This window comes from Artibeus jamaicensis, unplaced genomic scaffold (assembly GCF_021234435.1).
Source record: "Artibeus jamaicensis isolate MK-2021 breed Jamaican fruit bat unplaced genomic scaffold, CSHL_Jam_final contig_793, whole genome shotgun sequence".
Taxonomy (NCBI): domain Eukaryota; kingdom Metazoa; phylum Chordata; class Mammalia; order Chiroptera; family Phyllostomidae; genus Artibeus; species Artibeus jamaicensis.
In genome coordinates this window covers 2,130,322-2,202,005 of record NW_026521975.1, presented here as the reverse complement: position 1 = coordinate 2,202,005, position 71,684 = coordinate 2,130,322, and the positions used below count along the sequence as shown (strand labels likewise).

Below are 71,684 nucleotides of genomic sequence, written 5' to 3'. Positions count from 1 at the left end.
TCATGTAACCCACTTACGCCTTCTCTTTTGACTGGTCTATAAAATAAGGTGCAAAGCTGCCATTCTCTGCAGCATTTCCTCAGTCCACTGAGGTTTCGCTTCTCGGAAGTTGTCAATTTGGCTCAATTAACATGTAACAATTCTTACAGGTCTGGATATTTCTTAAATTGACAGAAAAGGAGGTAACTTCTGTACATTTTGGACTCGAGTTCTGGTGAACTTCTGGTTTAGAGACGCGTTGTGGAGGGAAACTTGGGAAATGGCCATGAGTCTCAGACTAAGTGCTTCTCTTCACTCAGAGACGAGACCTGAGACGGAGAAGTTTCTCTCCCTCCTTAGGTTTTCTACTGTGGCTGGTAGGCTTGGCTGTGCCCAGTGAGCAGGGGACAGCCAGCCTGACACAGCTGCTCACGGGAAAGTGACACCCAGGGCAAGCCCTCTGACAGGGAGGGCACAGGACAACTGGGGGAGCATTAGCCACTGGTACCCACTGAGTTGAGGTGCTGATATGGCCCCCAAAGTACCGTTTGTGCGGGAGCCAGAGGCCCCACTCTGCTCCTGGGGCGAGGCCCTGTGCATCCTCTGAGGCCCCAGGGCAGGCCCAGTGGTGCCCTGGGCAGACGGCTTTCCCAGCCCTGCCTGCCATCTGGTTTTAGAAGTGTTCAGCAGATAAAACTCTAGGTGGAGAGCAGCTTTTTACTCTGAGCATCTTCCTGTGGCTCTATCTTTACATTCTTGCTAAGGTGGATGTGAAACCCAAGGCCATTTTGCAGGGAGCCTGCCTCCCCCAGTTCTGAGCAGGGTTCATGCAGCCAGAGGGCCTGCCTGGGTCTGTTGCCCAGGAGAAAATTTGGCCCACAGCGTCCGCACACCTTTCCCAGTTCCATGCCATCCCAGCCCCTAGAGACCCACCACCACTGCACTGTGACCTTCCCCTCAAGTCTTCACACCCCTGGGGTGGGTTTTACATCTATGAAGCTTCTTCAACAGTGTAGGCTCAATCCAGGCAAAAGCCTTTCCTGACTTTTGCTCGGGGAGCCGCTGCCCCTTAGTCATGAGGGCCTGGCGGAAGGAATGGCCTTCTCTGCGAGCCCTGCCCAGCTCCCACACCCCAGGCTTCAGAGCCAGAGGCTCCTTTCTGGAGGGTTGCAGACTGAGTTCCACTCTGTGCCTGGTGTGGTTTCCATTTCAAAGGCTTCCCCAGAAAACGTGAGTCACTCCTGGCACCTTCAGGAGTCTCCATGGTGACGGGGTTGAGTGGGCCCAGGGGAAAAGCCAGCATTCACTCCACTCTCCAACAAGTTCTTCCTTTCTGAATTTTTTCCTTTTTCAATACAGACTAGTGCTGAAGCTTCGCTTTTTTGTTTTTTAAGCAATTCACAAAATGAGAACTCCCTAAGCTTCTTTCCTGTTTTTTTTTTTTTTTTTTTTTTTTTTTTCACAAAAGCATTCCATGTAAATACATACTCTGGTCTTAACTGCCTCTGTTGAGACCATTAAAAAAAAACCCAAAACTATGTATTTATAGGTCCTTCCTTCCTTCCTTCCTTCCTTCCTTCCTTCCTTCCTTCCTTCCTTCCTTCCTTCCTTTTTTGTGGGCTGTTTTGGGGAGGTATCTGATTTTGTTGCTTACCTCGATGAAAAGGTAAGCTGTCATCTGGAACAGAGATTCAGAGCATCCTCCCGAGGGCTGGAGGGCTCTCTGGCCTGCCCTGGGAAGTCCTCCGGGAGTCAGAGAAGATGGCTCACCATGGCTGTGTTCTCCTCAGCACTCTGCACAAGCACAGAGCAGCTCTTCACTACGAGACACTGGGGAGCAACCTAGCACTTGGGTGCGTGATGGAACAGGCACCACTGTTACTGTTGTGGTCTCAGGAATCTGAGCAGGAATCTAGGGCATATTTTCAAGTGGGACTCAGTGTTAAACTTGGTCAATGATGAAATGAGTTTGATCAACATACATATATTTGTATCATCTTTGGGGGAACAGATCCTAGGTCATACTGTGTGCCACTCTAAGGTTCCTGTGTCTGTGGGGAGAAATAGTTTGTAAAGCATCAAAACCTGAACTCTGCTTGCTGCATTCTCCCCCTTCCTCCAGGAATATGCAGCCTCCTGCAGCTCTCCCTCAGGTTCGTGGGTGTCTCTGGGGCACCCCGTGTGTGCTCTGCTCCGCAGGTGCATCTGTTCTCCGTGGGGCTATGACGGCTCAGCCTGTGGAACCTCCACAGGGTGCCAGGCAGAGGCCTGGAGAGGGGCTTCCCCCTGTGTCAGTCCTGATGGGCCCCCAGACAGGGCTAGTTGGGTCTCCACAGACCACACTTCCAGTGTGACAGTCTCCTCTCACGGCCTCAGGCCCAGCCTTGCCCCTCACGCAGAAGCTGCATCTTTGTTCCCATAATGCCCACTTTTCTCCAACAGTTGAGGCTTTGCCACTGGGGCATCTCACTGGCTTTTTCTCTGGGTACTTAAGACACAATTTCTAACTTTGGTGAGGGAAGGCAGGGGCTGTTAGAGCCTTCCCAAAAGGAGATAACAGCCCCGACCCCTTCTCAGGAAAATGTGTGCATACCCAGCATCGCACAGACCAGCTCTGAGCCCAGGGGCCTTACACCCGATGCCTGGCCTCTGGGTAAGAGTCCTGGCTAAGGAGGAACTTTCTCAAAAGACCTTTCTGAGCACCCCTTTGATGCCAGTGTGCCAACACACCCAGGTGCAACCGAACCCACAATGGTGTAGCTGGGGCGCAGGTGGAGGTGGCCACAATGTGCACCTCAGTTTTCAAACCTTGTGTTCCACAGGTGTTGGCTACAAAAGAGCAGAAAACAGAAAGTTTTCCACTGGAGCCTGGTCTTCAGGGCCACTTGTGAAGACAGGTTCAGTTTGCTCAGCAGGGTAGTGTGCAAGGCTGCCTGTCCCACCCGATAGCCCCGGACTGAACACTTGGGGGTGGACCACCCAAAGGCCTGCGAGAGTCCCCACCTAACTTGAAATTTTAAGACAAAGTATACCTACGATGAACTTTTTTCTGTTCTCTGCCTATTGTTTCCTTTGCTGTGAAGAAGTTCATTATAAAATGCCTTCCCTCTCACGCTACCCCACCCTGAATGCTGTCCTTAGTTCCTGCAAGTTGGGATGGTATCTGTATTGGTTTCCTAAAAGTCCTGGGAGAATTTATCACAAAATAGTAGAAATGTATTCTGTCCCCATTCTGCAAGCCAGGCATCTGAAAGTCAAGTGTTGTCAGGGCCATGTTCCCTCTAAAGCTCCAGGGCCCTTGCTTGCCTCTTCTGCTGGCTCCAGACAGTTCTCGGCTATGGCCCTATAACTTTATAGCCAAGAGGCAAGGAGTTATACAGGCCTCTCTCTGTGTGTCTCTCCTCTGAGTGTCTCTTATAAGGACACTTGTCATTGGATTTAAGGACCGCCTGGCTAATCCAGGATGATCTCATCTAAAGGTCCTTAACTTAATTGCATCTGCGAAGACCTTTTTTTCCCCTCTTAATATCAGGTCACATTTCCAAGTTCAGGGATTAGGATGTGAATACACCCTTTTGGGGGCCACCACTCAGCCCACCACAGCTGCTCATTTATATCCCCTGCTCCGACAATGCCTGACATGTGGTCCGAGTTCAGTAAGTGTCAAGTGCTTGGTGTGATGGTTTGGAATTTAATCCTGCACCCAGCTGCTCTGTCTGTACCACTCAGATACAAGGGGTTTGGAATACGCTCAGTGTCTTTGGCTTTCCTAATCTATGAAAGGAGCTTTTACTTAGAAATTTCTGTTGAGGTATTTTATGCCATTGTTTCAATGGCATATTTGTAGCACATTGTAAGTATGCAGAAATTATCTAGGAATACAGCAAACATGATCAAAGGGCTTTTTTATTCTTCCCTCATCTCAAGCCCTCAGCATCTGAAAATAACTTGAATTTTATTTCTGAAATAACCTTTTAAAAATTCATTAAAAAATTTAAGTATATATATACATATATGTATTTATTGATTACGCTATTAGAGTTTTCCCAATTTCTCCCCCTTTATCCCCCCTCTGCCCTGTACCCTGACTCCAGCATTCCTCTTCTTAGTTCATGTCCATGGGTCATACATAAAAGTTCTTTGAGTTCTCTGTTTCCTATACCATTTTTGACCTTTCCCCATCTGTTTTATGCCTACCAATGATGCTTCTTCTTCCCTGTACCTTTCCCCTCTAGTCCTCCCTTCCCCCTCCCCACTGAAATCCCTCCATGTGATGTCCATTTCTCTGATTCTGTTCCTGCTCTACTGTTTGCTTAGCTTTTGTTTTTGTTATTTGTCTGTTTTTTTAGGTTCATTTGTTGATAGGTGTGAGTTTGTTGTGATTTTACTGTTCATATTTTTTATCTTCTTTTTCTTAGATGAGTCCCTTTAACATTTCATGTAATAAGGGCTTGGTGATGATGAACTCCTTTAACTTGACCTTATCTGGGAAGCACTTTATCTGTCTTTCTGTTCTAAATGACAGCTTTGCTAATTAGAATAATCTTGGCCTTTTCGTGACTTCAAATACTTCTTTCCAGCCCCTTCTTTCCTGCAAAGGTTTCTTTTGAGAAATCAGCTGACAGTCTTATAGGAACTCCTTTGTAGGTAACTGGCTCCTTTTTTCTTTGCTGCTTTTAAGATTCTCTCCTTATCTTTAATCTTGGACAACTTAATGATGATGTGCCTTGGTGTGTTCCTCTTTGGGTCCAACTTCTTTGGGACTCTCTGGGCTTTCTGGACTTCCAGAAAGTCTATTTCCTTCAACGGATTGGAAATATTTTCCTTCATTATTTGTTCAACTAAATTTTCAATTTCCTGCTATTGTTCTTCTCCTTCTGGCACCCCTATAATTCAGATATTGGAACATCTCAGGTTGTCCCAGAGGTTCCAAAGCCTCTCTTCATTTTTTTTGAATTCTTGTTTCTTTATTCTGTTCCAGTGGGATGTTTATTTCTTCCTTTTGTTCCAAATTATTGTTTTGAGTCCTGGTTTCCTTCCTGTCACTGTTGGATGCCTGAATATTTTGCTTTATTTCATTTTGTTTAGCTTTCATTTGCTCTTTCATTTTCCAAACAAGCTCAATCAGTTCTATGAGCATTTTGATTACCAGAGCTTTAAACTGTCCATCAGATAGGTTGGCTATCTCCTCATTGCTTAGCTCCCTTTCTGAAACTTTGCTCTGTTCTTTCATTTGGGTCATATTTTATTGTCTCGGCTCACCCATTAAATTGTAAGGGGGCAGAGCCTTAGGTATTCACAGGGTAGGGCAGCCCTCCTGGCTGTGCTGTGGCAGAGGAATCCAAGAGGGAACAATGCAGCTCGCCTGCTGAGCTCTAGTCCACTTTACAATGAACCCTCGTGTGAGGCTGGGAGTTTCTCCCACCATGGCAACCCCCACAGTGTCCACAGTCAGCTCTGAGTCTCGGTTTCTTATTCAGCCAGCCCCGCCTGGGTAGTCCTCTGCCTTGCTGCGGATTCTCTCAGCCGGTGAGATAACCTTTTGTGTATATATTTTATAGTATTTACTAGGATGAAAGACGTGTATTTATAAGAGTGCAACTGAAGGTGATCTTATTTCTGTCATGATGCTTTGCATTGATACCTTCCAAGTGTTCATTTAGATGGCACATGTACATAGAAAGTGGCATGTTTTTCCTTTGAAACATAGCTGGCTGTAATGCTCCTAGCAGGGAATAAATAAACACCATCAGATGCCCTAACACTGTGTGGAGAGTGGTACTAAATTAAGCTGGCATCAGTTCTGCCAACTCAGATGGCACCGAGGGAGCCATGTTCAGAGCTTATGCAGCAGAGCAGTAACTCAGAGGGATGATGCAATCCCTGAGCACGGGCAGTAATGCAGTCAACACGTGCTTATCTGTAGGCTAACACCACCTCTCAGAGCATGAACAGTAGAGTGACATAAACCACATGTGCCTATTGAGAATGCACAAAGCAGTATGTGTTAATCAGAAGCTGACAGAACATTGCGTCATAGAAGAGTACATAAGCAGAGGACTTCAAACCGTGGACAACACATCCAGAGAGCAAATCACCTTGAGATGTCCTGCACATTCTGCCTGGGGAGTGAAAGAGCTCCTCTGAGATCCCACCCCTGTGACGCTGCCTTGCAAGATGTCGGCTGCCTGGATACTTTCTGAATTCAGACCTCATCTGAACTCTTGGCACTTGGATTCATTATCCCCCAATTCTCTTGTGCGACATTGTTACTGGTTGTTTCTGAGGGTTATCGGTACTGATTGCTTGTTATTGATTCAGTTTGAACATGCATCAATAAAAGCTGCATGAATAGCATAGTCACCTTTGTTGGCTCATTGTTATTTCTTATTGCTGGTGTTGTTTGTAGGGCTGGTGGTTCGATAGGTGTCCCAGTGCCACCAGCCCATGGCAAAGGCTGGAGGCTTACTTACAGGGAAGACTGTAGCGTGGATACTTGTGAGGTTGGAGTGTGGCTTGTGACACACTGGAGTGCAGACTTCGAGCTTTCACGTTAAAATGTACCAGGACATCTCTCCAACCCCACTGTCAGGATTGGCTCTACTTCACAAGATTAAAAGTGGCAGTGAGAAGTCTGGATTTGCCAACAGGAACTTTTTAAAACCCATTCCTGTGTATTTCATTCATACAGTGCATACTTTGCAATTTCATGCTCCTAGTCATATTTTATTTATGAAATACTTGGAATCCAGAATTCCAAAACTAGGAAAAGTCTACATCCTTTGTTCCCAAGTCATAGTGCAGATTAGTTCAAGTTGCTTTGTCCTCTTTGGTTTTGTTCCACATTCTTTGAAACATCAAGATTTTGGAAGGGGTTAGGGGAGCCTTATTAATCATTTTTGTCATCATTCATCTATTTTCTAATGAACAAGCCATAGAAGACTCAGAAAGGATCCAGAGAATAAGCGGTCCTGCAACGCTTTGAGCCTGCCACATGCATGCATCAGGAAACAGCAGAGCATGCGCGCTGCAAAGCAAAAGCACCCAGCAAACCACGCCCACTGCCCAGGACGGGGGCGTTTACAGGGGAGTGTGTCCACCAAGTCTTACAGTTTCAGATGCATTAACAACAGAACTTTCCACTTCATATAGTAATAAAACCCAACATCCGCACAGCAGCCATTAACTAAGTAAACTTCACTGGCAGGACCTGCCCATTCCCCCCGAGGGAGTCCTGTAGGCAGATTTCATGTCCAAGTTGAAAGGATGGGTAGAACTTCCTCCTCTTTCTCCTGCTCAGCTCTGTGGGCACTTTGCATTTTCCTTTCTTTCCTGGAAGGATTTTAGCCCATGTACAAGAAGCCTGGCTCCTTTGCACAAACAGGTTGACTCGTCCACCACAGCGCAAATCTCGTTGTTTCGAAGTGCTTTGTGTTTAATTTTTAAACTCCCTGACAACTCGATGTGTGATTTAAACCTGTGGTAAGCGTTTCCCTTGCCACCACTGGTTACAGAAAGATGGGAGACACCTTTTTTTTTTTTTAATCAAAGAGCTGGTTTTCCTGTGTGTCTTTGTGTTAGATACCAGATTTCGTATGAAATTGGACTCAGACCAAAGAAGGTGGGAAAGAAGGGCTGACTCTGGTTGCATGCGGACACTGGTGTTGGAGAACCCACCTTTTTTACCATGCTCAGCCAACACTGCAATACAGGCTTTTACGAACATGACTTCCTCAATCCTAAGTGTCAGGCTCTGTATCTTGGCTCTGTCGATCTGCCAGATATGGGGAGCCATATAATTTATTGTCCATGTGAGGACCCTCTTGAGAGTGGTTGGCGGTGCTAACCAGATGGGATGCCCCAAGAATGGGTCTAAACCAGGACATCTGGCAAACAGGATAGAACTCTTCTGCCCCCTGAGCCGTCACTGAGGTTTTTTGAAGACCCCATGTGTGCTGGAAATGTTACTAAACTTCACCTGCTGATTGCTCTCATAAATTTAGGTGTCTTTTCTCCCTGGGACCATCCATTACTTCCTCTCTGGTCCATTTGATTTCAGTAACTAACTATTTCTGGACCCCAGGACTCTTCCACCATGAAGTCCGTTCTCTGATTGCAATATTTCTGTTTATTTTTCCCATTTCCATCCATAGGGATCCTAGTGATTTTCCAAGATCTAACTCAGTGGAGAGGTAGGGAGACGTTCTGTCCCATGAGGCTGTATTAGTGTTTTCTGTGGGCACTCACCTGTTTTTACTTCATTACACCACTAAGTGTAGTACCCTTCTCATTGGTGAACTGAGAGGAGGGACCGAGCACCAAGCCTGGACTCCTGAGCACTCATTGGGTATGAGCCCCTCACTGTGTTATTTCTCATGCCTTATTTTAATTCCAGTCTTTTGGGCATATTGTTTTCTAAACTGCAATAAGAAACAAACATACAAGAAAATTGAAAGCCTTGCTGTATTTGACATTTACAAAAAGAGGCCTATGCTGTTGCTGGATTTGAGTGCTGGCATCTCCATCTCCTGGCAGAACAGAGCATAGAAATATGAAATGTCAATATCTTGGCTTTTGTTATTGTTCAGGCTGCATTTCCCATTTATTGAGTGTTTATTTACATTTTTAAATTGCATTGTAATTATGAGAAAACCCAGATCTATCAGCACATGTCATGCAGTGAGGCTGATTGTCCATCAACCTATCAGGCACACCAGTGGTCTCCACTGGAGAATGGTTGCCTTGTCAAGTGGATACTTGACAAGACACAGTGATGAAAGTGAGGGTTGGCCACTGCAATGCAGCTAAGAGCCATTTGAAGCATGAAGAGATGACCAGGCCATCCCCACCCAGAGACTGCATATCTGTGTGCCCATCTGTAGAACAGAAGCAAGAATAGTATCTATCTCATGGCATAGAAGCAAAGATCAAATGGGATGATACACGTGAAGCATTTAGCATGGTATCCAGCGCCTGCAAGTACTAGGTGCAGCTCTGGTGTGTTCATGGCACCCATCAGAGAACAGGGGTGGTTGCTGTTGGGAGAAGTGTGCTAAGTGTCCTGGGGAAGGTGCTCCCCTACTGCCTTCAGCTATGGGAATGTTACTGCCTTCAGAGATTCATGGTTGGCGCCACCATGGGAAACTTAGCAACAAACAGAGAATGTATGGCCCCTCTTCTATTAGAAGCACTGGTGAGAAGAGTGCCTCTCCCTGCTGTGAGCATCCAGCGGGCTGGCCAACACCAACAGCTGGAAGAGTGGTCAGACTCAGATGGACACAAGCAAGAGTCCATTAGCGACAGAAATGGTGGAAAATTAAGGCAAGTAAGACCCAGGCTGGATTCAGACAAGAAATACTTGTTATTTCTTGAGGAGAGGACGTGATCTCCTGGGTACTGCCAGGAGAGAAGAAATCAGAGCCTACATGGTTATTCTGGGAGGGGGCCAGGGGCCAGGGGTTTACACAAGCAGGGTCATTGCATCCTGTGTTCCTAGAGCGCCTCAATCTGACTCTGTTGGCCTGGAGAACCAGGGGTCATACATGGTAAAGTATCACAGTCCTGGGGAAAAAAGTTTTGCTTGTCTCCAGGGACACCTGCATCTAATGTGAATGCCTGGTTTGTCCCAGGACTCCCCAGGGAAGGGAATTCCACCAATTTTTCTTTTCGATTCTGTTATGCTCATCCTTATTAACACCCATTCCTTCTTCATCTCTGGCTCATGGAAAGCTGGCTACGGTGGTCTGCATTCTCCTACAGCAAGCCTGTCTCAGAAAGCCCAAATGGCACAGCAGTCCTCAGTTAATTTTCACTTTGATCTTAAACTTCTTACTTGGACTCTGGATATTAAAGTAGAAATAATGCTTCATGACCTTTTCAACCAGAGCTCTGCTGCTTCCCCACCCTCTCCCCTGTGGCTTAGTGAACCACACAGTCTGGTTCTGCAATATCCTTATTTCTGGACTTCTCTTTCCCAGCAGGGAGCTGACTAATGCTAGAAGTCACACATGGCAGCAAGGTTTACCAGGCACACCGAGTGCTCATTTGAGACATTTAAGACACACTTTCAAATAGTAATTTCTGTGCTTGGAACCCAAGGTTACATTTAGTTACGTAAAGAAGTCTCATTTTTGTCCCACCTCTCTTTGGTGTCGTCCCCCTTACCTCCCTGAGGGCACAGTGAGGAAGATTTCAGAAGTGAGCCCACGGTGAGTCTCAGCAGCACCCTGGCAGAGTTCCATGGAGGGTGGCAACTCTAGGCCACACTGCGTGGGCTCACAGCGCAGTCCTCATTGGCAGAGGCTGTCACCACTTTTGGTCTGGAAAAACGGGTTTCAGTGGCAGCTGAGGGAGGGGTTGCAGTGGGGGTGGGACTGTGATAAGGGGAACTGTCTTTAACGTTCTCCAGATCTTTCAAACCAGGCTTTGCTCTGTGCTGCCACTTCACCCTGATGTCTCGGTGGCAGCTCAGGCTTTGAGGTTATCTCTACTCCCAGGCCAATGGCTTGGAAGAAGCCAAGGAAGTGAGGGAACTCAAAGGTAAATCACTTGTGTTCGCAGCCTCCATGCATCCCTGTCACAGCTGAGCCCAGTCACTGTCCTGACCTCCTGCAAAGAGGAAGAAACCTGGTCAAGCCCAACATTAAAGACTGAAGTGAGCCTGGTGCAGGGAGAGGGACAGGAAAGAGAGAGGCTGGGTGTTCGGAGAAGTTCAAGGTGGAGCTGTGGAGCGAGACACTGTGGGTTGGGCTGGATACATGCAGGGAGTGTACTTCCCTACAGTGTGCTCTGTGCTGCCGTTGAACCCCTTGGTTTGGGGAACAGGAGTACAAGATTAGAGTTACTTTGAATTCCATTTGTTGGGAAGACTGTTTGTTGGGCTATTCCAGGGAGGTCCAGGCTCTATAAAGGCCACACACTTGAGCGGGTGACAGGCCGCTGGTCTCCACAGGGCACTGAAGGACAGTGATAGCCTGCGGGAAAAGTCAAAGGCTAAGGGGGTTTGGGGGTCAGGCGTTTTGACAGCCAAGGGTGAGAAGTGGCAGTGGGTGGGGGTGTTGGTTTGTGTGTAAAGGCGTTTGCTGTTGACTTCGTATTTTCTGCCAGCGAAGCTGGAGTCCTGGTGGCCTGATGCTGGGCTGGGCACCTTCCCTGTACCCTCAGGGTGTCTCTGTTATCAGCACTGGACATGAGAGGGGACAGTGACCGCCTCTTGTTACTGAAACCTCTCTTTTAGAAAAAGATACTGATTCGTGACTGAATGATCCACATATAAAAACCATCCCCCTTAGAGAGCCTGGGTTGGTTTCTCTTTAAAGCAATGCGTGATTTCCAAAGGCTCTTCAGAAGATGGCTGAGAAAAATCGTAGCAAAAAAGTTCATGTTTTTATTTCTGTCTCTTTCGCCTCACAGATAAGTTTGAAATTCTTGCTGCAGGCCATATGGCGTGGATGTTGCAGAAGGAAATTATAAAGTGCTCTCTGTTTCTGCTCAACTGCTTTTCGGTTTGTCAAGTGGGCCCTTTGAAGCAGCCTCCCCTAACTTCTGATTCTGACATGAGTAATTGTTTAATTGCCTTCAGTCTACACAAGATAAGGAACTAGCTCTCAAAATTGTATAATTCTCTTAACCAAGCAATAGTGGAACCACCCAGGGCAGGTTTCAAAGAAAGGAAAGAATTCCTTACATATGTTAAGGATTTTATTCTTTTCAAAGTGCTTTGCTCTGTAGTATTTTGTTAAACGGGACAATGCGTATGAAGCACTGTGTAAATCATGTAATGAAAAAGTAAGATTTTATAACAGTTACTGATTTGATTTTCCAGGTAAAAAACTAAGGCTTAGAATCGGGAAGTAGCAGCTTGAAATTAGAGCAGCCAGCTAAGCCCCGACATGGTCTGTCTTCTTACTCTGCACCCGCCCCCCTCTGCCCTGGCACGCCTCGATCATGGAGGCCAAACACCACCCTGGACCCAGGAGCTCCCCAGGGTGGGAGGGCCTCACGTGGGGCCTGCAGATGTGTTTCCTGATCTGGGTTTCCTGGCAGAGACTTGCCTTTTTCTAGTTTAGTTGCTGCCGATCACTCTGGAAAAGAGCCCTTGCTCTCAAGCTGGGACAGAGTTGTTACATTACCTAAATTAAAAAAATATATATATGTTGCTTTTTCTTAAAAAAAAACTGTCTTTGAAATAAGCTCACCACCCATTTCCATATTTTTAAAATGCTGCCAGCAAATCCTCATGATAAGATGTCTTTTGCAGTTTCAAGTGTAAGGAAGGCAGCTTGCAGCTTCTGTAGGAGGCGGGGGGCAGTGCAGAAGACCCTCATTCTTCCACCCTTGCCAGGATGGAGCAGACCCTGGGAGGAAGGAGGATACAGGGCCAGGAAGCCCCTCAACACCAGTAACCCTGGACGGTGGTGCAGGGGAGCCTAAGAGGAGGGGCCGTATGCCAGGGGTGAGGCTTGAACAGATGGTTTCCTGTGTGTCAGAGGACACAATCAGAGTGGGAAGAAAACCCAAAGAGTGAGGGAAGGATTTGCAAATCACATATCTGACAGGGGTTAATGCCTAGAATACACAGAGAACTCTTGTAACTCCAAAACCAAAACAAAACAAAACAAAAACACACAACTCAAGTAAAAAGTAGGCAAAGGACTTGAATAGACACTTCTCCAGAGAAGACACACAGCTGGCCAGCATGCAGACAAAAAGGTGCTCAAATCACTAATCGTTAGGGAAACGCAAATCAAAACCACGATGGAATGCCACTTCACATCCATTTTGGCGGCTTTTACAAGAAACAAACAAACACAAATCCTTCGACAAATGAGAGTAACATGTGTCAGTAAGAATGTGGAACACTTGTTCATTGCTGGTAAAATGGTGCAGCCACTGTGGAAAACAGTCTGGCGATTTCCCAAAAACGAAATGTAGACTTACCCTGTGACCCAGCAATTGCACTTCTGGGCACATACGCAAAATAATTGAAAGCAGAAATTCAACACAAATAGAGAGGTGGGGAAAAGTAGGCTCACAACAGCTGTTTGTATGGAAACAACACAAATAAATAATACAATAATAAATAAATAATACAAGAATAAACTCTCTCATGTTCTTATAACTGTAAACCTACTTTTGCCCTCCTGTGTTTTCTTTGATTTTATAAATTATGTTTATTGATTTTAGGGAGAGAGGGAGGGAGAGAGAGAGAAAAAGAAACATCAGTGTGAGAAACATAGATCGACTGCCACCCATACAAGTTGTGACTGGGAACTTGACCCACAACCCAGGCATATGCTCTGACCGGGAATCAAACCCCCATCTTTTTGTTGTATAGGATGATGCTTCAACCAACTGAGTCACACTGGCAAGGGCCCCACCCCTGTGTTTGTAAACCAATATTTATAGAAGCATAATTCACAATAGCTAAAAAGTGGAAGCTACCTATATATTCACTGAGGATGAATGAATAAACAATGAAATACCAATACTTTTCAGCTTTAAAAAGGAAATTCTGACACATGCTATGATATGGATAAACCTTGAAAACACATGCTAAGTGAAATAAGCCAGACACAAAAAGTCAAATACTGTATGATCCCACTTACATATGATAGCTAGAGCAGTCAAATTTGTGGAGACAGGAAGCAGAATGGTGGTTGCCAGGCACTGACTGGGGTGGAGGGAAGGGATGGGACTTAGTGTTTACTGGGAGCAGAGTTTCAGTCTGAGAGGATGAGAAATTTCGGGATGTGGGTGGTGGTGGTGGTTGCACAACAATGTGATGCCACTGAACTACACGCTTTAAAATGGTCGAGATGGTAAATTTTATGTTGTGTATAGTTTACCACAATTATAAAGTTCAAAAATTTTAAATGGTTAAAATGGAAATTTTATGTCATACATATTTTCAGTTTAAGAAAAGCTAAAGGAAGACACGGAGAGAGCTTCAAAGGAAAGGTGGAGGCTGGCAGGGGACAGGGTGGCACTGAGGCGCTCTGCAGAATGAAAGCCCCTTGGAGGAGGAGCCGAAGCCCCTGCCTCACCTCTGTAGTGTGTGAAGCGCCCAGGAGCACCCTTCCCATTGGGTTCTTAGCCTGGGGAGGATGAAGGAAGAATCTGGGCCCCTCCCGGTGGTCATCTACCTGAAGTCATCCTCCCAGCCCTACCGCACATGACAGCAGACAGGACAGATGATAGCCACTGGAGCTGGGCAGGGTGACTCTGCTGATTCATATGTCACTGAGTGGGGAAGCAAAGACACAACTTGTGGCCACCATCTTGAAAAAGAAAGCTTTCAAAAAAATTTTATTCAGAAGTTTAAGATGTAAAAGATGTAAAGTGAAACACTTTGGTTGAAGCAGGGGTCGGAGACTCCAGAGATCTACTTGACTTCTGTCTCACAGCAGCCTGTCAGGAGGCTCCAAGGAACACCCAAGGCTCTGCAGAGAACCACTCACCAACATCTGCACTGTGCCTTGGGTGTCCAGTGCACAAGAGCCTTCATAGCTGGCACCATTATTCCAATAGCTTGTTCTCTCCAGCAGTGACAGGTTGCTTTTTTTTTCCATTTAGAAACTTGGGGCCTCTTTTGGATGTTCCTTGAAACTCTTACTTGTGATCCTGAGAGACAGCATCTCAGTCCACATGCAGAGAATTGACATTTTCCCAAGCTAAATAAATTACAGTGCCATTGCTTGTTCTGTTCATTAAGGTCCTCTACTTTCTCAAGTTCTCTCTGATGACTTAGCAAAATGGGTCCCTGTACTCCAAACCAAAATATTTCAAACATGAAGTGAATGTAATAATGGCTATAAGTTCCCACCTTTGGAAGATGTTCTTTACAATTTCTATCAGGGACATTTCCTGGCTGTGGGCATGACTTAGGTGGAGAGGCACTCGAGGTGGAGAACCCCGGTCGTCTCATGTCCATGCTGTAGGGGAGAGTTGAGTGCAAAGGATTGTTGGAAACTTCTGTGTATTGTTCTGTGTAAGGCTTTCCTTAGGGCCTGAAGATACCTTCAGTGGAGATATACATCCCTTCCAAACTTTTAAGGATTTGGAGTCTTTTCCTTTGGGTGTCTCACTGGGTCAGGATGGTCTCCGGGTGGCCCAGCCTTCTCTTGATAAATTCTTCAGAGCAAGAGGCATTTTATTTCTTTAAAGATGTGAGAAACCATCATACCTGATTTCAATAACAGATTTAAAAGGAAAATTTAAAAAAATCCTTGAAAGTATCTATCATCAGATGGGCAGGCCCTTATTGTTTTCTAATAATTTTGTAAATCTCAAAATTTACTTAAACTGTATGGCCATTATTTGGAGTGACACAGTGGATTATATCAATGCTTTTGTTAATTATCTTACTGTTCATAGCCCTATTTATATATCTGCCTTTATATAACCTTTATATGCATCATAGAATGTCCTTTGCTGCCTCTAATTTATCTAAGTATTGCGATTTTTGTTAAGTTCACTTAGAACGATAAATGGATTTCAGGCAGTATTATTGGTTGACTCTTGCTTCAGATTCAGGTAGTGGGGCAGTTTGTTGGGTTCATATTTATCATCTGTCCCCCTCCATCCTCATTCTCTATGCATCAGCCAACCACTTTCTACTGGGGGTTCCACGGGGTGCCCGGGAAGCAAATTCCACCCCTATCTTTGGGGGGCTGCGTGGTCCAGGCTAAGCCACTCAGTGCCTTGTGTTCCTCTGGACACAGACACTGGTTGCAGAGTGGGTGTGTGACACAAGGAAGCTCGATCAAAGTGAATCTCCAGGTTTCCTGGGAAAGGCTGGTCAGGGATGCAGCCTCTTCTCTTCTGGACCGGAATGGGGATATACCAACCCTGAGAGCTGCTGGAAGCCAGAGGAGAGTTACCTTAGAATCTGACACCAAAAAGGACAAAGTGAAGAGCAGGGAAGAAATTGGATTCTTAGTGACATTGCTGGACGACTGAATCAAGACTTGCCCGAAGTCAATATTACCCTTAGCACTGTCAGTTACTTGAGCCAACAAACCTCCTTAATGGTTTAAACCATTTTAGCAAAGCCTCCTGTTACTTGTATTCTAACTGATACAGTTTCTTGAAGATACAACAGTACACGACATAACAGTTTACAAAATCATAGTATCCTACTTCACTTTTACTTCACAATAAGAATATTCAGAAAGTTTCTTTTATTTCTTCAACCTGAATGGATCTTGAGAATATTGTGTTAAGTGAAATAAGTTAGACAGAAAAAGTTAAGAATCTTATGATTTTATTCACATATGGGATATAAGACTAAAAGCAACAAATGAACAAATAAGACAAACAAACAAACAAACAAACAAACAAACAAGCAAAAACTCATAGAAAAAGATTGTGGCAGTTCCCAGAGGGAAGGAGGGTAGGGGGCCAGTAAAGGGTAAAATGGGTCAAATACATGGTGATAGCAGATGAGTTGACTTTGGTCAGTGGACATACAAGGCACTATACATATGATGTATCATAGATTGTACACTTGAAGCCTATATGGTCTTATTAACCAATGTCACCCCAATATATTTAATTTGAAATAAAAGAAATACAAAAAACAAACAAACAGAAGAAGATGGGAACCATGAAGGCATTGGCCTAGGTTAAACATGGTTAAGCAGAAAATTTTTGTGAGGACAGAAAGCACAGACAAATGTTAAAGTTGTGTCCTCAGAGTCTTTTACAGTGTTTGTTGACAAGACATAATAAATATTTGTTAAGCAAATAAATAAATCAAAGAACAGTGGTGGGATGATAAAAATAGTAATGTGCCTCATTTTAATTATTCATTCCTTTCCTGACAGATATTTACCAAATGCCTACTATGCAGCAGGCATGAGACCGAGTGTTTAGATTAAGTGCTCTTGGAGCCAGCACCTCCAGTGCAGGAAAGAAAAGAAAAAGTTGTTGATATCTCTAACATTCTTGTGCTCTTTTAAAAGTTTCAAACTGTTAAGAGATTATATTTATATTTAAAGTTTTGCAGTGATTTACTAGAAGGATCCTGTGTGATAAAACCCCTTCTCTTCTGCATGTGTCCATGGTTTCCGCCTTGTACACCCTGAGAATGGACACTTCCTGGGTGGAAAGGCGTGTGAGCGGTTGTGTGTTGCAAGTGCTCGGCACAGTCTGAATGCCTCACACACACTGAGTGTCATTCTCTCTCGGATCTGTGTTAGGGTGTTTGCTCATTCAAGTCCCTGGAAAACCAGTAAGATTGGTTTTTACTACTTTAGTATGTGCCATAGAAGATCAAAAATGCAGAAGAAGGCATTATGTAGATTTGAGACTCAGATTTCAGATAATGAGAAGGTGGAAGGATGACCACCCTGGGGGATGAGCATGGACCAAGAGGTCAGGAAACAGCCCCACCTGTAATTCCCCTGGAGGTGAGATGGGCAACAGAAAAGAAACCCAGCCAAGACATTGAACTCCTTATGTCTTCTAACAAACCTCAAACATTAAATTCACAGAATCATGGATGAACATTGCTTCAAAATTTGAAAAGTCGACAGGTTCTCTTTCCTCTTTTCCTGTCCTGTCTGAAAGCAGAGAAAAGAAAGAAATGCATGTTGGACGCACTGAATAATGGAAATAGCCAAAGCCCTGGAGTGAGATGGAGCAGGGTTCAAATCCTGATCCTAACAGTTTAGGCAAGTTACTTAATCTTCCTGAGATTCCTTCCCTCACCTGGAAACCAGTGACAATATTTGCCTTAATAAGGCAGATACAGTGGCAGTTAGATATAATTGTATGTAAAGTACATGGCATATACCAGGCATTTGGGAAATGGCTGCTGTTATTTTGTACTTTTTAATATAAGCAGGACCAACACGGACTCATTAAAAAAGTGTTGTCATACTTATTTCTTGCTTTTCTTAACAGAAAAAAAAGATGTGTCTTCAGAAAATGTCTTATAGCTCAGAGGGGAAAAGGCAAATGAAGCGCACATGGTACTGTGCAGAGAATCAAAATTTCTTACGCAAAATTCAATTGTGGCTGTGCAATGAGGGTGGAACACTTCTGTCCTGAATCTCTTACTGCTCATTTTATTAGCATTCATCTGAGAGAAGGAGGGAGGCCTCAGTTCACAACCTTGAAGAGCATTCAAAATGTCTCATGTTCCTGGTAATGTCTTGCAGAACCTTGAGCAAACTAATGATAAAAAAGATGGATGACTGTGGATTATTCAGCAGGTTCTTGGTGTTCTTTCAGAAACTTTAAAAAGAGCTTCTTAACTGTTCACTCATAAACTTGGTGCTGCTTCCCCCAGGGTAATGTCTCTCATCTTTGAAGTCGAATCCACACCAGTGTCAGCTGCCCAGAGCATGACTTACTTCTTCTTGTTTTTTTAATTTTTATTTTATTGATTATGCCATTACAGTTGTTCTATTCCCCCCTTCATTCCCCTCTACCCTGCACCCCCCTACCCCTACCATTCCCCCCACTTAGTTTATGACCAAGGCAGAAGCAGAATAGCTGAATAGCTGGTGGCTGTTGGCTTTCACCATTGTGCTCTCTGGCCAGTGCTGGAGTAACAGAGCAGAGTCCGGGGGTAAGGCTGGCTGTGGCTGCGGGTGTGGGCGGAGCCCAGAACGCTGAAGGAAATGTCCGGTGGCCTGGTCGACCACGTGTGACCCAGCTTTTTAACGCACTTTTCTGATTGGAGAAAATAACAAGGTGAAAGTTTGCCAATATTGCGCAATGGAAGTGGGAGTTTGCATAATACTGATACACCTGGCACGGGGTTTATGAGAATCAAAACAACTCAGAAAAATACAAGTTTTTCTGAAGAAAAGCCTGATAATTAACCACTTCTTATCTTTTAAGTAATAACACTTACTTTTGCTCTTTTTTTGACATTTATGTACAGTCAATTCTGTGACATTCTAAAAGTATAAAGTGCCCTTGACATTTAAACTATACTTTTATCCCAAACAATGCCAAGTGCCTGCCTGTGCCCAGCTTAGGAAACTTTAGTGAGTTACTTGGCTGCTTAGATCAGGGAAGTTTTTTGGAGGAGAACATCAGGGTTCAAAAAAATCAACCAGCTTTGATAATGGTCAGTTTATAGAATCACTGAATCTAAAGGAGAATCCATATATTTTTAAATTCAAGTTGCAAAATAAGTTTGAAATACATTCAATTAAAAATTTATAAAGTTTTAAATATTTCAGAAGAAAATAAAAAAGAACATTGTTATAATTTGATGGCTAGTGGTAGAAAAGAACTTTATGAATCCCAGGATGAAAGTTGTAATGGAAAATATCTCTAGGTTTGAGTACTGAATGCACATGTATTCACAAACACAATCAAAACATCTAAATAGCAAAAAAAAAACACCCCTCTGATATGTTTTGGTATTTAACTAAGCTAAGAGGCAAATGGTAAACTTTAAATAAATGTTAATGTCTTCAATATATAAAGAGCTCTGACAAGTTGAAAAAGAAAAGATGAACCGATATGTTAACAATGGGGCACTAACAGCAAATTCACAGTGAACAAAATAAAAATGGCCAAAAACATAAGCAAAAAACTTTAAATTTCCTGGTAACAAAATAATTCAAGATTAAAACAATAAAACTTCCTAACCTAGTGGGGGAAAATGGAATAAAATGAACATACTCAAAATTAGCAAGGATTTGTGGAAATAGGTACTTTCACGCTTTGCCATTTGGAATTTAAAGTAGTACAACTTTTAGGAGACCAATTTGGGATTATATATTCAAACCCTTGAAAAAGAGCATAACCTCTGATTCAGCTTCTAGAGATAAAGTCTAAGCAAATAATTGGACAAGTGGCAAGAGACCCAAGTGCGTAAATGGCCATTTTTTAAAAATTTTTTTTTTTAGAGAGAGGGAATGGAAGGGGAGTGGAGAGAGGTTGCACTGAGCTACACCAGCCAGGGCCATATTTTTAATAATAGTAAAAATGAGAAACAACTTGAAATCCTGATAATATGGTATCATATAAAGTATAAGTTACCGGTTAAAAGAAAGGCTACCGAATACCACGAAGAGTTTGCTGTAACTTTAAGAAGATGCGTCTGCATTAAGGAGCACACACACACACACACAGGCAGACATGCAGGGCAGAGCTGGTCGCTGTTCTGGCGCTCTGCCTGTGCTCCTTCGCTTCATCCTCACTACCGCCCGGTGCAGGGGGCATTATAAAGTCACTCCACTTCACAAATGAGACGACTGAGGCGGAAAAGTAAAGTCACATCGCTGGCAAGGGCAGAGTCAGGAATCAAGTCCAGGTCCCGCAGCTCCGCAGTGCTGGGTCTTGACTATTAACGGTCCACACCGGCTGACAACATTTGCTTTCCAAGCTCACTTCCACACCAAGCGAGAAAGGCTGGGGACACACAGTGACCAGCTTTCAGTGCACATCGCTGTGTGGGGGAAGGATGGAAGGCGTGGAGAACCCTATTTTTTAATTAAAAAATTAAATCAATATATTCTGATTTTTCTACACTCAGTACGTATCACTCAGCGGTAAAGAACCACAAGTTTTTCAAAGCTGCTGAGCACTTGCAAATAGTGACTAAATATTCATCCTCCCCTCATTCCACTGCTTTGGTAAATTACAGGCCAAAATAAGGTTAAGGAACCACCTCAGCTTCCCAAACCCCCGCCTCTGCTAAGCTCTAGACTGGAATGCCTCACACTGACACGAAATGTGTTTTTCTTTTTAAAATTTCCTTTCTTTCTGAACATTCTGTGCCTGTCTTTTTTTTTCCTTCTACGAGGATGACTGGGCTGGGCCCAGCATTCCTAAGCCCTGACGCGGGACCCAGGCTCCGGCCTCTTCCCACTGCCCTCGGCCTCCGCGGCCAGGGGCCTTGTTAGTTCTGCTCTGTGTTTCCTCACGATCCCAGAGGATAGTGGTGAGAGGAAAATTCTTGTTTTTTTTCCTGACTCAAATCATTTTGGCTCTTGAACAAATACCAAGGGTCTTAGAGATAGTACAGTGTTTCCTGGTATTGATTTTTTTTTAAAAGAGAAAACCTTTCTAAATCTGCATCCGCTGTGTATTTGGAGGTGGTGTGGTAGATTTTTTAGTGACAATAGTGATGCTGAGGGTGCTGATGGCTGGGGCACTTTTCCGGGGCAGGTTCTGTGTCCTGTCCTGTGCAGGGGGCTCTGAAATGAGATCTTACTGACCACTCCCAACAGGAGAGGGCAGCCCACCTCCTTCAGGGTGCTGTGGCTCAGGGTCTTGAGTATGGTCAGAGCTCAGAAGAGGAGGAACCAGGATCTTAACCATGATTTGTCTGCTGCAAAGTCTCTACCTGACCACTTGCGTCAAGGTCTAAGACCAGACGAACCTGTCGACTGTGCGGAGACTGAGGGTTCTTCTCTCCCTCCCCAACCCACACTCAAAAAGCACCAGGGCTCAGGGATGACCAGTGTCATCCTGATCCTGAGGGAAAGGATGCACGATCAGAGCCACCATCTACTTGCCAAAGAATGTGACAATGGCCGTTACATGAAGTTACTCTTTATTTGAGAAAGTGACTTTGGGGAATAAGGGTGTGGTTTTGGGGGGTGGCTCTTATTCTCTCATGGTATGTAGTCTCCTAAAGGCAGGGTGCTCCAGGCCATGGAGAGGCTGAGGGGCTGTGTTGCCCAGAGGAGGAACGACTCACAGGAGACAAACGGCTGACTCTAGACTCCGGTCTGGACTCAGGAGCAGGGACTGGCACATCTTCCCTGTAAAAGGTCAGACGATAAATAGTTTAGGCCTTGAGTGATCACCAGTCTCTATTGCAACTGCTTGCCCTGCTCTTGTACCCATATGTCAACAAATGAGTATGGTTGTGTTTCAATAAAACTTTATTTATAAACACTAAGCTTTGAATTTCATATAATTTTTACATGTCATAAAATATTACTTTTCATTTTTCCGACTATTTAAAAGCATTCTTAATCATCAGTTTACAGGAATGAGCAGCAGGCTGGACTTAGTCTGTGGGCTGTAGTTTGCCCACCCTGCTGTGGAGTCAAGGCCAGTCAGAGGGGTGGATCTTTCCATCTAGGGGGTCAGTTCAGCTCTGAAATTAAAATGACAAGTGCTTTTCCATTGTACCACCTGTGTAACTTTGGGCAAGTTACTAGAGCTCTGTATGCCTCTATTTCTCTTCCCACAGAATGGGAATATGAATCATCCCCAGCTGGGAGGATTAAGTGATAAGACCCACTTAATGCAGAACAGTGTCTGGCACAGAGAAGTCCTCACTAAGTATCAGCCATCATCACTGTGGGTACTGTCATGGTTGATGCTAGAACAGAAGGATGTGAAATCCCAACACTGCTTGGCACTTTTGTTTCTTCCAGGGGCAACAGTGACTTGGAGGGTGTTATGAGTGGTGTTCTCTGGCCATCTCTTCGCCTCCCAATCTACTCATAGAGTAGTAAGATTTAGAGGTAGGAGGGCTCTCAGGAACCTTCTAGTGCCACCTCCTGCCCAAGGCAGGAACCTTATCCGCAGCCACCATCATACCAACCCCATTAAAAGTTCTAGTGGCATCCTGTACCTAATCAACACTCTGTCCTGACACTCTCCCCCATACTGGCTGCCTTCACGTCTTCATTATTCCTTCTCTCTGTCTTTCTCCATCTTTTCTTCCAACACTGGTAGCTGGCTTGATGTGAGGACTTCAGCATTTTTGTGCCCAAGCACCTAGGCCATGCAAACAACCCAGTCAGCGTTTGTACACTGAGTTGCACCTCTGTTCCCACAACTGGTTCTCATTCACAGATTCACTCCTTTCCCACCATTTGTGCTTCCTCTAGACTCTGCATGTGCCAGATGCTCCAGCTGCTATATCGTCCTAACCCACATTCGCCTGAGTGCCCACAGCCCTCAGTGCCCCATCAACAATCAGAGAGACTAACCAAAATGCCAGAGATCAGAAGAGGACTGGCCAGGGTGGGTTTCCATGCCCACTCGGCCTCAAGAGGGAGTGTTTACTTGGGTGGACAGGAAGCAGTGAGTTCAGAGAATAACACGGCCAGAGCCCAGTGAGCTAAGCATACAGGGAAGAAAGTCAAATTTTCCGTTCTGTTTCAGCCATGACTACAGTTGTCAGGAATCAGTGCAATGGCTTCAAATGGAAGCTGATTTCCATGGGCAAGTCTCTTCTCAGAGCAGGGTTTTTATTTTCCCACATGTTCTTTAGCTTTCATAGGATGTCAACAGACAAGAGTGTAGAAAAATGATCTGAAGCATGTTCAGTATATGTCTGTTCATTTACTTAACACTCAATAATACATATTATGTCAGATACCAGTCTGAGGCTGGCATTTATTCATTCATTCAATAAAAATAGATTGGATATAGTCTGTAAGGCCAGACTGTGCTAGATAAAAAGGCAGAAGATACTGTTTTTTCCTCATGTATTTAGCGGGAGACACAACGCCTGTAATAAGGGCATACACAGCCTATGTCATTTATCCTGGGGACCAGCAGGAAGGCTTGTCACTCAGCCCTAAGGAGATAATGTTTAAATTGTGTCTTGGGGAGTGAGGATCTTGGACAGTGAGGAGGCCAGTATAGCAAGAAGAGCATCCGCACAGCACTGAGCAAGGGTCAGCCTGCACCTTCAGGGAGCTACAAACCTAGTCCACCCGCAGCCCAGAGCAAAGCCCTCGGTCTGCTCTGTCCACCATGAAAAGTGCCACAGACATTTATTTCTCACAGCCGGAGGCTGCAAGTCCAAGATCAAGATGATGGCATTTTACGTTTCTCCTGAGGCCTTTCTCTGGCTTATCAATGGCTGCCTTTTTACTGTGTCTCCACATGGTCACCCTTCTGTGCAAACATGTCTGGTCCCTCTTTCTCTACTTTTAGGAACACCAGTCAGATTGGATTAAGGACTCATATAACTGGCCTCATTTTAACTTAATCATCTTAAAGGCTGTCTCCAAATTCAGTCACATTCTGAGGTACTGGGGGGTGGCTAAGGTTTCAACACACAAATTTGAGGGGGAGGCAATTCATCCACAAGCCAGGAGGAAAAGGGATTGAGGGGGTTGGGGCCGGTATGATGGCTACTGGAATAGTCCAGGAGAAAAGTGATGGAAGGATGAGGGAACATCATCAATGGAGGTGGGAAGAAAGCAAGGAACTCTTGAGGTTTGTAGGAACCTTGGAAGTGGGCTGTAAAAATGTTTAAAAATATTTTATGTTTAAGAGGGAGAAGCCTGCAGATATTTATACAATGACAGGCAATCTAAGAATGAGGATAGTGGTGGTGGACAGTTTGTTTTCAGTTTGCTGTGGGTTTGGTTCATATGAATCGGGTCTCTGAGTCTGACTGTGGACCTTCAGGATGGAGCCAGCAACTGGTGATGGCACGGAAGCACTGTCACCCCAGTGGGGGCACATGAGGATGGTAAGAGCATCACCTTTTCTTCCTCAACTGCAAACATAGCTGCAGACTCACTCATGGGCTCTGGGATAGATGGACTCCAAGCCTGCATGGTAACATCATACCTACTTGTTTGTAAATAGCAAGGAGGTGCAATGCCCCTAACACCAGAGGTTTAAAGCCAAGAAAACTCACTGCTGGTGAGAAAACTGTTTGGTATAATTCTTTTGGAAGATAATACTATATGTTTTAAGATCCTCAAACATTGTCACATTACTTGTCTCAATAATGTCATTTCTTAGAGTTTGGATGCAGAAAAAATAAAAGTGTGAAGACATTCACTACAGCATTGTTTAGAATAAGGAAAAATGCATCCGTGTGCTCACATGTAAAGAGATGCCCAGTACTACCACTTGATGGAAGACATTATGGCAGCTTAAAATATAACTTAGATAATTTTTGTAACATGCTATCCATACAGTGTCAAGTGTAGGATAAAAACTCTACAATGTCGACACAACTGTGTGAATAAGCCAACAATAAAGAAAGAGACTAATATATCTTTACAAGCAGTGACTTTTATTTGCTTGGCTATTACTTTGATAATGAAAAGATATTAAAAATAGAACGATGGCTACAGCTCTTCACTGATTAGCAATGGTGATGACAACCAGTCATTTGTTTTTCTGGTCACTTTTCATATTGTTCTCTGGAATTTTGGCGGAGTGCAAATTATCCAGAAAGAGATGCAGGGGTTTTCCTGAAAATGCATCAAGTGAAACCTCTACATAACCCATCAGGCAAGCATCTTCGGAATGTTTTTATTGTGCTCAACATCATTTCATTGTACAAATCATACACTCATTTGGAAAATGCAGGAAAATGGTAAAGTCAGACAACTATGGAGAAGCAAAGAAAAATATCACTTAATTCTTCTATTCAGGTAATAAATGTTGATATTTGCAGTAACAGGAACAGATTTTGATAGGAGACACTGCTATGTTTACACTAACCAAGTGCATTTAACTCTGACATAAAACTGATGCTACATTTCACCCCTCAACAAAGCCGAATCACCCACAGACAGTGCAGGTTTAAGGGCGCTCAACAGTATTGAGCTCCATCTATGTGGTGTGAGGCAGGGCGATGCTGAAGACCTGCCCTCATTGACCTTAAAGTTGAGAAGGCAACTTTGTAGCTATTGTGGAGAGTGTATCCCATCAGTAGATCTGAGAAATGCTATACTCAAAATGTGAGTACACTTCAGCACCAAGCCTAGACACTGTACCAGAAGATGAGCCGTGCTGCTCCCTGCATTCCTCCTCATTGCAGAAGCACAGGGCCATCTTCTGTTTGTAACCTCTGAATCTCTAGCAAACCACCAGTCCTGGAACATAGCGTGTACTCGATAAACATTTGTGGAAACAAACTAATGCCTGGGGTTCAAATTTCTACCCTATTACTTCTCTAGCTTCAACCCCTGTTTTCAAGCTAATGATTTTCCAATTTTAATCATGAACCCTATCTTCCCTCCCATACTGCAGACCCAGCTAACTAGCTGCCTCACAGACTTTTCCACTTGGATGTTCCATTAGTAGCTACATTGTCTGTCTAGCAAAAGGCTGTTTCTTCCTACTAGTTTGTCTCACTCTTTCCTCTGCCATTTATTTGCTCAGCAAATCCTGCTGACTCTAGTTCAAGTGTATTTCAAATCTATCCTGTCATCTCCTTTACCACAGCTGCTGTGTAAACCAGTTCAGACCCTCATTGTATCTTACTTGGATATGAACCCCATCTCCTAACTGGTCTCTCTGCATCTAGTTTTCCTACCTCAAAACATCATCTCTGTGGCCATAACCAACAGTATCTGAACTCAGGTATAGTTATACTACTTCCTTCCCCGAAATCAGTAAAAAATTCCCTATTGCCTTAGAATCCAAGTTCTTAGATAGCTCAGAAGGCCTCTCACAGTCTGGCTCCAACTTCCCTTTCTGGGTCTCATCTGTTATAAAACTCACCTCTTGCCCCAAACAGGCCTGGTCTGCTTTAGCCATATAAAAGTCCCCATGCCTCAAGTAGGGCCATACCTTCTCTTATTACATAACAGACTGGTCTGGAATCTTCTCCTCAGTTTCTTATTGATGGAGCTCCTTTACCTGAGAGCTCTTTCCCTGTATTAAGAGTCCAGCCCATTTGTCGCATTCTCTGAGAAGCCTTCCTGGGGCCTCCCAGGTAGGAGCAACCACTCTTTGGACCTTGTTTTCAAAGTACTTAGTCTGTACATCTATTATAGTATTCACCTTGACCCAGGTTATTTGTTTTGCTGTTGTCGGTACTTTCAGAGTTTAATATGGGGCCTGATGCACTGCAGTGGCAGGTCCATATTTGATCTGCAAACAGAAGGCTGTGCAGGGCCATTGAGGTCTAAGGCACTGCAGTCCCCCATCCAGTGGTAGCAGCTGCAGTCTCTGGGTCCTGCACTCCATCTCAGCCCACTGCACACCCATCCTCTGGGCAGTCGGCAGGCTTCACTTTGCCAAAGAATCCCCTTGGGTGCTGGTATCACAGACCAATTTGCCCTGCCTCTCTGTAAAAGGTCGATTCAGTTGTGATCAGTGCATGCTGGGTGATTTAGATTTGTTCAGAGAAGCTCAACCGCTGGGACTGAGGCTGAGGGAACCGTGTCTGTGGGAAGGACTTGGGAATGGTGGTTATTTATATTCTGGGTTTAAGTGAGATATACCAGGACTCTTCACTGGACTTAAATCTGCCGATTGGTCCATGCTGAGCACATAAAAAGACAAACGAAAGGTATTTTCTAAGCTTTTAACTTAGATTTCTAAATTATAGGACTTCAGGAAGTCTGTTGCTCAGCTCCTCAGAACTGGGCTGAATTCTCCTCCCATAAATCCAGGGACCTCCCAACAACGCTTTTCATTCAGGTGTTGCAGCGGGAAAGCTGGTCGCTGCCCCCACCGCCCCCGCATTAGACTGTAAATTGGGCAAGCGCAGGGCTTCTGTTTATTTCTTCCAGTCTTCTCAGAACTCGGTCGATTATTTGGCTCCTAGTAGATGTTTCGGAAATGGTTGTTCAATTAAATTAAATTAAATTGTCCCATTTTCTACCCCAGGAGACTAAGCCATTCAGTGTGTCTGCAGAATGAGCACTCAAGTATTTATAGATCAGCAATCTTTAGCCTTTTTCATCTCATGGCACAGATTAACTACTGAAATTCTGCAGCACACCCAAAAAATATTTTTTTTTGCTGACCTGATAAAAAGTAGGTATAATTTTGATTCATTCATATTGGACAGCTATTGCTGTGTTGGCTGTCGTCTTTTTTTTTTTTTGACAATCTAAGGGAAAAGGGTAAGTGCCCTCAGACTAAATGGTCAGGTGTTGAATGTTTTAAAATTCTTGCAGCGCACCGGTTGAAAAGCGCTGCTATATACTGACTGTGAAAATGAACTTGTGGGGACTTGTAGAGGCACGCAGGAGGGAGCTCTGCTGGTCCCCTCCACCCCCACTATTGGGCAGACACCCTGAGGCCTGTGGTCCCCTGCACGAGAAGCGAGTAGAAGCAATGGGATAAAAGCCACAGGGGATTCACAGAGGCTTCATGGAAAAGTGACGTGAGCACCCTGGAATCTGTACGAGGAAGGGAATGCGGGGAAGGAACTAGTGTGAGGAAAGGCTGAATGGAGGGAAAACGTAGGGTATGATCTGGAACGAAAAGAGCAGGAAACAGGCTCTGAGACAAAGGCTGGCGTCAGGCTGCAACCTGCGACGCGCCGTACAGTGGGGACCAGAGGTCCGGCTGTCTTCCCAAGGCCCTGCGTCCCAGGCGCGGTGAGAGGCCGACGGACGCCCGCCCCCACCCCCGCATGCACAGGTGCAGGGTCTCCGCCCAGGGTGGATGCTGGCGCCCTTCCCCTCCCACCAAGGGCTGGAGTGGACACCAAGGCCCCAGTCCCCACCCCGCCGTGGGTGTCCGCCCAGCCCGGGGTGAAGAGTTGGGGACCCGGGATGGGGTGAGTAAGGGTTGGCTGCGGGCCGCGCAGAGGGGCGGGAGCGCGCCCGGCTCTCGTAGTGCTCATTCGGCCCCGAGGCCTGGGGTCGTGCCCCCGGCCGGGCGGGGCGCCACTGAGCGCGATAAAAGGGCGGCTCGGCGTCCGGCGGCGGTCTCCAGTCCCGGCTGCAGCGCTCCGCGCGGGTGAGCGGGCGGCACAGGGGCAGGAAGACCCCGGACCTCCGCGCGGGATGGCGGCGGCGGCGTGCGCACCCCCGGCCAGGCCCAGCCTGACCTCCATCTCGTCCGGGGAGCTGCGCAGCCTGTGGACGTGCGACTGCGAGATGGCCCTGCTGCCGGTGGCCCAGCTCCTGCGGCTGCTGCCCAGCGCCCTCCAGCTGCGCGGCGACCAGCTCACGGTGCTCGGGCCCGAAGAGCCTGCGGCCGCGCTCGGGGGCTTCAACGTCTTCGGCGACGGCCTCGTGAGCCTGGACGGGCAGCTCTGCCGCCTCAGCCGCTACATCAAGAGGTGAGTGCGCCCCTCGCCCCCAATCCCCACCCCTGGCCACCGGGTCCCCGGGGGCCCCCGCCGCCCTCCCCTCCTCGGTGCCTCACGCCTGGATCGTTCTCCTTGCTGACGTCACCACGCCCAAAGCTCTCCCTCGGGCTTTTCCGCCCTTCCCCTTGACATTTGCAGCCACACTAGAAGTCGGCCGGAGGGGCACCGGATTGGGGCGGGGGGGGGAGTTGGAGAGGAGCGTAGGGTGGGAAGGAACGCGGAGCACGTCACTGGCGGGTGATTTTCCCTTTCTGGCTCCTTAACTGGGTTAAATGAGCTCAAACTGGGGACACACCCCTCGGGGATGTTTACAGAGGACTCACATCCTGGCTTTAGATGGGGGTGGGGGTGAGGGGTGAGAACGCTCAGTTTTGTGTAATTCGAGCCTTATCCAGGGAGGAGACCCAGTGGAGAAGCGTGTGACAGGTAGTACAAAGTGTTCCATCTTTGGCCTCCCGTAGTGTTTCAAATAAATGAATAAATAAAACACAGCTGAGAGGGGAACAAAGCCCCATGAAGTCCAACCCAGGGTCCTGTGGGCCTTCGTGTGGGCAAAAGTAAGTGCTGTGTGGGAGTGTGCTGGTATCTTATGTTTGTGCAGAGAACTGACTGCCAGGAACAGGCGAGTGCGGTATGGAGCATGATTCAGAGATGAGTAAGCCTGCCAGCTATTACAAAGCCCGTTGCTCCTGGGAAAGACAGGGGCACTGTGCCACCCTGTGGGTGGGATGGAGCCAAGAGGGGCAAGCAAACAAAATGGCATTTAAAATGCCTTCTTCGGACAGCTTTTCTACACAAAGAGAATGAGGGCTTTGAATGTCTGAAAAACCATTCCCGGACAAGAATTTCTCCCTTTCTTAGTGAATTGAAAATTCCAACCCATAAGCAGGGACCTGGGAGAAACTGAATTAGAAATCAGATTTGGGAAGATTTAACTAGTGCATTTGAGAACAGTATGAGAAATAAAAATGCCCAGAATTAATATACAGGTTAGGCTTTTGACAGAGCCATCTCCCCGAGTCTTAGCAAACAGTGCTGCAAAATTTTAAATGATGTTGAAGCCTGGTTATTAATCCCTTGCTTTGAACACCCCCTACATAAAAGAAAATTAAATAGCAGTGGAACTCTGGCAGTTTAGAATCCAGAATAAATAATGGCCAGGCCACACAGACCAGGGTGCAAACAACCAACAAGAACAAGATTCTTGTCTAAGCAATTGTGTGATGATGTTTATACCTTAGGAAAGAACAAGGAGCACCTGAGAATAATTTGGGTGATGGAAGGAACCATCTGTCTTCTTAGGAACATCCTACGGCAGGGGCTTTTGTAACTGGGTGTGCAGTCCTGAAAGATGACTGAGCAGGAACCTGCTGTGAATGGAGAGAGCCTGCCAGAAAGAGGGGGACACCGAGTTATGGGCAGCAGTGAGAGTTTTGCTTTCGTGGATCAGGTACATGGGGCATATGCATAGTCAGAATTCAGTCTTCCAATGTTGCAGCTCCTCAGCTCTGCCAAATTTACCCAGCTGTTTTTGGCCTTGGGGCTAGCATACAACTTCTTCTCTCAAATCACTTGCTCCAAAGTCTCCATTCCTCCCTCCCTCCCTCCCTCCCTCCCTCCCTCCTTTCCTCCTTTTTTCAGTAAGCTTTGACCAGTTTTACTACAAAAATATTTTGCATGACTTGCTTTTTACCTGTCTGTTCTGACAGACCGTTAAAGATCATATGAGCACCTGGGTCAGTGCCATCCAGTGTGCATACTGTAGTGTTTCTAGCAGGTTATGCCCAGGTCAGTGTTATTTCCAGGGCAGTGCTGGACACCAGTTTTGGCCAACATGGTGCAGTACTCTAGTATGGATTTCCCCAAGGTCAGGCAGTTGTTGGCAAGGGTACCAGTTTCTGTTTGCCTTGTCATCTTTGGAGTTGGCTGTACCCCTGCATGTACTTTCCACTTTTCATAATGAGTTGGGGCCTAGAGCAATGGACTCCAGTGACTTTTTCATCTTTGAAGCCACCACATTCCTGCCTGAGGTATGATGGCCCCCATCCAAGAGCAGCTGAGAAGGTGGCCAGGGGGGTGGTGGGGTGGTTGGCTGATCAAGAAGGCAAAGCGATGATTCTTAATCACTTTGGACTATAGAATTTGGGGGAATAGTATGTAGACCTTCTCCCCAGAAACTTGGAGATACACCCAATGTTGCTGAGCATTCGAGTGGTTTATGACATAGTTGGAACCAGGTTAAGAATCACCACTTTGCTAATTACTTTTTCTGCATTGCACAAATATTTTTGGTGTGGGATAAGTCCTCAGGGTTAGCAGGACTTCTTTTCAGGGAACTCAGAAGCATGCACTGTGGTTTTTATGAGGTCCTTTCCCAAGGAACCTAAAAGGTTAAGAGCTACTGACATTCCTATGGTTCACTCGCTCAACTTACTCTGGTTTGTTTTCTGATACTCGAACATTTTTCTACATACAAACCTACGGAAACCTAGGGTGCTGGGAACCTTTCTGGTTGGCCCCCACTGCTTTAACGCTCCTGAGAGCTTGCTTTAAAAATATTTGTCCTGCTTTGTGGGATTGATGGCAAAACCTTTATTATTACTTTTCTTTCAAGCTCTGGATTTCCATTCGTGTTGCAGACGAAACCTGCTTAGGATGTCAGGTGTAACTTGCCATTAACTGTCACACACACACCTTTTTTTCTGTAATGTAGCCTCTGACTGAGGTGTAATGGCAAATGCTGGGCAAAGAGGAGCTATAATCCCTGCTTTTCAGTGTTCTCCTAGCATGAAAGAGGCTGCTTTGGGTACTAAAAATAAGCCCAACAATAACAGCAGTGGCCACTAATGTTTGCTTTGAGTACCAGAGTGTTTTACAGCTATTATTTCACAAAAGCTTATGAAGTTGGCACTACTGTGTCCCCTTTTTGCAGATGAGAAATTAGGATCGGGAGAGGTCAGGTACTGAACCTAAGTAGGATGCTGGGGAGCATGGAGCCGAGGCACCTATGCAGCCTCATCTAACTACGAACGTGCATGTTCAGCAAACCACTTTGAATCTGCGATCATTCTGCCTTACTGTAGACAGCAGCAGCATTGGCATGAGCTTCCTGAATCTACAAAAAAATAACTGAAATTAAATCAGCCATTACTCATCTTGTATAATCAACCTAAAGGCAAAAGTCACTTTTGCTTTTTGTAAAGAAGCCACACAAAGCAGAGAGGTGACCTGCTCCTGCCTGTGTCCGACTGGCTGTTGGATGGGTGACAGTCACACTCACCTGGAGGGCAGCTGCCAGGGGCAGAGAGTGCAGGGAGTTGGAGGAGGAGACTCATAGAGGTGGGGCTGGACCATGGATTTGTGCTGGGGAAGCATCACCCCCACCCCATGATGGGAGGTGCTTGGACTCCATCTGCCAGCCCAGGCCCACCTCTCAGCATCGACCTTGACTGAGGCCAGGAGGTGTGGAAGCAGTGACAGCTCCACATGCAGTGGGCAGCAGTCACTGTTGCTGCTGCTGCACTCAGTGGGCTCCTGTTCTGCCTTCTTGACCAGTCCTTGGCCTTGGTCCCCATGTCTGAGTCTCAGGTTTGATGACCTGCCCAGTTCTGCATACTAGTCACAGAACACCGAGTGCTCCTGAGAGGTAATTGTCATTCTGTTGAGCTGTGACTTTTATAAGAGTCAGTCTGGAGTAAGTGTGGATGGGCAGGAGGGCCAGGACCAGAGGCCTTGGTTGGGATCTGAGTTCTGTGTTTATTGGCTCAGTGACTTGGGAAAGTTACTTTGTCTCTGTGCCTCAGTTTCCTCAGCTGTAAAATGGGAATGATAATTCATCACCCTCATAGGGTTGCTGTTCAGAATGAAATTTCATAAAGTCCTTAAAATAATTATTGCTTATATATTGCTTACTTCACAAATGTTAGCTTTTATATTATTATTATTATTATTATTATTAAGCAGCCCCCAAAGCCAAGTGCTTCACACATATTATGTAATCTTGTAGCTACTCTACAGGGTATCTTTTGTCAGCTAGATTTTACAGGTGAGAAAATAGATCTTGACACCATCAAAAGTCACAGAGATAGAAACCAAATCCAGATCCGATGATTGAAAAGCTGTGAGGCTTCGCTGCCTTCTCTCCTGCCTGCCTTTCTTGGGAGCCTTGCTCTGAACTTCCAGACACACTCTGGTCTACTTTTGCTTGCAGCTCGCCTGATCCTTGCCACATGCCAGCCCGGAGGCCTGGGTGCAGCCAGCCCATTTCCCCCACGGCCTGGCTAAGCTGTGACTCCTCCTCTCCTCTGCGTTGCCCAGCCAGCGGCAGAATGTTGGGCCTGACAGAAGGATCACTCTTCCAGTGCTTGTCTCAGCTCAGTAAATGGTTCTAATTCTAGGGCCCTCCTGCTTTGCTCTTTCTTATTTAAATAACCGGGACATAAACCCATGGAGAGTGGACACTGAATGCAGAGAACTGTGCATTCCTCCACCATTTGGGTGTTTGAACAATGAACTAGTTTGTAAGCCTCTGAGTGGGAGGGACCAGGTCTTACACCAGTGTTTCCCAAACTTTAGGTAAGCACACCAGTCTCCTGGGGATGGTATGGATGAATGTTCCCATGGGATAAACCTGCAGAGGGGCCTGAGAATCCGCAGTTTCACAAGCTCCCGTGTGACGCTATTGCTGCTGGTCCAAAGGCCACACTTTCAGCAACAAGGTCTTAGCTATCATTTCACATTGAAATGGCGCAACTCCTTACCTGTCTCCTCAGTGGACTGTATGCTTCTTGAAAGCAAGACTATTTCCTTTGTCATCCACATCCCTAGTGCCTAGCACATTGTTGGTGCTTAGCAAATGTTTATTGAATGAGTGAATGAATGAATGAATGAATTGTTCTGTGTACTGTGCATCAATAATTGATGGCTGAATTACTAAATGCATGAACAACTGTGGGTATCCTTGATTTGCGGCACAGACAACATAGTGATAAGTCTAATTTTTTTTTTTGCCTAATTTCACTACAATAGGGACAAAAGAAGAAAACTGTTTAAGAACTTAGGTGAGGCTCCTCATAAAGCTATCACGTTAACACTGGAAACACAGGAAGGCCATCCTATGTGCTCCCCAGAGCAGAAGGTCCCTGCAAGCTTTTGCTGGTGTCACAGCAAAGGATGATGAACTTTCAGGCAATTTCTGGGCCTTCTACACAAGGACTGTTTCAACATGTGTTTCTCTTTTTCTCTTCTCCTCTCTCCATATTTTTTAAATGAACACACACACCCCCAGATGGAAGCCATAGGTTTGGATTCCCATTCTTCTTTGAGCAGTAAGTTGTCAGAGCCAAGGGAAATTGGGAGCAGCTTTCAGATCATGCTAGATGATGTGACCCTGAAGGGACTCCAGAAAGAGTGAGGTGTCTTAGAAGATGGGTGGTCCTGATTCGCTAGAACCAAAAATTCAGTGTTCCTTCCTGGCCCCACCTTTCAGATACTGCCTTCATGAAGCTGTGCTCTTTAGCCTTCCAGATGGAAAAGGTGAGGATAGAAATTGGAGCAAGGAAGAACGTCTTGCTCATTTATTCTTCAGGTACTCAGTTTGTCCTCTTTTCCTGCTAACACGGATGAAGCCAGCCCTAGTTGGGTGTCAGAAGTTTATAGAACTTCATTCACCCTGTCGCCAGCAGAGTTGGCCAGGATTACAGATACTAATCATATTTGTTGAGCATCTACTATGGGCCCAAGTATGTATGTCAACAGTACTTGTACTACACTGAATTGTTAAGCAGAAGGCATCATTCCTGTATCCCTTTCTAGAAGGGCACAGGTTCAGGTAGGTGAAGTAATTCACTCAAGGTTACAGTGGGCTGTGGCTATGAAACTGAGTTCATATAATCAGTCACGGGCATGAACTAGATCTTTTCATTTCAAATCACTATGCTGTCTATCCAGTGTTCTGCCTTTCAGACTTTGGATTGGAGCCAGGTGTAAGAAGTTTCAGCCAGGGGGCTGGCCAAGATGGAGGCGTAGGGAGAAATGTTTTACTTCCTCACACAACCACAAGAAGGATAGTAACCAATAAAAAGCAAACAAACAAACAATCATAACTGCCAGAATATCAAACTGCATGGAACTCTGACACCCAAGGACTCCAGGAAACACTCATCCAGATTGGTAGTAGGGGTGGAGAGGACCCGCAGCAAGGTGGTGGACCATGTAGACAAGGAGTGGCTGGCTGACCAGAAAAATAAGACTCAAAACCTGTAGCGGTAAAACACTGTGGGGGTTGCAAAGGCAGAAGAAAATCCTAGTTTCCCAGGAGAGTTTGTTGGAAAGTGGGGCTAGAGCAGAGCAGGTGAGCTGCACTGTTCCCTCTCTGGCCCCTCCCCACAGGCAGCGCCACAGCGCAGCAAAGAGGATTGCCTTGCCCTGGTGAATACTTAAGGCTCCGCCCCTTAACACATAACACATGCCCAGCATCAAATAAATATGGCCCAAATGAAAGAACAGATCAAAAATGCAGGAAAGCTAAGTGATGAGGAGATAGACAACCTATCTGATGCAGAGTTCAAAACACTGGTAATCAGGATGCTCACAGAATTGGTTGAGCTTGGTTGCAAAATAAGGAAGAAAGGAAGGCTAAACAAAGTGAAATTGAGAAAAATATACAGGGAACCAACAGTGAACAGAAGGAAACTGGGGCTTAAATCAACAATTTGGAACAACAGGAAGAAATAAACATCCAGCTGGAACAGAATAAAGAAAGAAGAATTAAAAAATAATGAGAGGTGTAGGAACCTCTGGGACAATTTTAAATGTTCTAACATCCTTAAAAGCAGCAAGGAAAAAGGACAGAGTTACCTACGAAGGAGTTCCCATTAGACTATCAGCTGATTTTTCCAAAGAGACCTTGTAGGCAAGAAGGGTCTGGAAAGAAGTATTCCAAGTCCTGAAAGGCAAAGACCTACGTTCAAGATTACTCTATCTAGCAAAGCTATCCTTTAGAATGGAAGGGCAGGTAAAGTGCTTCCCAGACAAGGTCAAGTTAAAGGAGTTCATCATCACCAAGCCCTTATTATATGAAATGTTAAAGGGACTTTTCCAAGAAATAGAAGATCAAAAACTATAAGCAATAAAATGACAACAAACTCATAACTATCAATAACCGAACCTAAAAAAACACATTGTATTTGAACAACAAAATAAATAAAAAAAAAAAACAAAACAAAACTAAGCAAACAACTAGAACAAGCACAGAATCACAGAAGTGGAGATCACTTGGAGGGTTATCAGTCAGGGGGAGAATGTGGGGGGGGTGCAGGGAATAAGAAGCATAAATTGGTAAGGCATAAAATAGGGGGAGGTTAAGAATAGTATAGGAAATAGAGAAACCAAAGAACTTATATGTACAACCCATGGACATGAACTGGGGGGCATGCTGCAGGGTGGTGGGGTGCAGGGGGGAGGGGGGATAAGGGGGAGAAAAAAATTGGAACAACTGTAATAGCATAATCAATAAAATATACTTAAAAAGTGGCAAGAAAATAGTTTCAGTCAGCATTTGGGTTGGGTGGGCCCAGGGTAAACGCCACAAAGACATGAGAGTTTGAAGGAACCATCTTCAGCTGTTTGCTTTTCTTCCCTAATGATAATGTCAGCAAATGTAATAAAGTACCCAGTACACAAAAGCGGTATTTGCATTAGTAATTCAGAAATGTGCACAACCCCCTAATACAGTCTAGTAAGGCTCCTCCTTAATAACTTGGTCCTCAGTCTTTTTTTATTTTGGTGACTTACATGTCCAGATTTTATAAGAGCTAGTTCCAAAGGAATACTCATATTTCTTTATTTCACTGGAATTCAGGAGGTGTTTAACAATGGGACCATAACTGGGAGACTGGGAAAAGATGGTTGGAGGAGGTAGTTCTTATTTGTGCCCTGGTTTAGTAGGTAGGGATCTTGCCTCTTACCTGTGAGTTCTGTTACTAGAGGTCTCATATAAGCAGCATTTCTGCATGTATGAGTTACAGGGATAACTGCCATGCTCTGCCATGACCTTTACAGGCCCATTAACATCCTAAAAATGCCTCTAAGACATCACAGGAAGATTAAAGTATGTTGAGCATAGTTTTATTAATCAGGGGATCTTACCACATTCAGACCCTAAAAGAAAAGGATGACTCAGGTGTAGGTGCCCTATTAAAGTCAGCGTGTGGCTATCAGAAGCCCCCATCAGCCAGCCCCCTTTTCTGAGCACCTCAAAAACCAGCCCTGTGAGCCCCAGAACATTCCAGAAAGCCTTCCACAGAATTCTGGAGCAAACTGGTTATTTTTGCACCCAATGATCATTTCTCAAGTTGAAATTTTTATCTTTTTCCTACCGATGACACCTTGAATTGGATGTCAATCAATTATATAGGCAGAGGCAAGGATTGTCATTTGTGTCATCAGAATAGTGTCATCAAAACTACAGATTTTCTGGCTATGCTGGAGAATGACAGACTGTGGATGTGGAGAGAGCAGAGGAGTCACTCAGGGAAGTATTACATACTTAAGTGACTGTCAGTTAACTGTGATAAACAAGCGGGGAGACTGTGAAAATCCACCTCGGGTGGCTCACAGGTGGCACCTGACTCCTGCCCTGACATCATGCATCTGTCTTTCTGATGTTTAGGCAGATGTTTGCCTTTCCTCTACTGCTATAAGAGTTTCCTTCCCCCTTTCTCCCTCTGCATCTTACACCCTCCCAACCCTCAACCACAGCCCTCACCTGCCTTTCCTCTTCCAAGGCTGCTCTTGCCTGTCCGGCCAGGTTCTTGGTGGCTGAGTAGATGGATGACAGAGGGTAGGAGAGAGCCCTGGTGTGACCCTGTACTGCCACCCTCTTCCCCATGCCCATTCCCTAGGCCCTGAGCTCCTCAGATGCGACAAGGCCCATGTGAGTGCCTACCTGGTGTCCTGCGGTCCTAGCTACTCAGAGTGTGGTCAAATGAATGAGAGCGAGTGAATCAGCAAGGACGGCCCCTTTCTCTTTCCTTCTCCTTTGCTTCCTTTCTCCAGTGCCTTTTGGCAGTTGGTCACTTGAGACAAAGAAGAACAGGAACATTCTGTCTCTGTGGATGTGGAATACAAGTGTCTCTCCTTCAGGTGCCTCGCCTCATCCCGTCCTCCTTCCACACTGTTCTGTGAAGGTGAGGGCAGGGGATGGACAGAGAAAGGGTCATTCAAAATCCCTGGTCTGCATCTCACACCCAGTCTGTCCCCTTATTACTTCCCAGGTCCCTCACCCCTTCTCCACTCCCACTTTCTTCTACCTTACTCCTGCCCTTCTCACCCCTGAACATCAACACCCACCCACTCCCCCTTTCCTCTCGTGTGCCCCGCAGCCACCTGACCACTGCCCGTGTCCCTGGGCTGAGAGGTGGAGACTGTGTTAAAAGCCTGGTGAATCAGAAGGCAGGAAGCATTTTAGAGTCGCCGTCAGGGGCTAGGTTTAAAAGCTCTCAAAATCAGGTCTGACAAGCCCCTCCAAAAGATAATGACATGCTTGTAAGAAAACAAGTTGGGAGACAGATAAGTGGAAGCTGTGTTTTTCTGACTCAGGGGCAGGTATTCTCCCACGTGCTCTTGACCCATGTCATGGTCAGGGTCTTGTGCACTGGCCCGTCTAAGTGGCTTGTGGGTCGTAGGTGAGTGGGGGGACTGTGGTGCCACTGCTCCTGGCTGCCAGGAGCTCTCCAGGGCTGTGATTTTCATGTCAGACACTGAAGGACAACAAACCAGAAAGAAACACAGAGCTCTCTCTGCCTTTGACTCGGTGTCGGAAGCAGACACAGTGCAGTGTAGCGAAAGCAGCCCATGCTGTCACCACGATGGCCATTCCGTTGGTTCACGTTCCCATAGCTGGGCCACCTGTGGACCCAGCTCCATGGTAAAGAAGGACTGGGGCAGTGTGTCCTCCAGCCTGCGGGACTGGGTGCCATTTGGACTGCCTATGTCCTCATGGCAGAGAGCTTGGGTTTGGTTAGAAAATTAGCCATCTTCTTGGTGGAAACTAATTTACATTTGGATCAGCCTTTTTTTTTTTTTTTTTTTTTTAAATCAACAATGTGGGTAGAGGCCTAGAAAGACAGCTTGGGAAATTTGTAGAGTGTGGAGAGAAAGCTGCTGTTCTAGATAACAGAGTCAAAATGGAAAAGATCTTCTCAGGCTCAGATAATGAATGAAAACCAAGGGAGCTCAATTAATGGGACCCCTAGCAGAGGTCTACCATTAGTAGTTTTTCTTTACTTGTACAAGCTCAAGGTCAGGGTGATGTGAATTAGTTCATATGAATATTGGTTTATGTGTCATCCGTGGAGGGGCTGGGTTTATTTTGGAATTAAAGAAGGGAAGAGGGGAGAAGGAAGATTGTAGACCCACTGGTAATATGGACGACTGCACTGGGGAAAACCCACTAATTCCACTTACTGAGTGTGATTTGTTCTCAACCCAGACAGACATAGGACTCTGGTGGCTTCAAATGAACTCTTACAGCCCCAGAAATAGATGGTACTGGTTATCATCTGAGAGCCAGGCACTGGTGTCAGGCCACCCCAATAACCAGGACCGGCTTTGGGGTACATGGTGGTCTCGGGCTGACCTGCAGAGAGAGAGAGCGCTTTATTTATAGGATACAAAATGTGGTTGCCTCCTCCAGGACATATTTGAGAGGACTTCTCTCAAAGGGACTATGGTTGTGGCAGGCACCTGTCGAGACATCCCCTTCCTTAGACAGGGGGGTACATACATTGGCACCTGTCTCTGCTTTTTTCGTAGATATGTGGAACTGACCAACTACTGCGATTATAAAGACTACCGGGAAATGATACTGAGTAAACCGATGCTGTTCTTTATTAATGTACGGACCAGAAAAGACACCTCAAAAGGTCAGTATCTAAGTATTTTGGTGTGGTTGTGTTTTGCTGGGCTTCTCGACTGAGGCATGCTGACGGCGTAGAAACTGGTGCGGAGGTGGCGGGGTGGGTGTTGGAGTGTAACAGGCTGGAGCACGCGGCCTGCTGTGTCAGGCCGTCTGAAGTGCAGCACAGGCCTGGAGATGAAACCCTGCGTGAGCCTGGAGCACTAGGCATCTGTCTCTGAGTTTTCTTTTGTACTTCCTATCAAGGCAGAGATCGATTTCACATTCTGAGCCTGCAGTGGTTGCAAAAGTGACTGGAGTGGTGAAGATGACAGTATGGAATACTGTCTGCCATGTAGGGGACACTCAGGTGTTCGGGTCTGTTCTGGTGTCAGCTGGCACACAGCCCTGCAGGGCTGTATGCCATTCAGATGGGAACATTTTAGCATGAAAGTACGTACTGTTAATAATTCTTCTGGACCAACTCGGGCAAACTAGGATGCATGGTCATCCTACCTGGGAGGTACAGAGACTGCCCCCATTTTATAGATGAGAAAATGAAGATAAAATAAGTATCTGTAGATGCTTTTGTGTTTCATGCTATTATATTAAAATTTCAATTTTAGAAATGTCTCTTTATGGTTTCTTTCAAGAGATCAGACTGACTGTTAACAGCTACATTAACTCAAATTCCACATGGACATAATGGTAATAGAATCTCTGAAACTTACTTCTAAATAACATTCTTAATGTGAGTCCGAGGTAATAAAGGATCTGCAAATTCCAAAGAAACTTCCTTAAACATTCAGTCTCCTCCAGGCTCCTGGAGCCAATTTCACTCAGTCACTCAGATTTTCTGCTCACTTCATAATTCAAAGTTACGAGGGGCCAGGAACAGAACACACAGTAACTAGCAGTGCTCATTGGAACATCTGAGCCCCTGATGTTATTTGGCTTCATGATGGCCAGGAAACCAGAGAGTTCTCTAGGGGTAAAATTCACAGATGTATTAAGTACCCCTTCTGGTCCATCTTTCAGGAGGATCTTAGGTAAGAGTAAGAGACCTCTCCACTTTAACATTTTAATGAAAGTGGTGGGAGTGCCACAAGGAGGTATGTGTGGGTGACCTACAGAAGGTGCGCAGTTGTGTAACTATTGTGAAAGGAGGCACAGAAACCCGGCTCTGGTTCGTTGTGAAGAAAGCCGTGAACTGTAGAGATTCTATGATACAAGAAGCTTAATTAAAATGGTAAAGTTTAAATTATGAAAATTGGGATTAAGGTAACATGATGTTTGGCCTTGATGCTATTATAAACTACTTTTATACAATACAGATTAGAAAAAGCCACCATTAACTTACAATTTACTGTTATCCCCAGAGGTTTGTTGTAATAATACAAGCAGTCAGGGTCTGAGTGTAAAAGGCGTCCTTCAGGGCTGTGCTGGCTGCAGGGCTGTGGCGCATGTGGGCCCTGGGCGTGCAAGGAGCCCGAAGGTCCTGGCTTGGTTTGTGTAACAGTTAATTCAAGGTGTAAAATTGTTCCCTTGTTTTGTTATATCTCATCTCAAAAAGGATATAGATTAGTTTATATCTAAAGTGACGAAAAAAATAATTTGGGAGAAAGACAGGGGTAGGAAAACTGAGATGAATAAGGCCAGTGCAAAGCTCAGTGACGCTGTCTGTATTGGTGGACCACAGGCTTGGTGCTCAAGGCCAAGGCCAAATGTTGAGTTCTCAAAATTGCCTAATGGCTGGTCCATGGTGTTTAAAAAGAGGCCAACAATCTATTGGGTTGGCCAAAAAGTTTGTTTGGGGGTTGTTTTCTTTTTTTGGTAACATGGCTCTACTAGTGCTTAGTTGTCTTTAATTTTATTTGAAACAATTTTATTAGATTGCATTGTGACAGCTGTCATATTGCCATTTAAAAAACTTATCAAAGTTAGAGAATTTTGAGTAGCCATTCTAATATTAAAGATGGAAGAAAATACACATTTTCAGCATATTATGCTTTATTATTTCAAAAAAGGTAAAAATGCAACTGAAACGCAAGAAAAGATCTGCACAGTGTATGGAGAAGGTGCTGTGACAAATAAAATGTGTCAGAAGTGGTTTGTAAAGTTTTGTGCCAGAAATTTCTCGCTGGATGATGCTCCACAGTCGGGTAGACCAGCTGAAGTTGATAGCGACCAAACTAAAACATTAATTGAGAATAATCAATGTTATACCACACGGGAGATAGCTGACATACTCAGAATATCCAAATCAATAAATTTATTGGTGAACATGAAAAATGTGTCTTTTACAGAAAAAAACTAAACAGACTTTTTGGCCAGTCCGATGTGTTATATGTCTCTCTAGAAGAAGCACTTGAGAAATTAAGGGATTTCTGGGAGCTGAAAAGTTAAGGGGTTGTTGGTTAATAGTATTTCAGATTTCCTAATGAGTAAGCAACCTTCCTTTTGTTTAGACTGTATAGAATTGGACAGAATTGGATTTAAGAGTTTACCAAAAAACAAACTAAGACAAATGACAAAAACGCAACTGTGCCAGGACACAGACATGGTATAATTGCAGCAACCAGAGGGACTTTTTCCTCCCACTGGGAATTGTTGGGGCATGGAGGAGAGTGCATCTCAAATCGCCTTGACCCTTAGCACTCCAGGCCAGCCCTTTGATGTGATGAAAGCCAGTCCCTGGGGAGGAGGTGTTGGGGGAGGGGAGGCACGGAGCACCTTCCTGCCCTGGACTTGGCTAAAGTTTTGCTTTGCAGAGGAAGACATGTTGGTGACAGCAAGGCCGAGGCATAAAAACTGGCTGACCTGTGTTTCTCACTTAGTTCCCTACGCTGCATACACAGCTAGAGGCTCAGTTCTCACCTCTGATGAAACAGGACTTCCAACTTCCAGTTTCCCAGGCAAGAGCAACAAAATGTAGCCTGCTTCCTTCACATATGCAAAAATCTCAGAAATGTTTCTAGAAATCTAGTGAGGCTTTGCAGTGAGGGAGGCTAAAAATGAATGAAATCTGCAAGTAAGGTGGGAATCAGTACTTTGTCACACATGCACACTTCTCTTTGAATTCTGCTTCCAAATTTGTAGAAAGAACATACGGCTTCCTTGTGAACACGAGGCACCCCAAGATCAGAAGACAGATAGAGCAAGGGATGGACATGGTCATTTCCTCAGTGATTGGAGAAAGCTACCGGCTGCAAGTAAGTGTTGGCCTGTCTGAATCCAGGGCGGCGACCAAACACGGAAGGTTTCAAGCATTTTATGTAGGGCTGAGTCCTGAGAGCTTAGCTCTAACTTAGTTGTATCCAGACACAGATGTTTGCTGTTGCTTCATCATTGCTGCCAATAAAATGGGCGGAGTTTCCAGCAACTTATTAGAAATGGGATAATAATGAATGTCACCTTGACCGAGCACTCCAAGGTCTGTAGATGTAATATGATGCAAATGCATAGGTCTGTTTTGAAAAAGTTAAGGCAACTGTTTAAAAATATCTGTCTGAATGAAAGAGAAATAAGGGGTGTGACATTTTGGACATTTGGGCAGTTGTTATTTCTGTAATATGATTCTGTGGTGACACAGAATTCTAGGATGTACCATTATCCTTATATGCATGAAATTCATCACATGTTTCTCTTTCAGTTTGATTTTCAAGAGGCAGTGAAGAATTTTTTCCCTTTGGGAAATGAGGTGGTTAATGGAGAAAATTTGAGCTTTGCCTACGAGTTCAAAGCTGACGCATTATTTGATTTCTTCTATTGGCTTGGGCTCAGCAATTCTACTGTACAAGTGAATGGAAAAGTTCTGAATTTGTCAAGTTCAAGTCCAGAAAAGAAGGAGACAATTAAACTATTTCTGGAAAAAATGAGTGAACCACTGATCCGAAGAAGCAGTTTCTCTGACCGAAAATTCAGTGTAACTTCCAGAGGTGTGTTAAAAATTCTCATAGTTAAATAAATAAAAGCATAGAATAGTATAATGAGGAAAGCCAGTGAATGGAAAAGATAAGGCCTTTTGATAATGGGGGAATATAATATACTACATTATTCAGAAAGTAAGAAGTGAGACTACCAAAAAGAAATATAATGACATTTCCTTTTGGGCTCCTTAAAGTTTTCTGATGTAGAAGCTACCAACATTGTGCAGCATACCCAGAAAATAATTTTAAAATATATTATTAAGTATCTATTAATGCTTATTTGAATTTTATTAACATTTATTTAAATATGATGAAAGAATTATGCTTCCCTGATGTGCATATTCTGGGCAACAGAATGTGAACAGAAGTGTCAGCTGAAGGAGGTGCATACATGGTTGATTGCTATCAGTTTTATGTCAGCAAAAACAGGCAGGGTTCTCCAGAGTTTGTAAGACCACAAAATAACTCTTGAGAATGTCCCACAGAACAAACTAAATGTTACATTGGTGCCTTCTGGGAGCCTCGTGAGACTGGTGGGGCAGAGCCCGCGGCACCTGCCCATCACACCCTCTCTGAGCCGGTTCTCCCTGTCCCGGGCCACCTGGCTGGAAAGCAGCTTCCTCGAATCAGGATTTTTGCTCCAATTCCAACAAACAAACAAACAAACAACAGAAAACACCAGTCTCTGTGAACTGACAGTTTTCAAAGAGTTCAAATGTAAAATACAGTCTTCAATTAATTGTATTTAATGACAGTTGCTTTCTTCCAATGTTTATAGCAAAAACGTTTACTCTGGCTATTTCTTACCTTGGAAGCAGCAGCCCCTCTTATCACTGTCTCTCCCTCTCTCTTTCTCCGCATCCCCTCCCTTTCCTTCTCTTTTCTCCCTCCTCCCTATATGTCTCCCCTCTTCCTCCTCTGCTTTCTCTCCTTTCTTACCCTCTCCCCCCTCATCCTACGTCTCTTTAGCTTTCTCTGTCTGGATGCTCCTTACAAAGATTCCTCTGCACTCTGCTCCTTTGCAGCCATTTTGGGGGGCGTGTTATACACTCCCCCCCTTTGTGGGGAAGATGAGCTCGTCTGGTTGTGGCAGTCCTGGATGCCTGGTCTTTTTTGTGACATTCCTCCAGCCTCACCCACTGACCATAGCAGCTTGGGCAGGGTTTTGCTGTTTCAGCATCACTCATCCTCTGTCCTGTGGCTGTGCAGTGTCTGCTGCCATCCCAGAGATACCAGGGACGTGTGAAGTTGGGCTGTGCTTCCTTAAAATTAACTCTGAGCCAGCCCTGGGGCCACTTCCACTCCAGAGCAATGGGGAAGCTTTCTTCAAGGCTGACCAGAGTCATTATGCTTGGCAGAGGGCACAGCCAAGATGCCCGGTGGCCCTGGCAGGTGTGCCCAGCCTGACCTCCACGGCTCTGCCTGGGGTGATCTGTTAGCTCAGCTCCTCCTCATTCTCAAAACCCGACCTTTGTCCTGGGCTGTCCCAACTGTGGGCCTTTTGTCATTAGTGAGAAAGGGTTTGTGAAACTTACTGCAAATCTACCCCATCCTGTAAAAGCAAATGATACCCCACGTCCTTTTGCTAAACAAAATACTACCCATTTCTATTGAGTTTTTGAGAATTTCTGAGGAGGCCAGGGTTCTCTCTTTAGTATTGAAATGGTTCGTTGTCTTTTATGAGTTTTAAAGGCACTGTGGGATTCCTTCTGTTTTCCAGTGATGGTAAAAATGCCCAATTTTCATTTTTCAGGTTCAATAGATGAAGTTTTTAACTGCAGTCTGTCACCAAGATCATCTTTGATGGAGCCCCTTTTGGCAGAATTACCATTTCCAAGGGTTCTGGAATCTGAAGAGGCACCTAACCAGTTTCTCTGATTGGACTGGACCTGTTCTATCTAGTTCCTCCTGCACTCCAGGCTGACTTGATGGCTGAGGGGAGTTGGGAGGTGGGCGGAGCTGGGGGGCAGGCCTTCCACCCACTGGTCCACCTTCTGCTCCTTGGAGCACTGCTTTTCCTGGTCTGTGGGTGCCTCCCCAGCAGGCGCCATGCCGCTGACTTCAGGATGGGAGGGCCCTGGCCACATGGCTGGGGCAGCCCCTCCTTTGAACACTTCTCTGAAGAGGCAGAGGGACTAGCAGGGTTCTGAGTGCTTCATCTGTGACCTTGGCACCCTGGGAGTTTCTCTGGCAGCTTCCGTGGGACCAGTCTGACTTGGGTGTTTACCATGATGCTTCATAAATCAGGGTTTCGCCCTCTGCTTGAGATACCCTTGTTTGAACCCAAACTCAGGCCAGCTTGGGGTGAGCTGTGCTATTCGCTTGCAAACCTGGCTGGCAAAAAGCCTGTGACAACTTTCATTGGAAGGCACATGTGTTCCTCATTCTGCCTTTAGCAGAACCATTCCAGGTGGGGTTTGCTGGGGGGTTGGCCAGCTTGGTAGGATGGCAGCCCCGCCACCCACTGCCTAAAATTTGAGCTCCCTTGGCCTCCCTCGTAACAAAGTGGGCTGCGTAGAAGGAGGCCAGGGGATGTGCACACGGTGACAGGAGGAGGGTTGCGATCTCGGCAGTGCCCTCTTGACTGAAAGCGCATTATGTCAATTGGGTATTTTTTAAGTTTCTTATTGGATTTATTGGGGTGATATTGGTTAATAAAATTATATAGGTTTCAGGGGTACAATTCTACAATACATCACCTGTATATTGTATTGTTTACCACCCCAAGTCAAGTCTGCTATCACCATTTATGCCCCCATACCAGTTGGTTAATTAATTAAGCTTTTAGCAACCCTAACACTAAAAGCAAAATAGAAAAAAGCTATACAACGTTACCACAATACATTGTTACATCAATGCATTTTATCACCTCAGAGCTATAATGGAATTCTTCAAAAAGAAAAAAAAATTATATATAAAACCTGCATGAATGAATCACTCCATATACTTATAATGAAGAAGACTTCTGGGTTCTGAGTATAATTTTTATATAACATTTACAAATTTTTACTGTATTTTGATAGCACTACCAATTGTCTTTTATATTTGAAATGTTATGTACCTTTGTGCAATTAAACTTTTCTTACTGTTCAACACAAAATTGATTAAATTTGTAACCCAAGTAATGTGTGATCTTTCCATTGTGCTTTGTGTATTTGCCTGCTATCTTACTAAATTACCAGGAGAATTGTGGTCCACAGACACTTTCCAGAGCCTGTTGAAGAGCTGGACTATGCGGTATTTGGAGAAAAGAAACAATTTGATATGATTTTTCAGAAGAGAGAATGCTTCTCAGTAATAGAAGAGGATAAACAGTTGCTATTCAACTCAGTGCCAAATGAGGAGTATTAACAATAAAATAAGTTTTATACCAGGACAAATCAACCTTGGGTGGATATCAAATGTTAAATGCTTTCCAAAGGAAATAGAAACTCTCTTGATTCACAAAAATTGACAAAGAATATTTTTTTTAGAGTATCTGAGTTAAGAAAACCCATCAGTAAGCACTCCAAGAATGAACTAAAGGTCTGGAAGTTTCTTCTTGTCATAAAAAGACTAGTCAACTATGAACCAAATGCATTCAATCATTCAATATTCACTTAGCAAAAATTTATTGACTGTAATGAAATGCACACCATACTAATGCATTTTATTAGCAAATGTTACAGAGAAGTGATATTGGACAATCTTTAAAACTGGACCTTCCTGGGTGAAAGCAGCCTCAATCTTGGGTGTAAATGGTCAAATTTAGATATTTTAAGTAGAAATGTATAGGACAACTGTCCTAAGCAATTCATCCACTCAATTAATTAATTTACTCATTCATTCATTCACTCAAAACATGATTGAGTAACCACTATGTGAGGTTTACTGAGAGGGGTGCTGGCAGAGGAAGGTACCCAAAGCAGGGCCTGAGCTTTCCAGGAGCTTCCAGCCTTGTAAGAGAAGACAGGTCGGGTGTACAGGCCAACAAGAACGATCAGTGCTGTGAGGAGTTCCAAAAGGAAAACATCCACAATGCTTATGATCCAGATTTGGAGATAAAGTTAATGATGTGTAACTGTAAAACTTGTTTTAAAACAAATCTGTAAGGACCGATTTATGAATGCAAGTCTGAACATTATCTATAGAGTGAGAGAGTTTTTTTGTCATTACCTCATGGGAAATTTTGATTTTTGGCTAAAGGATAGTATTGTCCAATGTGATTGCCTACCTTAATTATCAACTCAAATGTCTTTTTATTGTTTCAAATACTCAATATTCTGTCAAAGAGTAAAGTTAGGTCCCTACTTAAGAAATTCAAAAGGAACGTGCATGCATTCCTAAAGGGAGTTTCTAAGGAATTTTTAAAATGCTTCAAGCAATGGCAGTGTCATTAGAGTAAATTACTACTACTTTTGAAGATGACTGTATTCACTTGGATGGATAAATGCTAGTATATCTGAGTTAAATTAGTGTTCACACTTGATGTTCACCACTTGAATAAACTTGTAAGAACTCACAGTATAGGGCACTGGTAATTACCCAATGGTTGGCCTGGCCAGCTTACTTCTTAAGAGTTCAGAAATGAGAGAAATACAAGAATCCAAGAGAAGAGGATGGCCCAGGAGAGAAGTGGCATTTATACAGGACCGACAAGGTTTTGATAGAATCAACAGTTTATACTTGCTGTTATGGCTCTATTTGGATAAAATGCAAGTTTAGTGAGTGGACAGTTAGAATCAGAGTTTAGAATTTTCCACATTAAATTGGACTGTTCCAATAAAATAGAGAATATGATAGAATGTTTTTTCTGGATTTTAAATAAAAAGATAGTAGTCATTCTTGGACTACTTCACCATAACATTTCTTAGTGTAAGGTAAGAACTAGATGACCTCAGGAAGACCTGAGTCTGAGATGGTTAATTTGGGGGTCCACTTGACTGGGCCATGGTAGTCAAACATTCTGGATGTTTCTACAAGGGTTCTTTTGGACGATATTAACATTTAAATCAGTGAGCGAAGCAGACTGCCCTCCACAATGTAAGTAGGCCTCTCCCATCAGCTGAAGGCCTGAATAGAACAAAAGACTGACCATCCCCTGAGCAAAAGTAAATTCTGCACAGTTAGCCTTTGGACTTGAGCTTCAACATCAGCTCTGCCCTGGGCCTTCAGCCTGTGACCCACTCTGCAGCTTTTAGACTTGTCAGGCTACACAACTGTGTGAGCCAATTTCTTAAATCTCTCTCTCTCTCTCTCTCTCTCTCTCTCTCTCTCTCTCTCTCTCTAGTTCTGTTTCTCTAGGGAACCCTGAATAATTGAGAATCCATCACAAAAATTCAGAAAATGTTTTAAGATTGAATCAGCTAAAACAAAGAAGAAAAAGTAATATATTTTTTATATGAAAACACTCAAAGCACTGCATATTATATAGTAAGTGAAAGTCTTTTGTGCAAATAAAACCACTAAGCCAGAGAAACTTCCCTCAGGACAGTCATATCCGGAGTATGTGGGCATCACTATAGATTGCCTGAGACCTCTTCCGGGCTTTTGGAAGTAGCCACTTGCCAAGCCCTTTACATATCCTACATCAGGTTTCTCTTTAAATTCTCCCAGAAACTCATTTTGTTCTCCCTCTCATCAGGAGACAGTCTGGCCTCATATTACCTGGAGCAGAACTTCTCAAACTTGAACGAGCAGAAGAAACTCTTGGAAGTCTGGTGAGGCTGCAGATCTGATTCCATGGGTCTGGGAAGGGCCCGAGCCTCTGCGTGTCCACTGAGCCCCCTGTTGATCAGTGCACTTTGAGCCCAGGCTGCTGGTCCTGGGACAGGGCTCTAGATCTGCCCATCTCAAACTCTAAGTCACCTGCGATCTTGTTAGATTAGCAGGATGTCAGGCCCCAGCTGACTTACTGAATGGGGATCCGTGGGGCCCTGCTGCTCCCTGCAGTGTCCAGCTCTCTCTCACTGCTCCTTGCCCTGGGCCTAAAATCTTGTTCAATCTTCTCTTCCATGAAGTAGTCACTCTCTACCTGACCCACTCCCTTTCCCCAGCTGGAGACTTTCTTCTTCACAGACGAAAGTGGAGTGTTCTATACTTGCTGTCTCTCCTTCCACAACCCACCTGTCTTTACTATTTCACATTATGTTTCTCTGTGTTCCTGCATATGTTTGTGTATATGTGTGTACATAAAGAAATTCACCGTGGTCATTTAGACTGGACACAACCAATCAACCCATTTAATACAACTTCTCAATTGTTTTTAATCACAAGTCTGTTAAAAGGCATGTTAGTGTCTTTTAACATGTCTTCTTAACATCTTTTAACATGTCTTCTTAACATCTTTTAATGATGTCTTTATTTCTGAATGATTAACTTATTCTGGCAAGTCACATGGACACTTGCTTCTCTTGCTCCTGGGAAAAAGAGGCCAGGGTGTACCTAACTTTCTGACCTAACCCCTTTACTCTGTTGCTTAACCACTCCAGTCAATTCTCAAGTTTGAGCTCCATGGCCTGGCCTGCAGGGCTTCTACTCCAGCTGCCTCTCACCTTCCCTTTACTCTTTACAATCTGGAAATGCCACGCTGCTCAGGGGCTCTGGAGTGCTAGGCTGTTCCATGCCTCCTGGGCCCCTACTTGGCATCCTGGCACCTCTCCTTCTTGCCCCGGCTGCCTCCCAGACACCTGGGAGAACTCTGCTCAGACATTTCCTCTTCTAGAACCACCTCCCCAAGCTCCCATGATACCCAGGGCATTGCCCTTAAAGTCCTAGCGCAGCTCAGTCCCAGTGCACAGTCAGTGTTTGCAGAGGGAAAGAAGGAAACAATGCCACTTTATCATCGAAAACGGTTGCCTCAAGCAATCCAACTTCAAAGCCAGGAGATTCCTGCCCTGTACTATGGTGCTCACAGTAAAATGAATCTGTCCCCAAAAATCCATTTTGAGGCAGAACTGAAAGACAATAAAAGGAATGAAGATCAGAATAGCAGTAAGACAAAGGAGTAAGACTTATGTTTGTGTGGCTTTCCAGTTTATAAATGGTCATTGAGAAGTATTCATTTTTACAACATGGTGAAGTGGGTACTAGTGGACTCATTTTACAGAGAAAAAAAAATGGGCTCAGAGAAGTTTCTGCTTTATCCCAAGGGCTCCACACAGAAAGTACAAGGAGCTCTCCATTCAGTGTGAACCTGATTTCACAGCTCACCCAAGAGGAAACAAATGGAAGATATTAATAAGAACTTACTTTTAAAATTCCTTATGCTCACTGCTCTATTTTTTTTAAAAATACATTTGTCTTAAATTATGCTATGGTAACTAGCTCTCCCATTTCCAGAGAGTAATCTGTTATTGGGTGTTACTTTCCTGATTTAGATGCCACTACTATATCCTAACTTCGACTCATTCCTTTTAATAACATTGACAGAAGCCTATGCCTTGTAATATGTTCCACCATTCACTGCTATAAAATTTGAGAGCCCAAAATGTGTTCTATTCATTCCATTACATGGATAAGACTCAAGTCTCAGAAAATGCTAATTTTCAAGAACTCATTTTAAAGAACTTCCCTGCTATATACTTGGAATCCTTACTTTGATGCCTATTCTGTGTTCTTTGCAAACCCCGCTTTGTTCCAATTCCCTGTTCCCCTAAAATGCTGTATTAGAACAAAGCCTTTAAAGATAAGAAATGGTGTAAATTACATTCTCAACATGCTGCCAGCAGTTTTCCACCTAATTCATGTCTTCTCTTTGCATCCAAGTAGGAATAGCTGTGTCCTACCCTGGAGACAGCTATTTAGTAACATTCAGTATTACTAAAGACCTACTATGTGTCAAATTACCAGGTAGTTGCTAAGCATATGAAGATAAAACCCCACCACATTCTGGGAGAACTCTCCTACATGGGGTGAGAATCGCAGTTTCAGCTGCAGGGGCAGGAGAATTACAAAACTCCATGGAGCAGGGCCTATGAAAAGCAAGGTGTCACAAACTTGCTTGCCGGCTCTTGTTCCCAAGGACACTTTTCACTCTCCTGTGCCCTTTTAATTCCTGTATGAGGATGACCTGCCTGGGAGCATGAAATTTTCTCAGGAACTACGTTCTGGCTCTACCTACTCCAGGATCCCTGTGACTTGGTCCTCTTGCTTGGCCCCTACCTACCGCAAAGATCTGTGACACTTTGCTCTCTTTTTCTTCAGAAGAAAGTTATGAGTAAACTTTGCAGTTGAGAGAATCTAATGTCTCTTTCTTTTCCATCTACTTCCCTTTTGTTCTCCCCAAATACACAAACAATGTTGAAGAAGGCTTCTATATAAATGCATAAAAGCAAGGTATCCATAATACTAGAAACACATCTTGCTTTTCACACCTGGTCCCCTAGCCCTCTGTGTTAAGTCCCCTGTGACGCCTGAACAAATTCGCTGGGGCAGAACGGACCCGCGTCCCCATGGCGACGCGTCACAAAGTATCCTAGCACCGGCAGCCCTGGTCCAGCTGAAACAAGGACCCTGACGACTGCCTGTTAGGCACGAATGGCACAGCCTGGGCTGGAGGCCCCTTACCCCTCTCAATATGGCCCAAAGATCCTGCCACGTAAGACTGTGGACCCTGCCAGCCCAGGGTTTGGGGTGGGGCGGGCGGGGGGTGGTTTCTTTCCTGGAGGTAGGATACGGCAACATCAAAGGCTGCTTTTGTCTTTGGGGGTGTCTGTTTCTCCCCTCAAAGATGAGACTCGGTTTAAGGAGAGGCTGGGAGTCAGGAAAGCTGAGAGGGTATTTATGACCTTACCTCTATCTGACCTTCAGCACTCTTTCTGCCAGTCCCGTCCTAAAACGCTCAGGTGCTTTTAAACGTCCCATGAAATGCTTGGCGTGCGGCAGGGAAAAAAGGGACTAGTGCTTTTCCAGGAGAAAAAAAAAAAGCCAAAGCAGAAGGCGAGGTGAGAAGCTCTGAAGACAGGAGACCCAGCAAGAGTCCTGACCGCCTGGAGAACAGCACAGAGCGTGGGGGCAGGGGCGGAGGATGCAAGGACGCAGCCCCCAAGGGGGTCCACAAAGGCAGCTGTCCCGTTCACCAGCCCCAGCCCCCATCACGGGGCTGTAGCAGAGGCTGAAAACTGGCCTTCAGCTGTGGCTTGTAACCTTTGCTGATTTTTCCTTCAAAGTGATTTTGTATTTAACAGATGTAGTGCTTTTAAAACTAATTTTGCATGCAAATGCATCAGATTTACTCACTCAGCTTTTTGTGTCAGTGGAGGGAGAGCCACTGTAGCTTTGATGCTGGCAGCACCATTGCAGTGCAGTCAGCTCCAGCCTGGCCTTTCTCGTGGCGATAACACCTCCTTGCAGCCTTCTGGCTGGGTGACTGTGGTCCTGCGGTGGCTCCAGAGCAATGGGGATTGTTCAACTGCAAATTCCCTAGAACCACAGTCCCACAAGAATGCATGAAATGCGTTTTCCATTCTGTTTAATCCCTGTGAATTGAGGATAGAACATGAAAATAATTAAGAACAAAAGCTATGTAAAACATCCAGTTTCTATATGGTGGTAGGGCAAGAGAGGAGGCCCAGCACTCCTGGATTTCCTCCTCCCTTCCCAGCCGCCAGTCTTGGCTTCTTTCACTGTCTCCTCTTCCCGTCTTGTTGGGGAACTATGGGCACCCCCCGGATGTACACTTCTCAGTTTGCCTCCTCTGTGAGTGGCCACCCCTGCCACAGGACCTCAAGTCCGTGAAGAGTCAATGGCTCTCTCGTCTGAAATCTAACCGGGATGTTCCTCTTCCTTTTGAGACTAAATTATTCAAGTGTCTACCTGATCCGTTTGAATGCCACAGAAGGTCCTCAAACTCAACCCAGAATTATCTCCTGTCCTTCTAGACTTCGCCAGCTCAGTAAAGAGGGTCCCAGCTACTCAGAGTAGATGGGAGCGCAGCTTTGTTGACAACTTGGTTTGATCACCAGGCCTCATTGGTCCTGCTCCAAAGTTCCCTTCCCTTGGGCAAGTTTCCTCTTCACATTCAGTCTGGGGTCTCTGTGTTCCCTTTCAGAAGTGGTGCTCTTCAAAAGTTAATCCTCTTGTGTCACTGCCCAGCTTCATCCCCAAACAGGATGAGATTGATGATGACTGCTATGGACTAACTACTATTAAAATACTACTATAGATTGAGCTCTTAAGTCCTGTGTTACTTCCAATGACTGCCATAAATTACCACGAACTGGTGGCTTAAAGCAACAGAAATGTATCCTCTCTCATTGCAGAGGCCCAGACCCCCAAAATTAAGGTGTTGGAGAGCTACACTCCCTCTGGTGGCTCTAGGGGAGAAGCCTTTCTTGCCTGGTGGCTGTTGCCATTTTTCAGAGGTTCTAGTCAAGTTAAAAAATGATTTTTTTTCAAGAGCAGCACTTTCTCACAATTTCTTCCCATTATGTGTCTGCTTTTGAAATTCTCTTAACTTAGGCCATTTAATTCTGCTGTTGGTATAAAATGCTTCCAAGCATGAAATGATTCCCACTAAAGTAGGAGTATCAAAGGAAAAGGTCATTTCTTCCAGAGAGGGAGCAGAACGTGGATACCAGGAGTCTGTTTGAGCAGACACATGGGGTGCGACACGTAGTTAGTTGACTGGGGAAGCCTCTGGGTGGAGGCGAAACTCAACTTGTGTTAAGGCAGCAGGTAAATAAGTCACAGACGAGCAGATCCCACTGCAGACCCATGAGCCTGTTCAATTAAACACAAGCCCTGGTGGGGAGAGATGGGGAGGTGAGCGATAAGAAGTACACAGGTGGCAACAATGAACTATCAGTCAGGGGTCTGTATGCTTGGCAGGGGCATACAAATTTTAAGAATATTTGAAAGTTGAAGAGGTATTTGAGAAATATCTTTGGCAGCCACTGTATTTAGGGTGTGTGAGTGGGAGCAAACACACAATGAAGTGTCTACAATGTTCTAGAGATGAGGGGATGCACTCCAGACAGTGGTTTATTTAAACATTAAAGGGCACATTCAACCCAGGTTGTAGTGAAATGTAAAAAAGCAACAGGTAACTGACAAAATATGAAGAATGAGAGGACTGAATAAGTTGAAAGCATACATTCCCAAGAAATTTGGTGGGGCTTTGTTGACAGTGGGCAGATGGGGCAGATAAATTCTGTTATTGCTAGTGTGTGCCTAATGGTGAATTCTTCCTGGACCCTGACAATAGCATTTGCCATAGGTGGTCCCTTCCTCCTGTAAGTACTTTCTTCTGCTGGGTTTCAGGGCACCCCACCCTCCTGGTTTTCTTCTTACCTCATTAACTGCTCTTCTCCGTGTCCTTCCCAGGCTGCTTCTCCTCTCCTCCTGATACTGGCGTGCCCCAGGCTTCATTTCCTCCTATGATCCTCCCTTGTTGATCTCAGCCAGTCTCAAAGTTTTAAACAACATCTATACTGCACAATCTTGCACAGTTATTATAAAGAATGAATTAGAGTTACATTGGATGAGTTCGAGGGGGATTCCCATATGACACTGTTATGTGACAGAAGAAAGGGACACTTTGTGTAATGTGAGCCCTTTTAAAAAACTTTTTAATTGTATTGGGGTGACATTGGTTAATGAAATTATATAGGGTTATAGGAGTCCCTTTTTTAAAGTGGTGCAAACTAAAACCCCATATGTATGTGTGTGTGTATATATATATATATATATATATATACACATATATATGTGTGTGTATATATATACACATATATACATATATATGTGTATATGCACACACACACACACATATATATATATGTAAATTTCTATATGATTATATCAGGAGGTATAAAAGTCTGGAAAGAAACAGGCACAGTTGTTAACATGAGTGAGCTTGAAGGAGGCAGGTGATAATAAGCAGGGAGGACAAGGAGCAAGAGAAGGTGTCCAGGATGAAACCTGATGTATAGACTTCCTGCCAAATGGAGGCATAGGTAGATATACTTTGTCTCCTTGCACAACAAAACAAAGGACAACAACAAATTTAAAAACAAAAAATGACCAGAATTGTGAGAAGATTGAACCATATGGAAGTCCGACAACCAAGGAGTTAAAGAAGAAACATTTATCCAGACTGGTAGGAGGGCTGGACACAGGCAGCAGTGGTGGACAGGACTAGCAGAAAGGTGGCAGCTGCTGGAGTGGACAGTCTCACATTTGCATGCTGATAATGTGGGGGAACAACTGGGGAGCCATACAGACCCCACAACCTAGGGTTCCAGTGTGGAGAAATAAAACCTCAAAACCTCTGACTGAAACTGACTGAAAAAATATGTGGGTGTTGAGATAGCCAGAGGAACACCCAGTCTCACAGGAGAGTTCACTGGAGAGACCCATAGGGTCCTAGAATGTACCATCCACGTGGGAATTAGCATCAGAAGGGCCCAATTTGCTTGTGGGTAGCAGAGGAAGTGACTGAAAGCCAGAGGGGAGCTGAGCAAGTGGCATTGTTTCCTCTTGGACTCCTCACCCACATACTGTGCCAAAACACAGCCACCTGGATTGTTTCATTCTGATGCTGAACACCTAAGGCTCCATACTTTACTACGTAACAGGTGCACTGAGAGAAAAAAAATATGGCCCAAATGATACGACAGATCAAAGCTCCAAAAATAGAACTAAGCAATGAAGTGATAGTCAACCTATCAGATGCAGAGTTCAAAACACTGGTAATCAGGATGCTCACAGAATTGGTTGAATATGGTCACAAACAGAAAAAGTGAAGGCTATGAAAAGTGAAATAAAGGTAATTGTACAAGGAAATCAAGTGAAGGGAAAGAAACTGAGATTCGAATCAGTAGTTTGGAGCAGACGGAAGAAATAAACATAAACCAGAACAGAATGAAGAAACAAGAATTCAAAAAAATGAAAAGAGGCTCAGGAACCTCTGGGACAACTTTAGACATTCCAACATCTGAATCATAGGGGTGCCAGTACAAGAAGAGAAAGAGCAAGAAATGGAAAACTTATTTGAAAACATAATGCAGGAGAACTTCCCCAAACTGGCAAAGGAAACAGACTTCCAGGAATTCCAGGAAGCTCAGAGACTCCCAAACAAGTTAGACTCAAGAAAGCGTACACCAACACACATCATAATTACATTACCCAAGATTAAAGATAAGGAGAGAATCTTAAAAGCAGCAAAAGGAGACAGTTACTTACAAAGGAGTTCCTAAAAGACTATCAGCTGATTTCTCAAAGGAACCTTGCAGGAAAAAAGGGGCTGGAAAGAAGTATTTGAAGTCAAGAAAGGCAAGGACCTACATCCAAGATTACTCTATCCAGCAAAGCTATCATTTACAATGAGAGGGCAGATGAAATGCTTCCCAGATAAGGTTAAGTTAAAGGAATTCGTCTTCACCAAGTCTTATTATATGAAACATTAAAGGGACTTATTGAAGAAAAAGAGATGATCAAAAGTACAAACAGTAAAGTGACAACAAACAACTATCAACACTGAACCTAAAAAAACAAAAACAAAAATAAAAACTAACTAAGCAAACAACTAGAACAGGAACAGATTCACAGAAATAGAGATCACATGGAGGGTTATTGGTGGAGAAGGGGTGGAGGTAAAATGGGAGAAAAGGTACAAGGAATAAGAAGCATAATCGGTAGGTATAAAATAGACAGGAGGAGGTTAGAAATAGTATGGGAAATGGAGAAGCCAAAGAACTTATATGTATGACACATGGACATGAACTAAGTGGGGGAATGATGGGGGGAGGGTACATGGTGGGTGAAAATCAAGGGGGGGGAAGAAATCTGATACATAAACTCTGATTTGTGCACAATCATTTCACATGTTTACCAGTTTGTCTAATGTGATATATAAAAAATTGGTCACTAAATCAGAAATAGTGAGCATTTTAAGATGATAGAATATCAAATGAATTTTTGCTTTACATTTTTATTTATTTTTTTAATTTATTTTTTATTTTATATATTTTTATTTAGTTATTTTTCAATTACAGTTTTCTGTTTATTTCTCCCATCCCAGCCCACCCTGCCCCGTGCTCCCCACCTCCCTCCCATTTCCACGCCCCTTAGTTATTGTCCCTGTGTCCTTTATACTTGTTCCTCTAAATCCGTCCCATTTTTCCCCTTAAATTTCCTCCCCTCTCCCCTCTGGTTGCTGTCCCCTTGTTCTCTATTTCAGTGTCTTTGTTTTTATTCTGCTTGCTTGTTTGTTTTGTTATTTAGCTTCCTGTTAAAAGTGAGATCATATGGTATTTGTCTTTCAACCCCTGGCTTATTTCACTCAGCATAATGCTTTCCAGTTCCATCCATGTTGTTGCAAAGGGTAGTAGTTCCTTCTTTTTCTCTGTTGCATAGAATTCCATTGTGCATATGTACCACAATTTTTTTATCCATTCATTTACTGATGGGCACCTAGGTTGCTTCCAACTCTTGGCTATTGTAAATTGTGCTGCTATGAACATCGTGGTGCATAGGTTCTTTGAAATTGATGTTTTAGGATTCTTAAGATATAATCCTAGCAGTGGAATTGCTGGGTCAAAAGGCAGGTTGATTTTCATTTTTTTGAGAAAATTCCATACTGTTTTCCATAGTGGTTGTACCAGTCTGCAATCCCACCAACAGTGAACTAAGGTCCCCTTTTCCCCACAACCTCTCCAACATTTGTTGTTTGTTGCCTTTTTTATGATAGCCATCCTGACCAGGGTAAAGTGGTATCTCATTGTGGTTTTAATTTGCATCTCTCTGATAGCTAATGATATTGAGCATCTCTTCATGTGTCTCTGGATATTCTGTATGTCCTCCTTGGAGAAGTGTCTGTTCAAGTCCTTTTCCCATTTTTAAATTGGGTTGGTTGTCTTCTTAGAGTGGAGTCGTGTAAGTTCTTTGTATATTTTAGAGATTAAACCTTTGTCTGAGGTATCATTGGTAAATATGTTTTCCCATGCAATTGGTTGTCTTTTTAATTTAATACTGTTTTCTTTAGCCACGCAGAAACTTTTTATTTTGATGAGATCCCATTTGTTTATTCTTCCCTTTATATTCCTTGCTCTAGGGGACATATCAGTAAAAATGTTGCTGTGTGAAATATCTGAGATTTTCCTGCCAGTGTTCCCCTCTAGGACTTTAATGGTGTCACGGCTTATATTTAAGTCTTTTATCCACCTTGAATTTATATTGGTGTATGGTTTAAGTTGTTGCTCAAGTTTCATTTTTTTGCATGTAGCTGTCCAGTTCTCCCAACACCATTTGTTGAAGAGGCTATTTTTACTCCATTTTATGTTACTGCCCCCTTTATTGAATATTAATTGACTGTAGAGAGTTGGGTTGATTTCTGGGCTCTCTGTTCTGTTCCATTGGTCTATGTGCCTGTTTTTATGCCAGTTCCAGGCTGTTTTCATTACAGTAGCCTTGTAATACAGTTTGATATCAGATATTGTGATCCCTCCTACTTTGTTCTTCTTTCTTAAAAGTGCAGCTGCTATTCGGGGTCGTTTATGGTTCCATATAAATTTTTGAAGTGTTTGTTCTGTCTATGAAATATGCCATTGGTACTTTAATAGGTATTGCACTGAATCTGTAAATTGTTTTGGGTAGTATGGACATTACGATGATGTTAATTCTTCCAATCCATGAACACAGTACATGTTTCCATTTGTTTGTGTCATTCTTGATTTCTTTCTTCAGTGTTGTATAGTTTTCTGTATACAGGTCTTTTACCTCTCTGGTTAGGTTTATTCCCAGATATTTTATTTTTCTTTTTGCTATATCGAATGGGATTTTTTTTGTGATTTCTGCTTCTGCTGTTTCATTGTTGGTATACAAAAGTGCCTTTGTTATCTGGATATTGACTTTGTATTCTGCTGTTTTGCCAAATTCATTTATTAGGTCAAGCAGTTTTTGGGTAGAGTCTATAGGATTTTCCATGTACACTATCATGTCATCTGCAAACAGTGACAGTTTTGTTTCCCCCTTTCTGATTTGGATGTCTTTTATTTCCTTTTCTTGCCTGATCTCTGTGGCTAGGACTTCCAATACTATATTGAATAGAAGTGGTGAAAGTGGACATCCTTGTCTTGTTCCTGATCTTAGCAGAAAAGCTTTTAGTTTTTGCCCATTGAGTATGATTTTGGCTGTAGGTCTCTCATATATGGCTTTTATTATATTGAGGAATGCTCTCTCTATTCCCACTTTGCTGAGTGTTTTTATCATAAATGGGTGTTATACATTATCAAAAGCTTTTTATGCATCTATTGATATGATCATGTGGTTTTTGTCTTTGCTTTTGTTTATATGATGTATTATATTTACTGATTTGCGAATATTGAATCATCCTTGCATCCCTGGGATGAATCCGACTTGGTCATGGTGTATGATCTTTTTGATATATTGTTGAATGTGATTTGCCAATATTTTGTTGAGGATTTTAGGGTCTATGTTCATCAGTGGTATTGGCCTGAAGTTTTCTTTCTTTTTTGTTTCTCTATCTGGTTTTGGAATTAGGATGATGCTGGCTTCATAAAAAGAATTTGGGAGTTTTCCATCCTTCTGGATTTTTTGGAATAGTCTGTGAAGAATAGGGATTAGCTCTTCCTTAAATGTTTTGTAGAATTCTCATGTGAAACCATCTGGTCCAGGGCTTTTGTGTGATGGGAGTTTTTTGATTACTGCTTCAATTTCTTTTGCTGTTATTGGTGTATTTAGATTTTCTGCTTCTTTTCCACTGAGTTTTGAAAGATTCTATTTTTTTAGAAATGTGTCCATTTCCCCTAGGTTTTCAAATTTCTTGGCATACAGTTCTTCATAGTAATTTCTTACAACCCCTTCTATTTCTATCTTACCAGTTGTAATCTCTCCTCTTTCATTTCTGATTGTGTTTATTTGTGTCCGTTCCCTTCTTTTCTTGATGAGCCTACTTAAAGGCTTGTCTATTTTGTTTATCTTTTCAAAGAACCAACTCCTGGATTCATTGATCCTTAAAATTGTGCTTTTAGTCTCTATGTCATTTAGTTCTGCTCCGATCTTGGTTATTTCCTTCCTTCTGCTTGCTCTGGGCTTGTTCCTTGAGTTCTTGCAGGTGTAGGGATAGGTTGCTTGTTTGAAATGTTTCTATCTTCTTTAGGTAGGCCTGTATTGCTATAAACTTCCCTCTCAGGACTGCCTTCACTGTGTCCCATAAGTTTTGGGTTGTTGTGAGATCATTTTTATTTGTTTCCAGAAACTTTTTGACTTCTTCCCTAATTTCATTCTTGACCCATTCATTGTTTAATAGCATATCATTCAGTCTCCATGATTTTGGGTGTTTTGGGTTTTTTCCTTTGGGGTTGGTTTCCAATTTCAGTCCCTTGTGGTCAGCGAAGATGCTTGGTATGATTTCAATTTTCTTGAATTTGTTGAGGCCTGTTTTGTGTCCTATCATGTGGTCTATCTTTGAAAATGTTCCATGTGCATTTGAAAAGAATGTGTATTTAGCTTCTTTGGGATGAAGGGCTCTATATATATCAGTTAAGCCCATTTCCTCTAGGGTGTTGTTTAATGCCACAATATCTTTGTTGATAATTTGTTTGGAAGATCTGTCCATTTTTGACAGTGGGGTGTTAAAATTCCCTACTATAATTGTGTTGCTGTAAATATCTTTCTTGAAGTCCTCTAAGATTTTCTTGATATATTTGGGTGCTCCTATGTTGGGTGCATATATACTTACGATGTTAATGTCTTTGTGGTGGAGTCTTCCCTTGAGTATTATGAAGTGACCTTCTGGGTCTCTCTTTATGGCCCTTTTTTTAAAGTCTATTATGTCTGATATGAGAATTGCTACCCCAGCTTTTTTTTCTTGTCCGTTTGCTTGGAAAATTTGTTTCCAGCCTTTTGCTTTTAGTCTGTTATGGTCTTTTGTCCTGAGGTGGGTCTCTTGTAGGCAGCATGTGTGTGGGTCATGCTTTCTTATCCATTCAGCTATTCTGTGTCTTTTGATTGGAGCATTTAATCCATTTACATTTAAGGTTATTATTGATAGGTACTTATTCATTGCCATTTTTGTACCTGTGTTCCTCTCTGTCTCCCTCTTTTCCTTCCTTTCCTTAAAGCAGTCCTTTTAGCATTTCTTGTAGGACTGGTTTGGTGGAGGCATATTCTTTTAGACTTCTTTTGTCTTGGAAGCTCTTTATTTGGCTTTCTATCTTGATTGAGAGCCTTGCTGGGTAAAGTAGCCTTGGTTGTAGGCCTCTGGTTTTCATTACTTGGAATGTTTCTTGCCATTCTCTTCTTGCTTGGAGTGTTTCCATTGAGAAGTCAGTAGCTAACCTTATTGGGGCTCTCTTGTATGTTACTTCTTTTTTCTCCCTTGCTGCCTTTAAGATTCTCTCTTTGTCTTGGAATTTTGCCATTTTAATGATGATGTGTCTTGAAGTGGGCCTGTTTGGGTTCCTCTTGATTGGGACTCTGTGATTCCTGGATTTGTGTGACTTTTTCTCTCATAAAATTAGGGAAATTTACTCTCATTACTTTTTCAAATACATTTTCTATCCCTTGTTCTTCTTCTTCTTGTCCTTCTGGTATTCATATTATTCGAATATTATTATGTTTCATATTGTCTTGCATTTCTCTTAATCCCTCTTCATTCTTTCTGAGCCTCTCTTCATTTTCTTGCTTTTTTTGTGAGATGTTTTCTACTTTGTCCTCCAACTCACTAATCTGATCCTCTGCCTCATCAATTCTACTTTTGAAACTTTCTACTGTGTTCTTCAATTCGGAAATTGTATTCTTCATTTCCTCTTGTCCCTTGCTAATAGTTTCTATTTCCTTTTTCATGTGGATATAGTTTGCGCTGTGATCATTGTAGCTCCCCTGTAGTTTCTGGTAGCTCATTATGAGCTCTTTGAACTTCGTGATAACCAGTGCTTTGAATTCAATATCTGATAGTTGATTAGCCTCTATTTTATTCAACATTCTTTCTGAAGCTTCTGCTTTTTCTTTCATTTGGGGATTGTTTCTTTGTCTTCCCATTGTTCGAGACTCTTCTTGTTAGCCTCAGCTTCTAAAATTGATCTGTTCTGACTCACTGGGTTTATGGTGTGAACTTCTGTGGTATAATAACTGTGAATTTCAGTGGTCCAGACTCCTTCAGGTATCTTGATATTCTCTGTCTCCACCTACTCCTTTTTGTGTGTGTGTGTTATCAGTTGGAAGGGGAAGCAAAATGATTTATGACAGCAGAAGTGTATTTTATGATATTTACAGTTACAGCCAGTAGAGAGGAGATAGGCGATCTTTAGGCTATATATAGTATTAACCATATTCTTCAACCCAGGTTGCCACTTTTACAAAAGGATGGACAAAAGATAAGCCTCTTGTTGGGGAGGGAAGGCTTGTGAGTTGGAACTAGAAAGCAGTGAGGTTGCAAACGGTCAGATTTTGAGGTAAGGTGAGAGTAAGGAATAGTAAATAGGTGTAGTTTGTAATCAAGTAGAGTTAATTACTCTGGTAATAGAATTCAGGAACTTGTAAAGTGGGCTAAGTTCTGGTAGATTTGTTGTGAAGTATTTACAGTTATATAGAACAGCTATTATTTACAGTAGTATTAGAGCAACAATCATGTGGCCGACTCTATGAGATCTGTCTGAATAGGAGGTGTAGAGCTTCGGGTAGTGTGCTAAAGGAAAATAAGAGGCGTGAAGTATAGAAAATTAGAAACGCATTGTGGAGGAAAGAACAGAGGAAACCTGTCTAATAATACAATAAAACCAGCCAAGACTAAGAAGCCTATACAGAAGGAGGAGGAATACAAAGATACTATTAGAATATAAAAGAGGTGAGAATGATGAAAAAAATAATACAGGTATGCAGCAACTTGTGGCTTCTCTGCTATAGCAAAGTGAACTTTGTCTCTCTATCTCTATTGTTGAGATACCCTCTCCTTGGGTCCCACTCTGGTCTTTTCGCAGTTCCCAGTTGTTTGTGTCTCTTGTGGGTAAAAGAAAACAAAGCAACAAACAAACAAAAGAAAACCACACACAAAAAAAGGCAGGAGAAGGGAGGAGAAAGCGATAAGTTTTGGAAGAAGAGAAGAAGGACTAAAACAGGAAAAAAAGAAAGAAGAGGATGAAAGTATTGAAAGATAAAGCAATAGTAAAATTAAAAATCTGTAAGATTACTAATAAAATTTTAAAAAAACCCAAAAACCCCAAACAACCCCCCCCCAAACAAAACCAAAAAAACTTCCCTTGTTGGTTTTAAACTGTCCAAACCGGTTTTTCTGGTTGCAGCAGGTCCTCTCTGTGGCCTGGGTTGCCAGCTTGCACCAGCCAGGCTACCAGACTGGGATACAGGGGCCAGCACACCTGCCAGGCTGCCTGGGCCCCTTGGTCTCTGACTGGGTATTTGCTCTCCGCCGGGCTGTGTGGGATGCAAGCCAAGCCTTCCCAGGAGAGCACCTCAGTCCACTTAAAAAACAAAACAAAACAAAACAAAAAAAACCTCTCTCAACAGCCTGCCTCTCAGCCCAGCTCTATCCTCAGCCAGACTGGTGACAATAATGCGTCTTTCGATTCTCCCAGGCTGATGACCACAGAGTCCGAAGACGGACACGGCCCTTTGTTCTTGTTTCTCTCTGTATAAACTCGAGCAAACATGCCTCTGCCTGGCGCTGCCCAGATGGGGAGAGAGAAAGCTGCCCACCCACGCTGGTCCCCGCTCTGGTCACCTACCACCGCTGAGTGTCCGGCTCCCGTAGATGACTCCTCCGGTGCCCAGGCCCACCGCAACGGCGGCAGCACCGGAGTGCCCAGCCCCGGGGGCCCGCCCCGCCTCGGCTCCTGTCTCCAACACCCCAATAGTCACTGACCTGCCGCTGACTGGACCCTAAGCGCCCGTCACAGTCGCTGCTCTCCCAATTTCATAAATGCTGTGGATCTGTTAGTTGATTGCTCTATTTCTCAGTAGCTCTGCCAGGATTTTCACCCACAGGTACGGGAGCTGGAATCTGCTCCATCCTACTCGGTCGCCATCTTCCTCCCTCCTCTTGCTTTACATTTTTACATATTGCTGAAACTCATTAAAGTAGCATGTATGAATTCTCAAGAAAAACAATAGACCTATTTTTATGTAGGGGAAAAACTCAGATTATTTAATTGAATTTTCTCTCTTAGTGGAGGACACAATTTGGCCTTTATCCTTTAGAATCAAAATTGGTGTCTCCAATGTTTTCTCTTGCAAAGTTATTTTAATTATTAAGACAACATTTGATTAATATATGCTGGCCTGTCTGTTTTAAACATGTTTTATTATACTTTTAGCAGGTGACACCCACTGGGACTCCTACGCCACCACGACGAAGACCACATTCACGCCAAAGACAGGAGCAGTGCCTGCTTTAATTCGGTACATCCCTACTTGAGGCTGATTGGCATGCACACTTTAATTTGTTCACTTCTGTTCTATTCAGAATTCAAAACAAATGAGAAGAGTAACCAGAAAGGGCTTATGAAGAATGCACTTAGGTAGGACCTATTGCATGCACTGTTTTCCCACAGGGACCAGAGAGAGTTCCCTTTTCAAACAATGCCCAAACCTCCTGCAGGAAACTGAAGAAAATGGAACCATGGATTCTTCATCAAGTTACTGTGTGTCAGGACTTCTGGCCAAGACAGAGGCATGGGTAGATATACTTTGTCTGCTCACACAACCAAAAAAAGGACAACAAATTTAATAACAACAAATAACCAGAACTCCCAGAAAATTTAACTGTGCGGAAGTCTGACAACCAAAGAGTTAAAGAAGAAGCATTCCTTCAAACTGGTAGGAGAGGTAGAGACAGGCACTTGGGGCAGAGAGGATGCATGTCAAGGTGGTAGCTGGGGGACTGGGCAGTCCCAAATTTGTGTGCAGATAAACTGAGAAGAACAACTGGGGAATTAAACAGACTATGCAACCCAGGGTTCCAGCACAGGAAAAGAAAGCTTCAATACCTCTGACTGTAAAAATATGTGGGGGTTGTGGAGGTGGGAGAAACTCCCAGCCTCACAGGACAGCTCATTGGAGAGACCCTCAGGGTCCTAGAATGTACACAAACCCACCCACTTGGGAATCAGCACCAGCAGTGCCCAATTTGCTTGTAGGTGGGGGTGAGGGGAGTGACTGAAAGCTGGCCAAGAACCAAGCAAGCAGCATTGTTCCCTCTATGACCCCTGCTACACAGCGCCATAATGCAGCAAAGAGGGTAGCCCCACACTGGTGAATACCTAAAGCTCTGCTCCTTACAACATAACAAATACACCAAGACAAAGAAATATGGCCCAAATTAAAGAATGGATCAAAACTCCAAAAGTAAAACTAAGTGATGAAGAGATAGCCAACCTCCCAGGTGTAGAGTTCAAGACACTGATAATCAGGATGCTCACAGAAATGGTTGAATATGGTTGCAAAATAGAGGAAAAACTGAAGCCTGTGCAAAGTGAAATAAACAAAAATATACAGGGAACTAACAGTGAAGGGAAGGAAGCTGAGATTCAAATCAACAGAAGAAAGAAATAAACATAAACCAGAACAGAATGAAGAAACAAGAATTCAAAAAAATGGAAAGATGCTCAGGAACCTCTGGGACAACTTTAAACATTCCAACATCTGAATCATAGGGGTGCCAGAAGAAAAAGAGGAAGAGCAAGAAATGTAAAACTTATTTGGAAAAAATAATGAAGGAGAACTTCCCCAATCTGGAAAAGGAAATAGACTTCCAGAAAGTCCAGGAAGTTTGGAGAGTCCCAAACCAGTTAGACCCAAAGAGAAATATACCAAGGCACATTATGATTACATTACTCAAGATTAAAGATAAGAAGAGAATCTTAAAAGCAGCAAGAGAAAAGGAGACAGTTACCTATAAAGGAATTTCCATAAGACTGTCAGCTGATTTCTCAAAAGAAATCTTGCAGGGAAGAAGGGGCTGGAAAGAAGTATTCAAAGTCGTGAAAGGCAAGGACCTACATCCAAGATTACTCTATCCAGCAAAGCTATCACTTAGAATGGAAGGGCAGATGAAGTGCTTCCCAGATAAGGTCAAGTTAAAGGAGTTCATCATCACCAAGCCCTTATTATATGAAATGTTAAAGAGACTTATCTAAGAAAAAGAAGATAAAAATATGAACAGTGAAAGGACAACAAACTCACAACTATCAATAACTGAACCTAAAAACAAAAACAAAAGCAAACTAAGCAAACAACTAGAACAGGAACAGAATCACAGAAATGCAGATCACATTCAGGGTTAACAATGGGGGTGGGGAGGGGGCAGAGAATGAGGGAAAAGGTACAGGGAATAAGAATCATAATTGGTAGGCACATAATAGATGAGGGGAGGTTAGGAATCGTACGGGAAATGGAGAAGACAATGACCTTATATGTGTGACCCATGGACATGAACTAAATAGGGGAAGGAATGCTATGGGAGGGGGTTGCTGGGCAGAGGGGAATAAAAGTGGAGGAAAAAATGGGATGACTGTAATAGCATAATTAATAAAATATACTTTAAAATGTTACTGTGTGTCTTGATTTACAATAGAACTATAAGTAGGCTAATAGAATTGTGCCATCTAAACACTGAGGATGAATCCATTGCCTGAGCCATAGTAGGCAGTCAATGACAACTGAATGGATGACAAATTGTTTATACTTCTATCAACATTACTAGTCTTGGAAGCTGGAATAATGCCACAGTCGTTTTACCCTTACCTTCACGCCTCCACTTTTTGCTTCCTAAAGCAATGTTGGCCAGCAACTTCTCCAATTCTGACAGAATCACGGGTGGTGGGAATTTTTGTTGGTCGGCTGCCTCTCCCAGCTCACTGGCTGGTGAGCGAGAGTGAAACTTGAAAACCCTGGCATCTTTCAGGACATCAGGGTAGGTGGGAAATTAGCATGGAGAGACTTCACTTGCCTGTGTTTACTTTGTAAATTGTTTCCAAGAAAGAGGATCTTCTCATCTTAAAGGTCAAATTATTGAGAAGTCAAGTGGAGTATTGGCAAGACCATGGCTGTGGAGCCAGGCAGAAACGGATTCTAACATCTACTCCCTGCTCTAACTTAATTTATCTCTGCTACCCGAGGCAAGTCACAAGCCACCTGTGGTTCATGGTTATGGTTGGTGGTGGTTCTGAGCACAGAATGAAAATACTAGTACAGTGACTAGAACTAAGGATTTCCTCAAAAATGTTGCATTCATTCTCCTCAGCATAATACGTGACAGACTCCCAAGATGTACAGGGCTGTGAGATCCCTGACTTCCAAGTTATTGGCCATACCACTGAGTCACATCATGTCCCTTCCCTGGGAGATTTATCCTCTGACAGTATTGATTCCTCCATCTTCCCATACAGTAACAGTTGTCTGAAGAAGAAACACGTGGGATGAAAGCCAAAAACAAACGGTTACTAATGAAGTCTAGCTCAGTGTGCCTCAAACTTAACATGTTTAAGTTCACAGAAAAGTTTTCATCATAAACTTAAATAGTTGAAAAAGATAAAACTTCAAGCCCATCCTAAAGATTGACATTAAAAATAAAACTGGTAAGTCATTTCTTTGAATATAACCAGTGGGTAATCTAACCACCTTAGCAAATTGATACAGGCTATATGATCCTTTTAAACAATGCACAGATGAGTTCTTCTTTAATAATTTATTTCATTTCTTTTCCTTCTTGAACTTAGTCCCACTCTACTTCCTCCATAGAATTTTACCCTGCTGTAATATATTTTTGTATCTGAGAGCAATTTATCGACCACTCCATTATACTTCTTGGTAACTATTTTCATATATTAATTGAAGTTAATTTTTAAACATGTTATGAGACCCTAAGTATTGAGTCACACAATTGCTTTTAGTACATTCTTGCTCAAAGCAATAACAACAAAAATGTTAGTAATTATTAAATAGAAAAAGTAAAAGTTTTGAAACTATCTTAATGAGATAAGTGGGGCTGTTTTGTTTCAATTAGTTTAGGTTTCTAATTTTGAGTGTTACTACTTTTGGAATAAGACCACATTCAGCTTAATTTTTTCTGCTTATTTAAAGTTTTTTAAGTTTGTAGATGGTGCTGTTGGGAAACCTTGTTCACATAAGTAAGTAGACATGAATGAAAGGCATCTCTACTGTTGCTCAACCCTGTCTGTGTTGTGTTTTTAATGATTGATTGGCTGATATCATGGGTGGGTACTCATTCAATTTTATTGAAAGCAAATAATTAAATGATTTGTCATCCAGTTTCTGAGTTATTTCCTGTCTCATCTTCTGAGAAGTGTATTGAAAAGGCATATCTTAACAAATGGCTATAAATTACATGTTACTCTTTTATTTGGAGGAAACCTGTATAATATTATATACTCAAAAAGGACTTAGAAAATGGGAGCATCATTTTCAACAAAAGTTTTCCAATATGATCTCTTTTTTAAAAATAAAAGCTTATGCCATCATATACTTAAAAATATTTTTATCAAAATATTGGAGCTGAAGATTTAATTTATACAACTTTCACCATATTTACCTTGTCAATAAAAATCAGTCCTTATTGTCAAACCAACAAGAACAATTAGGTTTGCTCACAGCCACAATAAAATATGACTACACTTCCAGTTCCCTAAGTGTTAATGTATATTTTGAAGAATATTATGAAAACTACTTATAAATTATGAAATGCACATTTTAGGGAAGATTATTAAAAGTAGACATGGAAGTATAAAGAGATTCAGGTCTAATATGATTAAATATATCCAAGTAATTAAAATAATGCAATGGAATGTGTAAACTACCTGTGAAGAGAGAAGCATAATTTTAAAAAGTTCCTTAGTTAAATATGTTTTCAAGTGTCTAGAACTTTAGTGCACTTAACACTTGGGAATAATTAAATAATAATTATATATAGAAATCAGAAATAATTTTACTGAATTCTTAAGACAGCACCTCAAACATTTATTATGGGTTTAATGAAAGATAAAGTTGTAAGTGGTGAAAATTAATTGGTTTGGCAAGACAGCATACACTCTCACATATTGTTAAAAGTTTACTACAAAAAATGGAATGAAGACTGGCTGCACTGGGGTAAATATTTCATAATATGATTAGGTTTAAAAACAAGATTTAAATACCTTATTGAGTGATGAACACAAAATCTGAAAAATATTCACAAGATTTTTATGTACCACTTTTATCCCATAAGTCTTTAAAACTTTGGTAGCTTTGGAAAAAATTCCAGTTACATTCAGAAGAATCAGCATCACCGCCCTCTCCTCCATCTACTCAGAGAAGCTTTTCTTTCCAGTTGAGGACATATCCTGAAAAAATGCTCTAAATCTGTGGAGGAAAGATTTTGAGCATTCTATATTCTCTGCTCTCTTCCCAGAGGCATCTCCGTGATGAGGAGTGAATATTTATCATTTTTAGAAGATGGAAAACCAGACATTACTCTGAGGGATCCCACTACAATGTATCTAAATTCAGATCGTCCCACACAGGCTATAATGCCCTGGTTATAGCCTCACTGTTCACTCTCTCAGAAACAAGCATGAGACCTAGGCAAGGGTGTGGAATTGGATGACAAGGGGGCTGCCCTGAAATCTAGGGCAAAGTTTCCTTCCACTGGGCACCTCTCACAGTTGGGGACTTACCCCAGGTGAGGTGTAATGCATCTTAGTAAGACCCTATGATGCAGTGGAGAAGGGAGAAATGACTGTGGGGAAGAAAAGACCCATAGCTCTGCAGGTTCGCTCTCAGGCAGGTGCCTGTTAGGAAAGAGGGTTCTGAGAAATGGAGATCTGAAAGTTAGTCCCTTTAAAGCTATGTGTGCTCTGTCTCCTTGGGAGAATCCTCGTGTACCTGTGATCACTTCTGATTTAGGACCACATAGCTAGATGACAAGTCAAATAATCGTCATCCAGCTATATCCACTTTCTGGATGTATGGTTTCTTACAGACATAATCTGAACATAACCTAGCCCTCTTTTTGAAAAAAAGTCAATATGAAATATTTTAGATATATTTGTACACAATGAATCTCCAGCTATTACCCAGCTTCAATAATCAAGAACTTACACACACTTTATATGTCACCCTGTTATATATAATTTCAATTCTAAATAATTTTTATATCTCTAAAGATAAAGACTTTAAAAATATATAATGACACTATTATCGCATCTAATTTTTTCTTAATATTAAATATGGCCAATCAGAAATCAAGTTTCCCTAATTGTGTCATAATTTTTAAAAAGTTGGTTTGAAATTGAATCCAAACAAGGTCTACACATTCCATTTGGTTATTATATCACTTACCTCTTTTAGTCTATAGGTTCTCCCCTTTTTCCTCTGAGAATTTCTTTGTCGAAGAAATGGATTCTGGATTTTTCTGATTTCACTCCCATCATGTCATTAAAATGTTTCTAGTTTCATGTATTCCCTTTAATCTGACATTCCAAAACCTTAATCAGATTTAGGTTGAATATTTTAGCAAGAAAGTTAAATGGGTGGTGGTGTACATGCCTATCAAGAGCACATCGAAGCTGGCTGTCCCTCTCTTTGAGCTGCAAAGGAGAACAGCTGATCACTGCCTGGATGCATTATTTAATTAGGGACTTGCAAAGCAGTGATATCCTAATGCTTATATTTCTTCCTTTTGTTAACTGGAATACTTCTGTAGAGAGAAACTTTTCTTCCCTGACTGGTGACACAGAAGTACTATTTTACCGGAGAATGCTCAGCTCTTTAAAAATGAATTTAAAAAATTAATGATTTTCTTATTGTTATTCTTTTAAATTTCATTTTAGGATTCATCCTAAGATGCAGGATTGTTTCTTTTTAGGGAATTCTGTAATATTAAATAATTTCTGGCATCAAGTCTCAAGTCAATCTTTAAAAAAATGTAATGAGTAAAATTTTTTAACATGTGTACTGTTTT

The 71,684-nt window shown here is 43.3% G+C and overlaps 2 protein-coding genes across 3 annotated transcripts in view; both read left to right on the top strand.

Moving 5' to 3' along the window:
- Nucleotides 1-28,466: 28,466 nt before the first annotated feature.
- MEDAG (mesenteric estrogen dependent adipogenesis) lies at nt 28,467-46,892 on the top strand. 2 transcript variants are annotated; one of them, XM_053672922.1, is made up of 6 exons: nt 28,467-28,915; nt 34,434-34,532; nt 39,761-39,870; nt 42,942-43,054; nt 43,495-43,780; nt 45,525-46,892. In XM_053672922.1, the coding sequence occupies exons 1-6, from the start codon at nt 28,638-28,640 to the stop codon at nt 45,647-45,649; spliced, it is 1,011 nt and encodes a 336-aa protein (XP_053528897.1). In that variant the 5' UTR covers nt 28,467-28,637; the 3' UTR covers nt 45,650-46,892. The 2 variants fall into 2 exon arrangements, with proteins under 2 accessions (XP_053528897.1, XP_036985468.2); XM_037129573.2 differs by lacking the exon at nt 34,434-34,532 and having other exon boundaries at nt 28,492-28,915.
- A 17,486-nt stretch (nt 46,893-64,378) lies between these two features.
- The window catches only part of TEX26 (testis expressed 26), a 22,948-nt gene continuing 15,642 nt past the window's right edge, over nt 64,379-71,684 (top strand). Inside the window, exons 1-2 of the mRNA XM_037129566.2 lie at nt 64,379-64,544; nt 65,044-65,128. Of these exons, the coding sequence (XP_036985461.2) occupies nt 64,379-64,544; nt 65,044-65,128 (251 nt within the window). The remainder of the gene's footprint in view (nt 64,545-65,043; nt 65,129-71,684) is intronic.

Bases quoted from the DNA above. Each gene is read 5' to 3' on its own strand.
- MEDAG (XM_053672922.1), top strand. From the start codon at position 28,638: ATGGCGGCGGCGGCGTGCGCACCCCCGGCCAGGCCCAGCCTGACCTCC. The intron at 28,916-34,433 runs GTGAGTGCGCCC...CCCACCTTTCAG, and splicing joins CTCAGCCGCTACATCAAGAG to ATACTGCCTTCATGAAGCTG. The intron at 39,871-42,941 runs GTCAGTATCTAA...CCAAATTTGTAG, and splicing joins CAGAAAAGACACCTCAAAAG to AAAGAACATACGGCTTCCTT.